This window comes from Lactuca virosa, chromosome 1 (genome assembly GCF_052849685.1).
Source record: "Lactuca virosa cultivar CGN04683 chromosome 1, Lactuca_virosa_CGN04683_v6, whole genome shotgun sequence".
Classification (NCBI taxonomy): domain Eukaryota; kingdom Viridiplantae; phylum Streptophyta; class Magnoliopsida; order Asterales; family Asteraceae; genus Lactuca; species Lactuca virosa.
The window spans coordinates 325,381,764-325,453,852 of NC_136426.1; the positions used below are offsets into that span (position 1 = coordinate 325,381,764).

At 38.3% G+C, this 72,089-nt stretch overlaps 1 protein-coding gene and 2 long non-coding RNA genes across 5 annotated transcripts; 1 reads left to right on the forward strand and 2 right to left on the reverse strand.

Moving 5' to 3' along the window:
- The first annotated feature begins 26,578 nt into the window (after window positions 1–26,578).
- Window positions 26,579–28,674, forward strand: LOC145110316 (uncharacterized). The gene is made up of 3 exons (XR_013709703.1): window positions 26,579–26,684; window positions 27,293–27,437; window positions 28,564–28,674. It is a non-coding gene; the product is annotated as an uncharacterized LOC145110316 (long non-coding RNA).
- Window positions 28,675–30,094: 1,420 nt separating this feature from the next.
- On the reverse strand, window positions 30,095–32,748 carry LOC145168779 (uncharacterized). Of its 3 annotated transcripts, none has more exons than XR_013742093.1 (3): window positions 32,121–32,721; window positions 31,022–31,079; window positions 30,095–30,298 (listed from the first exon to the last, which is right to left on the reverse strand). It is a non-coding gene; the product is annotated as an uncharacterized LOC145168779 (long non-coding RNA). The 3 variants fall into 3 exon arrangements; XR_013742101.1 differs by having other exon boundaries at window positions 30,095–30,527; XR_013742087.1 differs by having other exon boundaries at window positions 30,095–31,079; window positions 32,121–32,748.
- A 938-nt stretch (window positions 32,749–33,686) lies between these two features.
- On the reverse strand, window positions 33,687–35,799 carry LOC145110327 (uncharacterized). Its single transcript, XM_079047078.1, has 5 exons — window positions 35,111–35,799; window positions 34,817–35,026; window positions 34,570–34,668; window positions 34,256–34,357; window positions 33,687–34,168 (listed from the first exon to the last, which is right to left on the reverse strand). Exons 1-5 carry the CDS (start codon window positions 35,651–35,653, stop codon window positions 34,001–34,003), a joined length of 1,122 nt encoding a protein of 373 aa, XP_078903204.1. The 5' UTR covers window positions 35,654–35,799; the 3' UTR covers window positions 33,687–34,000.
- Window positions 35,800–72,089: the final 36,290 nt, after the last annotated feature.

Here is a 72,089-nt window from a genome sequence, read left to right on the forward strand (position 1 = left end):
CCCGTTCGGCTAACGACCCTCCACCAGTCAAGGAAGCAGTGGGTGAGAGTGGACACCCATTAAGCTGCCATTTTATAGGCAACAACCTTATACCCCACCCCCCTTATAGACCGGCTTCGTGAATGAGGCCTACTAACGGTAAAACGAATTTGATCTTATACATATATATATTATTAACTTATAATATTATAAAGTATAAGGGTTGAATTTTAACTTTTAAAATTCTAGGGGTTGGAACTAAGGTTTACTAGATGTCTGTACATGTTCCAAAACTTGAGGGCAAGTTTTGTAACTTTACAAAACCTTTCAATTCATAACTTATGAGTTATTAAAATGAAAACTCTTCATTTTTGTAACTTATGTGTTCTTTTAATGGCTTTAATATAAAGAGACTTTTGGTTATCCATAACTTGAGGACAAGTTATGGACTCCATTAAAACACATAAAGATCATGAACTCAACATTAAACAAGTAATTCATATGATCTATTGTGAGACAATCCCACATTCCTTAAGATAGTGAAGGAACTCTGTACTAAGATACTCACCACCTTGATCGGATCGAAGCATCTTAATGTTCCTGCCCAACTGATTCTCCACTTCATGTTTAAACTCTTTGAACTTTTCAAAGGTTTCTGACTTATTCTTGATTAAGTAGACATATCCATGTCGACTAAGATCATCAGTAAAAGTCACATAGAAGCGGTTAGCATCTCTTGTGGCGGTTCTGAAGGGTCCACACACATCAGTATGTATGAGGTCCAACAAACCCTCACCCCTAGCACAAGTACCAATGAAGGGTGACTTTGTCATTTTCCCAAGCAAACAAGATTCATAACTATCATCTGACTTTAGGTCAAATGACTCCAAGACTCCATCCTTTTGGAGTTGGCCTATGCATTTCTTGCTTACATGTCCAAGACGACAATGCCATAATGATGCTTTATCCAAGCTAGTGGAAGAATCGATACACAACACATTATTTCCTAGGTTATCTACAACCGACACAGTTTCATACACACCATCACAAGGTAATGCTTTAAAATAAAGAACATTATTAAAGAAAGCATTAATACCACCACATTCATTATCAAACGAATAGGTAAAACCTTGTTTGTACAAACCATGAAAGGAAATAATATTTCTCACCATTTCAGATGATTAACAACACTTATTCAAATCTAATGTAAACCCACTACTTAGCAACAAAAAGTACACTCCAATCTTGGTGACAGGTGAAGCTTTCCTATTCCCCATGATTAAGTTTATCTTCCCATGCTCCACATTCTCACTTCTTCTTAGTCCCTGCAAATCAAAACATATGTGAATACCACAACCTGTATCAAGGACCCAAAAATTAGAATAGGGTGAGTTATTAGACAATATAGTGTAAATACCTGCATGGTTGGGTTTTACTTTCCCATCCTTAACATCTTGTAGGTACTTTGGACAGTTTAGCTTCCAGTGCGACTTTTCATGGCAATAGAAGCATTCAGCCTCTTTAGGATTAGCAGAAGGAGTGACAAAACCTTTCTTGGTTCCATTTGAAGAGGAGCCATCAAGGGACTTTCCCTTGGTACCCTTCGAAGGGCTATTCCTCTTATTTCCTTTGCCTTGTCCGATTGCCAAGACAGGGGCCGCGGTCGGAGTAGGAGTAGTAACAACCGACTTACATTTAAGACCACTTTCTGCGATCTTCAAAAGTCCTTGAAGCTTGCTGAATGTAACTTCCTCCTTTTTCATGTGGTATGTCATTCAAAATTGATCATAACACAAAGGCAAGGAGTGCAAAATGATATCAATTTCCAACTCCTCTGGGAATTTCACATTCAGTTTCAGCAAACGGTCCACATACCTTTGCATTTTCTGCATGTGGCCCGTGATGGGTTCACCATCCTTCATCCTGGTTGTTATCATGGAGGAGATGATTTCATATCGCTCTTGACGAGCACTCTGATGATAGCGGTCCATCAAATCCTGGTGCATCTCAAAAGGATAGTAGTCCTCATAGGACTTTTGGAGCTCGGCTGTCATAGTGGCCATCATGATGCATGCCACCTTGGTAGCATCTCTTTCATGTGCCTCATATTCAGCAAGCTCCTCAGGAGTAGCAGTTGGCTCGGGTACCTTAAGCTCCTTGTCGAGAACATATTCCTTGTTCTCATACCTAGTGACCATCCTGATGTTCCTGATCCAATCTGTAAAGTTGGATCCATCAAAGATGACTCTCCCACAAAGGTTCATGAGAGAGAAGGAGCTGGTAGGGTTTGAGCCAGAAGCAGCATTGTTGGAAGACATCTGAAAAAGAAGAAATGACAAGTTTAGTTTAGATATAAAGATAGTCCTTAATAAAACACCCAAATGTAATATTAAGGCTAGGATCCAATCACAATATATTATAACTTAGAAGAGGGATGTCGTAATCTAAGTTAAAACATATTTGAAAGGTATGTGAATGACGATTCACCAATTTCCACCATGAAAAACGAAATATATAAATTATTAGGCTTTTATTTGGTTTTAGAAACTCCTAGATTCTTTTGAGATTCATTGAACTTTTCAATGGCATGTTTCAATCTCGAGTGTGCCCTTCATGTTTTGTGACTGGGATACCGAGGATCACAAAACAAGGTGTGAATTAACCATGCAAATTACTTGGTACCCTTAATGTTTTTCACTTAATCGATGTGCCGGTTAACCACACACGCTCCATCGACCTATGAAAAACCTTAAGTCACCCTTTGCCTACCTTGTTAAGTCCAAGTTAGTGTGTCGGTTAACCACACACGCTCCACCAACGACTTAATCAAAGTGCAAAGTGTAATTTCATGGGTTAGAACCTTATTCACATTTTCCTAAAGTAACTAATATTGGGAATTTATAAAAAACATTTAGTTACTTTATAATAATCATTATACTTTTAATGAGAATTTAAGTCATTGTTCTACCCGTTCGGCTAACGACCCTCCACCAGTCAAGGAAGCAGTGGGTGAGAGTGGACACCCATTAAGCTGCCATTTTATAGGCAACAACCTTATACCCCACCCCCCTTATAGACCGGCTTCGTGAATGAGGCCTACTAACGGTAAAACGAATTTGATCTTATACATATATATATTATTAACTTATAATATTATAAAGTATAAGGGTTGAATTTTAACTTTTAAAATTCTAGGGGTTGGAACTAAGGTTTACTAGATGTCTGTACATGTTCCAAAACTTGAGGGCAAGTTTTGTAACTTTACAAAACCTTTCAATTCATAACTTATGAGTTATTAAAATGAAAACTCTTCATTTTTGTAACTTATGTGTTCTTTTAATGGCTTTAATATAAAGAGACTTTTGGTTATCCATAACTTGAGGACAAGTTATGGACTCCATTAAAACACATAAAGATCATGAACTCAACATTAAACAAGTAATTCATATGATCTATTGTGAGACAATCCCACATTCCTTAAGATAGTGAAGGAACTCTGTACTAAGATACTCACCACCTTGATCGGATCGAAGCATCTTAATGTTCCTGCCCAACTGATTCTCCACTTCATGTTTAAACTCTTTGAACTTTTCAAAGGTTTCTGACTTATTCTTGATTAAGTAGACATATCCATGTCGACTAAGATCATCAGTAAAAGTCACATAGAAGCGGTTAGCATCTCTTGTGGCGGTTCTGAAGGGTCCACACACATCAGTATGTATGAGGTCCAACAAACCCTCACCCCTAGCACAAGTACCAATGAAGGGTGACTTTGTCATTTTCCCAAGCAAACAAGATTCATAACTATCATCTGACTTTAGGTCAAATGACTCCAAGACTCCATCCTTTTGGAGTTGGCCTATGCATTTCTTGCTTACATGTCCAAGACGACAATGCCATAATGATGCTTTATCCAAGCTAGTGGAAGAATCGATACACAACACATTATTTCCTAGGTTATCTACAACCGACACAGTTTCATACACACCATCACAAGGTAATGCTTTAAAATAAAGAACATTATTAAAGAAAGCATTAATACCACCACATTCATTATCAAACGAATAGGTAAAACCTTGTTTGTACAAACCATGAAAGGAAATAATATTTCTCACCATTTCAGATGATTAACAACACTTATTCAAATCTAATGTAAACCCACTACTTAGCAACAAAAAGTACACTCCAATCTTGGTGACAGGTGAAGCTTTCCTATTCCCCATGATTAAGTTTATCTTCCCATGCTCCACATTCTCACTTCTTCTTAGTCCCTGCAAATCAAAACATATGTGAATACCACAACCTGTATCAAGGACCCAAAAATTAGAATAGGGTGAGTTATTAGACAATATAGTGTAAATACCTGCATGGTTGGGTTTTACTTTCCCATCCTTAACATCTTGTAGGTACTTTGGACAGTTTAGCTTCCAGTGCGACTTTTCATGGCAATAGAAGCATTCAGCCTCTTTAGGATTAGCAGAAGGAGTGACAAAACCTTTCTTGGTTCCATTTGAAGAGGAGCCATCAAGGGACTTTCCCTTGGTACCCTTCGAAGGGCTATTCCTCTTATTTCCTTTGCCTTGTCCGATTGCCAAGACAGGGGCCGCGGTCGGAGTAGGAGTAGTAACAACCGACTTACATTTAAGACCACTTTCTGCGATCTTCAAAAGTCCTTGAAGCTTGCTGAATGTAACTTCCTCCTTTTTCATGTGGTATGTCATTCAAAATTGATCATAACACAAAGGCAAGGAGTGCAAAATGATATCAATTTCCAACTCCTCTGGGAATTTCACATTCAGTTTCAGCAAACGGTCCACATACCTTTGCATTTTCTGCATGTGGCCCGTGATGGGTTCACCATCCTTCATCCTGGTTGTTATCATGGAGGAGATGATTTCATATCGCTCTTGACGAGCACTCTGATGATAGCGGTCCATCAAATCCTGGTGCATCTCAAAAGGATAGTAGTCCTCATAGGACTTTTGGAGCTCGGCTGTCATAGTGGCCATCATGATGCATGCCACCTTGGTAGCATCTCTTTCATGTGCCTCATATTCAGCAAGCTCCTCAGGAGTAGCAGTTGGCTCGGGTACCTTAAGCTCCTTGTCGAGAACATATTCCTTGTTCTCATACCTAGTGACCATCCTGATGTTCCTGATCCAATCTGTAAAGTTGGATCCATCAAAGATGACTCTCCCACAAAGGTTCATGAGAGAGAAGGAGCTGGTAGGGTTTGAGCCAGAAGCAGCATTGTTGGAAGACATCTGAAAAAGAAGAAATGACAAGTTTAGTTTAGATATAAAGATAGTCCTTAATAAAACACCCAAATGTAATATTAAGGCTAGGATCCAATCACAATATATTATAACTTAGAAGAGGGATGTCGTAATCTAAGTTAAAACATATTTGAAAGGTATGTGAATGACGATTCACCAATTTCCACCATGAAAAACGAAATATATAAATTATTAGGCTTTTATTTGGTTTTAGAAACTCCTAGATTCTTTTGAGATTCATTGAACTTTTCAATGGCATGTTTCAATCTCGAGTGTGCCCTTCATGTTTTGTGACTGGGATACCGAGGATCACAAAACAAGGTGTGAATTAACCATGCAAATTACTTGGTACCCTTAATGTTTTTCACTTAATCGATGTGCCGGTTAACCACACACGCTCCATCGACCTATGAAAAACCTTAAGTCACCCTTTGCCTACCTTGTTAAGTCCAAGTTAGTGTGTCGGTTAACCACACACGCTCCACCAACGACTTAATCAAAGTGCAAAGTGTAATTTCATGGGTTAGAACCTTATTCACATTTTCCTAAAGTAACTAATATTGGGAATTTATAAAAAACATTTAGTTACTTTATAATAATCATTATACTTTTAATGAGAATTTAAGTCATTGTTCTACCCGTTCGGCTAACGACCCTCCACCAGTCAAGGAAGCAGTGGGTGAGAGTGGACACCCATTAAGCTGCCATTTTATAGGCAACAACCTTATACCCCACCCCCCTTATAGACCGGCTTCGTGAATGAGGCCTACTAACGGTAAAACGAATTTGATCTTATACATATATATATTATTAACTTATAATATTATAAAGTATAAGGGTTGAATTTTAACTTTTAAAATTCTAGGGGTTGGAACTAAGGTTTACTAGATGTCTGTACATGTTCCAAAACTTGAGGGCAAGTTTTGTAACTTTACAAAACCTTTCAATTCATAACTTGTGAGTTATTAAAATGAAAACTCTTCATTTTTGTAACTTATGTGTTCTTTTAATGGCGTTAATATAAAGAGACTTTTGGTTATCCATAACTTGAGGACAAGTTATGGACTCCATTAAAACACATAAAGATCATGAACTCAACATTAAACAAGTAATTCATATGATCTATTGTGAGACAATCCCACATTCCTTAAGATAGTGAAGGAACTCTGTACTAAGATACTCACCACCTTGATCGGATCGAAGCATCTTAATGTTCCTGCCCAACTGATTCTCCACTTCATGTTTAAACTCTTTGAACTTTTCAAAGGTTTCTGACTTATTCTTGATTAAGTAGACATATCCATGTCGACTAAGATCATCAGTAAAAGTCACATAGAAGCGGTTAGCATCTCTTGTGGCGGTTCTGAAGGGTCCACACACATCAGTATGTATGAGGTCCAACAAACCCTCACCCCTAGCACAAGTACCAATGAAGGGTGACTTTGTCATTTTCCCAAGCAAACAAGATTCATAACTATCATCTGACTTTAGGTCAAATGACTCCAAGACTCCATCCTTTTGGAGTTGGCCTATGCATTTCTTGCTTACATGTCCAAGACGACAATGCCATAATGATGCTTTATCCAAGCTAGTGGAAGAATCGATACACAACACATTATTTCCTAGGTTATCTACAACCGACACAGTTTCATACACACCATCACAAGGTAATGCTTTAAAATAAAGAACATTATTAAAGAAAGCATTAATACCACCACATTCATTATCAAACGAATAGGTAAAACCTTGTTTGTACAAACCATGAAAGGAAATAATATTTCTCACCATTTCAGATGATTAACAACACTTATTCAAATCTAATGTAAACCCACTACTTAGCAACAAAAAGTACACTCCAATCTTGGTGACAGGTGAAGCTTTCCTATTCCCCATGATTAAGTTTATCTTCCCATGCTCCACATTCTCACTTCTTCTTAGTCCCTGCAAATCAAAACATATGTGAATACCACAACCTGTATCAAGGACCCAAAAATTAGAATAGGGTGAGTTATTAGACAATATAGTGTAAATACCTGCATGGTTGGGTTTTACTTTCCCATCCTTAACATCTTGTAGGTACTTTGGACAGTTTAGCTTCCAGTGCGACTTTTCATGGCAATAGAAGCATTCAGCCTCTTTAGGATTAGCAGAAGGAGTGACAAAACCTTTCTTGGTTCCATTTGAAGAGGAGCCATCAAGGGACTTTCCCTTGGTACCCTTCGAAGGGCTATTCCTCTTATTTCCTTTGCCTTGTCCGATTGCCAAGACAGGGGCCGCGGTCGGAGTAGGAGTAGTAACAACCGACTTACATTTAAGACCACTTTCTGCGATCTTCAAAAGTCCTTGAAGCTTGCTGAATGTAACTTCCTCCTTTTTCATGTGGTATGTCATTCAAAATTGATCATAACACAAAGGCAAGGAGTGCAAAATGATATCAATTTCCAACTCCTCTGGGAATTTCACATTCAGTTTCAGCAAACGGTCCACATACCTTTGCATTTTCTGCATGTGGCCCGTGATGGGTTCACCATCCTTCATCCTGGTTGTTATCATGGAGGAGATGATTTCATATCGCTCTTGACGAGCACTCTGATGATAGCGGTCCATCAAATCCTGGTGCATCTCAAAAGGATAGTAGTCCTCATAGGACTTTTGGAGCTCGGCTGTCATAGTGGCCATCATGATGCATGCCACCTTGGTAGCATCTCTTTCATGTGCCTCATATTCAGCAAGCTCCTCAGGAGTAGCAGTTGGCTCGGGTACCTTAAGCTCCTTGTCGAGAACATATTCCTTGTTCTCATACCTAGTGACCATCCTGATGTTCCTGATCCAATCTGTAAAGTTGGATCCATCAAAGATGACTCTCCCACAAAGGTTCATGAGAGAGAAGGAGCTGGTAGGGTTTGAGCCAGAAGCAGCATTGTTGGAAGACATCTGAAAAAGAAGAAATGACAAGTTTAGTTTAGATATAAAGATAGTCCTTAATAAAACACCCAAATGTAATATTAAGGCTAGGATCCAATCACAATATATTATAACTTAGAAGAGGGATGTCGTAATCTAAGTTAAAACATATTTGAAAGGTATGTGAATGACGATTCACCAATTTCCACCATGAAAAACGAAATATATAAATTATTAGGCTTTTATTTGGTTTTAGAAACTCCTAGATTCTTTTGAGATTCATTGAACTTTTCAATGGCATGTTTCAATCTCGAGTGTGCCCTTCATGTTTTGTGACTGGGATACCGAGGATCACAAAACAAGGTGTGAATTAACCATGCAAATTACTTGGTACCCTTAATGTTTTTCACTTAATCGATGTGCCGGTTAACCACACACGCTCCATCGACCTATGAAAAACCTTAAGTCACCCTTTGCCTACCTTGTTAAGTCCAAGTTAGTGTGTCGGTTAACCACACACGCTCCACCAACGACTTAATCAAAGTGCAAAGTGTAATTTCATGGGTTAGAACCTTATTCACATTTTCCTAAAGTAACTAATATTGGGAATTTATAAAAAACATTTAGTTACTTTATAATAATCATTATACTTTTAATGAGAATTTAAGTCATTGTTCTACCCGTTCGGCTAACGACCCTCCACCAGTCAAGGAAGCAGTGGGTGAGAGTGGACACCCATTAAGCTGCCATTTTATAGGCAACAACCTTATACCCCACCCCCCTTATAGACCGGCTTCGTGAATGAGGCCTACTAACGGTAAAACGAATTTGATCTTATACATATATATATTATTAACTTATAATATTATAAAGTATAAGGGTTGAATTTTAACTTTTAAAATTCTAGGGGTTGGAACTAAGGTTTACTAGATGTCTGTACATGTTCCAAAACTTGAGGGCAAGTTTTGTAACTTTACAAAACCTTTCAATTCATAACTTATGAGTTATTAAAATGAAAACTCTTCATTTTTGTAACTTATGTGTTCTTTTAATGGCTTTAATATAAAGAGACTTTTGGTTATCCATAACTTGAGGACAAGTTATGGACTCCATTAAAACACATAAAGATCATGAACTCAACATTAAACAAGTAATTCATATGATCTATTGTGAGACAATCCCACATTCCTTAAGATAGTGAAGGAACTCTGTACTAAGATACTCACCACCTTGATCGGATCGAAGCATCTTAATGTTCCTGCCCAACTGATTCTCCACTTCATGTTTAAACTCTTTGAACTTTTCAAAGGTTTCTGACTTATTCTTGATTAAGTAGACATATCCATGTCGACTAAGATCATCAGTAAAAGTCACATAGAAGCGGTTAGCATCTCTTGTGGCGGTTCTGAAGGGTCCACACACATCAGTATGTATGAGGTCCAACAAACCCTCACCCCTAGCACAAGTACCAATGAAGGGTGACTTTGTCATTTTCCCAAGCAAACAAGATTCATAACTATCATCTGACTTTAGGTCAAATGACTCCAAGACTCCATCCTTTTGGAGTTGGCCTATGCATTTCTTGCTTACATGTCCAAGACGACAATGCCATAATGATGCTTTATCCAAGCTAGTGGAAGAATCGATACACAACACATTATTTCCTAGGTTATCTACAACCGACACAGTTTCATACACACCATCACAAGGTAATGCTTTAAAATAAAGAACATTATTAAAGAAAGCATTAATACCACCACATTCATTATCAAACGAATAGGTAAAACCTTGTTTGTACAAACCATGAAAGGAAATAATATTTCTCACCATTTCAGATGATTAACAACACTTATTCAAATCTAATGTAAACCCACTACTTAGCAACAAAAAGTACACTCCAATCTTGGTGACAGGTGAAGCTTTCCTATTCCCCATGATTAAGTTTATCTTCCCATGCTCCACATTCTCACTTCTTCTTAGTCCCTGCAAATCAAAACATATGTGAATACCACAACCTGTATCAAGGACCCAAAAATTAGAATAGGGTGAGTTATTAGACAATATAGTGTAAATACCTGCATGGTTGGGTTTTACTTTCCCATCCTTAACATCTTGTAGGTACTTTGGACAGTTTAGCTTCCAGTGCGACTTTTCATGGCAATAGAAGCATTCAGCCTCTTTAGGATTAGCAGAAGGAGTGACAAAACCTTTCTTGGTTCCATTTGAAGAGGAGCCATCAAGGGACTTTCCCTTGGTACCCTTCGAAGGGCTATTCCTCTTATTTCCTTTGCCTTGTCCGATTGCCAAGACAGGGGCCGCGGTCGGAGTAGGAGTAGTAACAACCGACTTACATTTAAGACCACTTTCTGCGATCTTCAAAAGTCCTTGAAGCTTGCTGAATGTAACTTCCTCCTTTTTCATGTGGTATGTCATTCAAAATTGATCATAACACAAAGGCAAGGAGTGCAAAATGATATCAATTTCCAACTCCTCTGGGAATTTCACATTCAGTTTCAGCAAACGGTCCACATACCTTTGCATTTTCTGCATGTGGCCCGTGATGGGTTCACCATCCTTCATCCTGGTTGTTATCATGGAGGAGATGATTTCATATCGCTCTTGACGAGCACTCTGATGATAGCGGTCCATCAAATCCTGGTGCATCTCAAAAGGATAGTAGTCCTCATAGGACTTTTGGAGCTCGGCTGTCATAGTGGCCATCATGATGCATGCCACCTTGGTAGCATCTCTTTCATGTGCCTCATATTCAGCAAGCTCCTCAGGAGTAGCAGTTGGCTCGGGTACCTTAAGCTCCTTGTCGAGAACATATTCCTTGTTCTCATACCTAGTGACCATCCTGATGTTCCTGATCCAATCTGTAAAGTTGGATCCATCAAAGATGACTCTCCCACAAAGGTTCATGAGAGAGAAGGAGCTGGTAGGGTTTGAGCCAGAAGCAGCATTGTTGGAAGACATCTGAAAAAGAAGAAATGACAAGTTTAGTTTAGATATAAAGATAGTCCTTAATAAAACACCCAAATGTAATATTAAGGCTAGGATCCAATCACAATATATTATAACTTAGAAGAGGGATGTCGTAATCTAAGTTAAAACATATTTGAAAGGTATGTGAATGACGATTCACCAATTTCCACCATGAAAAACGAAATATATAAATTATTAGGCTTTTATTTGGTTTTAGAAACTCCTAGATTCTTTTGAGATTCATTGAACTTTTCAATGGCATGTTTCAATCTCGAGTGTGCCCTTCATGTTTTGTGACTGGGATACCGAGGATCACAAAACAAGGTGTGAATTAACCATGCAAATTACTTGGTACCCTTAATGTTTTTCACTTAATCGATGTGCCGGTTAACCACACACGCTCCATCGACCTATGAAAAACCTTAAGTCACCCTTTGCCTACCTTGTTAAGTCCAAGTTAGTGTGTCGGTTAACCACACACGCTCCACCAACGACTTAATCAAAGTGCAAAGTGTAATTTCATGGGTTAGAACCTTATTCACATTTTCCTAAAGTAACTAATATTGGGAATTTATAAAAAACATTTAGTTACTTTATAATAATCATTATACTTTTAATGAGAATTTAAGTCATTGTTCTACCCGTTCGGCTAACGACCCTCCACCAGTCAAGGAAGCAGTGGGTGAGAGTGGACACCCATTAAGCTGCCATTTTATAGGCAACAACCTTATACCCCACCCCCCTTATAGACCGGCTTCGTGAATGAGGCCTACTAACGGTAAAACGAATTTGATCTTATACATATATATATTATTAACTTATAATATTATAAAGTATAAGGGTTGAATTTTAACTTTTAAAATTCTAGGGGTTGGAACTAAGGTTTACTAGATGTCTGTACATGTTCCAAAACTTGAGGGCAAGTTTTGTAACTTTACAAAACCTTTCAATTCATAACTTGTGAGTTATTAAAATGAAAACTCTTCATTTTTGTAACTTATGTGTTCTTTTAATGGCGTTAATATAAAGAGACTTTTGGTTATCCATAACTTGAGGACAAGTTATGGACTCCATTAAAACACATAAAGATCATGAACTCAACATTAAACAAGTAATTCATATGATCTATTGTGAGACAATCCCACATTCCTTAAGATAGTGAAGGAACTCTGTACTAAGATACTCACCACCTTGATCGGATCGAAGCATCTTAATGTTCCTGCCCAACTGATTCTCCACTTCATGTTTAAACTCTTTGAACTTTTCAAAGGTTTCTGACTTATTCTTGATTAAGTAGACATATCCATGTCGACTAAGATCATCAGTAAAAGTCACATAGAAGCGGTTAGCATCTCTTGTGGCGGTTCTGAAGGGTCCACACACATCAGTATGTATGAGGTCCAACAAACCCTCACCCCTAGCACAAGTACCAATGAAGGGTGACTTTGTCATTTTCCCAAGCAAACAAGATTCATAACTATCATCTGACTTTAGGTCAAATGACTCCAAGACTCCATCCTTTTGGAGTTGGCCTATGCATTTCTTGCTTACATGTCCAAGACGACAATGCCATAATGATGCTTTATCCAAGCTAGTGGAAGAATCGATACACAACACATTATTTCCTAGGTTATCTACAACCGACACAGTTTCATACACACCATCACAAGGTAATGCTTTAAAATAAAGAACATTATTAAAGAAAGCATTAATACCACCACATTCATTATCAAACGAATAGGTAAAACCTTGTTTGTACAAACCATGAAAGGAAATAATATTTCTCACCATTTCAGATGATTAACAACACTTATTCAAATCTAATGTAAACCCACTACTTAGCAACAAAAAGTACACTCCAATCTTGGTGACAGGTGAAGCTTTCCTATTCCCCATGATTAAGTTTATCTTCCCATGCTCCACATTCTCACTTCTTCTTAGTCCCTGCAAATCAAAACATATGTGAATACCACAACCTGTATCAAGGACCCAAAAATTAGAATAGGGTGAGTTATTAGACAATATAGTGTAAATACCTGCATGGTTGGGTTTTACTTTCCCATCCTTAACATCTTGTAGGTACTTTGGACAGTTTAGCTTCCAGTGCGACTTTTCATGGCAATAGAAGCATTCAGCCTCTTTAGGATTAGCAGAAGGAGTGACAAAACCTTTCTTGGTTCCATTTGAAGAGGAGCCATCAAGGGACTTTCCCTTGGTACCCTTCGAAGGGCTATTCCTCTTATTTCCTTTGCCTTGTCCGATTGCCAAGACAGGGGCCGCGGTCGGAGTAGGAGTAGTAACAACCGACTTACATTTAAGACCACTTTCTGCGATCTTCAAAAGTCCTTGAAGCTTGCTGAATGTAACTTCCTCCTTTTTCATGTGGTATGTCATTCAAAATTGATCATAACACAAAGGCAAGGAGTGCAAAATGATATCAATTTCCAACTCCTCTGGGAATTTCACATTCAGTTTCAGCAAACGGTCCACATACCTTTGCATTTTCTGCATGTGGCCCGTGATGGGTTCACCATCCTTCATCCTGGTTGTTATCATGGAGGAGATGATTTCATATCGCTCTTGACGAGCACTCTGATGATAGCGGTCCATCAAATCCTGGTGCATCTCAAAAGGATAGTAGTCCTCATAGGACTTTTGGAGCTCGGCTGTCATAGTGGCCATCATGATGCATGCCACCTTGGTAGCATCTCTTTCATGTGCCTCATATTCAGCAAGCTCCTCAGGAGTAGCAGTTGGCTCGGGTACCTTAAGCTCCTTGTCGAGAACATATTCCTTGTTCTCATACCTAGTGACCATCCTGATGTTCCTGATCCAATCTGTAAAGTTGGATCCATCAAAGATGACTCTCCCACAAAGGTTCATGAGAGAGAAGGAGCTGGTAGGGTTTGAGCCAGAAGCAGCATTGTTGGAAGACATCTGAAAAAGAAGAAATGACAAGTTTAGTTTAGATATAAAGATAGTCCTTAATAAAACACCCAAATGTAATATTAAGGCTAGGATCCAATCACAATATATTATAACTTAGAAGAGGGATGTCGTAATCTAAGTTAAAACATATTTGAAAGGTATGTGAATGACGATTCACCAATTTCCACCATGAAAAACGAAATATATAAATTATTAGGCTTTTATTTGGTTTTAGAAACTCCTAGATTCTTTTGAGATTCATTGAACTTTTCAATGGCATGTTTCAATCTCGAGTGTGCCCTTCATGTTTTGTGACTGGGATACCGAGGATCACAAAACAAGGTGTGAATTAACCATGCAAATTACTTGGTACCCTTAATGTTTTTCACTTAATCGATGTGCCGGTTAACCACACACGCTCCATCGACCTATGAAAAACCTTAAGTCACCCTTTGCCTACCTTGTTAAGTCCAAGTTAGTGTGTCGGTTAACCACACACGCTCCACCAACGACTTAATCAAAGTGCAAAGTGTAATTTCATGGGTTAGAACCTTATTCACATTTTCCTAAAGTAACTAATATTGGGAATTTATAAAAAACATTTAGTTACTTTATAATAATCATTATACTTTTAATGAGAATTTAAGTCATTGTTCTACCCGTTCGGCTAACGACCCTCCACCAGTCAAGGAAGCAGTGGGTGAGAGTGGACACCCATTAAGCTGCCATTTTATAGGCAACAACCTTATACCCCACCCCCCTTATAGACCGGCTTCGTGAATGAGGCCTACTAACGGTAAAACGAATTTGATCTTATACATATATATATATTATTAACTTATAATATTATAAAGTATAAGGGTTGAATTTTAACTTTTAAAATTCTAGGGGTTGGAACTAAGGTTTACTAGATGTCTGTACATGTTCCAAAACTTGAGGGCAAGTTTTGTAACTTTACAAAACCTTTCAATTCATAACTTATGAGTTATTAAAATGAAAACTCTTCATTTTTGTAACTTATGTGTTCTTTTAATGGCTTTAATATAAAGAGACTTTTGGTTATCCATAACTTGAGGACAAGTTATGGACTCCATTAAAACACATAAAGATCATGAACTCAACATTAAACAAGTAATTCATATGATCTATTGTGAGACAATCCCACATTCCTTAAGATAGTGAAGGAACTCTGTACTAAGATACTCACCACCTTGATCGGATCGAAGCATCTTAATGTTCCTGCCCAACTGATTCTCCACTTCATGTTTAAACTCTTTGAACTTTTCAAAGGTTTCTGACTTATTCTTGATTAAGTAGACATATCCATGTCGACTAAGATCATCAGTAAAAGTCACATAGAAGCGGTTAGCATCTCTTGTGGCGGTTCTGAAGGGTCCACACACATCAGTATGTATGAGGTCCAACAAACCCTCACCCCTAGCACAAGTACCAATGAAGGGTGACTTTGTCATTTTCCCAAGCAAACAAGATTCATAACTATCATCTGACTTTAGGTCAAATGACTCCAAGACTCCATCCTTTTGGAGTTGGCCTATGCATTTCTTGCTTACATGTCCAAGACGACAATGCCATAATGATGCTTTATCCAAGCTAGTGGAAGAATCGATACACAACACATTATTTCCTAGGTTATCTACAACCGACACAGTTTCATACACACCATCACAAGGTAATGCTTTAAAATAAAGAACATTATTAAAGAAAGCATTAATACCACCACATTCATTATCAAACGAATAGGTAAAACCTTGTTTGTACAAACCATGAAAGGAAATAATATTTCTCACCATTTCAGATGATTAACAACACTTATTCAAATCTAATGTAAACCCACTACTTAGCAACAAAAAGTACACTCCAATCTTGGTGACAGGTGAAGCTTTCCTATTCCCCATGATTAAGTTTATCTTCCCATGCTCCACATTCTCACTTCTTCTTAGTCCCTGCAAATCAAAACATATGTGAATACCACAACCTGTATCAAGGACCCAAAAATTAGAATAGGGTGAGTTATTAGACAATATAGTGTAAATACCTGCATGGTTGGGTTTTACTTTCCCATCCTTAACATCTTGTAGGTACTTTGGACAGTTTAGCTTCCAGTGCGACTTTTCATGGCAATAGAAGCATTCAGCCTCTTTAGGATTAGCAGAAGGAGTGACAAAACCTTTCTTGGTTCCATTTGAAGAGGAGCCATCAAGGGACTTTCCCTTGGTACCCTTCGAAGGGCTATTCCTCTTATTTCCTTTGCCTTGTCCGATTGCCAAGACAGGGGCCGCGGTCGGAGTAGGAGTAGTAACAACCGACTTACATTTAAGACCACTTTCTGCGATCTTCAAAAGTCCTTGAAGCTTGCTGAATGTAACTTCCTCCTTTTTCATGTGGTATGTCATTCAAAATTGATCATAACACAAAGGCAAGGAGTGCAAAATGATATCAATTTCCAACTCCTCTGGGAATTTCACATTCAGTTTCAGCAAACGGTCCACATACCTTTGCATTTTCTGCATGTGGCCCGTGATGGGTTCACCATCCTTCATCCTGGTTGTTATCATGGAGGAGATGATTTCATATCGCTCTTGACGAGCACTCTGATGATAGCGGTCCATCAAATCCTGGTGCATCTCAAAAGGATAGTAGTCCTCATAGGACTTTTGGAGCTCGGCTGTCATAGTGGCCATCATGATGCATGCCACCTTGGTAGCATCTCTTTCATGTGCCTCATATTCAGCAAGCTCCTCAGGAGTAGCAGTTGGCTCGGGTACCTTAAGCTCCTTGTCGAGAACATATTCCTTGTTCTCATACCTAGTGACCATCCTGATGTTCCTGATCCAATCTGTAAAGTTGGATCCATCAAAGATGACTCTCCCACAAAGGTTCATGAGAGAGAAGGAGCTGGTAGGGTTTGAGCCAGAAGCAGCATTGTTGGAAGACATCTGAAAAAGAAGAAATGACAAGTTTAGTTTAGATATAAAGATAGTCCTTAATAAAACACCCAAATGTAATATTAAGGCTAGGATCCAATCACAATATATTATAACTTAGAAGAGGGATGTCGTAATCTAAGTTAAAACATATTTGAAAGGTATGTGAATGACGATTCACCAATTTCCACCATGAAAAACGAAATATATAAATTATTAGGCTTTTATTTGGTTTTAGAAACTCCTAGATTCTTTTGAGATTCATTGAACTTTTCAATGGCATGTTTCAATCTCGAGTGTGCCCTTCATGTTTTGTGACTGGGATACCGAGGATCACAAAACAAGGTGTGAATTAACCATGCAAATTACTTGGTACCCTTAATGTTTTTCACTTAATCGATGTGCCGGTTAACCACACACGCTCCATCGACCTATGAAAAACCTTAAGTCACCCTTTGCCTACCTTGTTAAGTCCAAGTTAGTGTGTCGGTTAACCACACACGCTCCACCAACGACTTAATCAAAGTGCAAAGTGTAATTTCATGGGTTAGAACCTTATTCACATTTTCCTAAAGTAACTAATATTGGGAATTTATAAAAAACATTTAGTTACTTTATAATAATCATTATACTTTTAATGAGAATTTAAGTCATTGTTCTACCTGTTCGGCTAACGACCCTCCACCAGTCAAGGAAGCAGTGGGTGAGAGTGGACACCCATTAAGCTGCCATTTTATAGGCAACAACCTTATACCCCCCTCCTTATAGACCGGCTTCGTGAATGAGGTCTACTAACGGTAAAACGACTTTGATCTTATACATATATATATTATTAACTTATAATATTATAAAGTATAAGGGTTGAATTTTAACTTTTAAAATTTTAGGGGTTGGAACTAAAGTTTACTAGATGTCTGTACATGTTCCAAAACTTGAGGGCAAGTTTTGTACCTTTACAAAACCTTTCAATTCATAACTTATGAGTTATTAAAATGAAAACTCTTCATTTTTGTAACTTATGTGTTCTTTTAATGGCTTTAATATAAAGAGACTTTTGGTTATCCATAACTTGAGGACAAGTTATGGACTCCATTAAAACACATAAAGATCGAGAATTCAGCATTAAACAAGTAATTCCTATGATCTATCAAGAAATCATAAGAACATGAATAATCATATCAAAATTTCAAGAACATATGAACACATATAATCATGTAATTTTGATATTAGCCATTGAAAATGGATTAGAACAATCATTACACCATCTAAAACAAGTTTTAAAACACCAAAACAGTTTAGGGTAATGTTTCTAGTCCATTTCCAGCAGCAAAACTCAAAAAACTACACTCAAGGGCTCCTACTCGTCGAATGCAAGAACCTACTCGAGGAGTAGGATGAGTTTACTCATGGACTCGTCGAGTCCCCCCATGGACTTGGCGAGTTCATGCGTCAGAATGCATAAAAACGAGTTTTTTTCACAATTTTGCATCAAGTATCAAACAAACAAGCCTAGGCTCTTATACCATTGATGGGTTTTGAGCATTCTAACACTCCTAAGTGTAAATGCAACCCTAGAAAACCTTGGATCTATGTTTGTCTAAAATACATGCAAAATACTTTTTCCAAGGTTCATAATCCTATCTAGCATACATGGGGAACTTTTGTCACAACCAGGAATTCTGATACCTTGTAAAACCCTTAAAATAGATAACATTGTAGTTAAAGCTTGGAGAACATGTATGGTGCTTATTCAATGACCACAAAATTCCATCAAATACTCTATACAAACATTCAAGTAGTCAACAAAAGGTTGGAAACCCTAAAAATCCCGGTTCAAGTCCATTTTGGACTAGGATTTTCTTATTGGGCTTAATGGACCAATAAGCTTACAATTTGACTATTTTGGGCTTAGAACTCTTATAGGGGCTCTAATTGGACCCATTAGCATGAAACTTAACATTTTGGGCCTCATAAGCCTAAAATGGACTAGTTTATCTTTAATGGGCCTTATTGGGCCATAACAAATCTAGTTAGCCCTAATGGGCCATAAAACTCATACTTTGATGAATATTGGGCCGTGAATTACTCTAAAAGGGCCAATGGGCCAAAAACCATCCAATTGGGCCCATATTATGGACTTAAGCACAAAAGGCCCAAAAATCTTCTTTCTCTTCTCTCTTTCTCGGCCCAAGGGGAAAACAAAAAAAAATATAGAAACTAGTGGAATAAGGAGGGTTAGCCACCTCCTTATTACATTTTGGTCTTCCATGCAAAACCTCACATGTCTCCATGCACCATCCTATCACCTCTCTCTCTTCTCTTTCTCTCCCTCTCTTCTTATTTTCGGCCGAGAGGAGACACACACACACACACACATACAAAATTCATTCCAACTCTTTCCAAATCCTCTCAAGAACACTTTCACTTCTCCTTCCAAATTTTCGAGATTTAGAAGCTCTTCGAGGTTATTCCACAATAATCATCATCATTGGTAAGTTATTGTTTAGATCCATAACCTAGTCTCTTTATTTCATCAAAACTTCCTACTAACTCTCACCATTTTCGTGATCTACACATTAGAAGCTTCTTAACTTCGAAATCAACCCAAGAAAGCTTGCTAGGGCCGAAAAATAGCATCAAACTCTTCCCTTTCTTCTTCAAATCGAAAACAACAAGCAAAGGTGAGTTCATACCCCTCTATTTTCGGTTTTCACAAGTTTTATGGGGGATAATACAAGTAAAATGTGTAGATCTATGTGTATGTGTATGTTATGTATGATTTCATGTATGTATGTGTGATTTTATGTGTTTATGTGGTAAATATGTAACAAAAAGGGAAGAAATCTCGAGATCTATGGCACAAAAGAGGAAACAAACATGATCTAATATACTTTTTATTTAACAAGTCAAGAAAAGTTTCTAGCTTAAGTCATAATAAACAAAATGCAACATAAAACTCATTTTTGGGCTAAATTTGTCAAATAAATAAAAGTTGAGTTGAAATTTGTCATTTACGGTTTTCTTAAGGATTAAAAGAGTCAAAACAGTAAAAACTAATGTTTTTATGAATATTATACTCTTTAAAGGACTAAAAATGTAAATTGTAGCTTAATTGGCTAAATCTTGGGCTTTTCGGCCCATAGGCCCAAAAATTGCAAAAATACGATTTTTAAGGGGCTGAAATGTTACAATTCTCAAAACAGGGGGTAAAATGGGTAAACAAAACTATTTCAAGGGTTAAAATGTTTTTCTTTTCCAAAAAAGGATCAAAAATGTAAAGTTTTTGGAATTTGGGCCAAAATTGTAAAAGTTGCGAAAAAGTTGGACTTTAACCGAAAGACTCTTTGCTGGAAGGGCTGAAACTGTCAAAGAGTAAATTTTGAGCTAAAAACATTTAATTAAACAAGTTTATGGGCCAAAAATGTCAAGAAAATGAGTTAAGGGCCAAAAATGTCTTTTTCTTTATGTAAGGGACTAAAATTATCATTTTTATAAAAAAAAAAAGGGTTGAATGGGTCAAATCAATATTTTGAGTCAATTATTTTGGTTTTAAGATATTTGGGTCAAAAGAATATCAAATTACAACTTATGAAAATAGAATGAAGAATATACATATATTTTCAAATATCGTTATAAACAACGGACAAGTTTCGTGCCGTTAAGAATTTAACAATTGTTCAATCAAACTTCCGACCATTATACTATACCTAAAACAAGTAAATATTCAAATAGTTGGGCTTGAAAGATCTTAATCATGCTTATTGGGCCTTCGTGACTCATTGACATGACTTTTGGGCCCAACAATAATAACACATGTCTATTGGGCCTCCTGTGACCCAATTACATGTTTAAGGGACCCTCAATGGCATATATGTGCTATTGGGCTTGGTGGCCCATTAGTATTGCTAGTAAGGTACAAATTAAATCAAATATGAAATGGGCCAACGCGTCCTTCGTATAACCAACAACCTAAAATAACTCACGTAATTAGCAGGACTTTGTATTCCTCTTCTCCTCTTTTGTTAGGCTTATTTGAAATCAAAGTAAAAAAATTCAGGTCGTTAATCAATAGTAATCAATGTTGTTTGGATTAAGTGAGTAATAACGGGCGACACCTCTAAGTGTCGTTCGTAGTCTGTAGTTATAATCAAAGTCTCCTGGAAGGAGAGTGAGAGTTTGTGTATAGATCTATACGGGGGTGACTCCCCCACACCTCAGCTGTTCGCTACAGTTAGACTCGGCCACTCTAGGGTGACAAAATCTTAAGATCAATTCAGGCGTTTATTAGGATGCCAAGACAGACGAACTAGTCATTATTATGCATGGTTATAACGACTCACGTAATTAAATAAATCCAATACCATCCGAGTAATCAAGGAAGAGTAATCAAAATCACTCGTTGTGGCGATATAACAATTTGAAATAATTATATTATGTTATCGGAAAACATCGGGTTTTTCGAGGAAATCAACACCACTCGCTTGTATTTTCAATAACTATAATGCAAAACTTCCCATTTATACACGTTTTGAAATCATTCATGCACCAACTTATGGATCTTCACACTTTGGTAAACAATTGTCTTTTCAGAAAATATCGGATTTTCTGGGTTTTATAAACTACACAAATCATTTTTATCACAACCCTGCTTATGAACTCACCAACATTCCATATGTTGACGTTTTCAAAATAACTTGTACTCTCAGGTAACAGGTAAGCGGAAGGGTGATATCAAGTATGTTAGGATGTTATGTTTTGAAAACTCTCAAACAATTGATGCTATGGATATGTAATATTTAAACAATGTACTGGATGTGAACAATGTCAATCGATATGTATTAATGCATGGTGAAGTTTATGTTGTGTTTCATGTATAATCATTGTGATGATATTCAATTTAAGTCACGCGAGCCCTCGGATGTTTCCGCCGTCTGGTTCGGGGGTGTGACAACTTTAAACATAAAAGATGGCTAGAATTACATACCTTGTAGTTGATTTGATTCCTTGAAAAACCTTGAGAGCCTAGCACCCCAAGTGTGATGCCTCAAATGTTTCACACAACACCAAGTGCTTTGGAATGACTTTGAGAGGATGTAGAACACTTCTAAATTCGGCCTAGCCCTCTTGCAACTTCTTGTAGCCGATTTTGGTGGATGTCATGTTCTTTATATACTGTGTTACACTGAGGGTTACACCATGTAAACCCTAATGTAAGATGGATCTTCATTTCCATGACCCATGGGTTTGTAACTCCCATGGAGCATCCTATGGACTTTAGCCCAACTTGATAATCCATAGAGCATCTAGCACACTATACAAGTATGGATGATTTACACAATCAACCCATATATTTAATTAGTCTCCTTTTGATCACTTAATTAACTCTAGATTAATTCTTGATCAATACTAATTAAATAATATCATTAATATATTAGAACTTATAATATATTAATAAACCACAAGTGTTATTTCTCTCATTTAGTCTATCCAAATGCATGATGCCATGCAACCCAAATGGACCATGCCGGGTCGGGTCAAGTACATACCAGAAATAGTTATGGACTTAGACACCTTATCCAACAATAATTATTGTTTAAACAACTAATTATGTTAAGAAACCATCTTAGGGACTAGGAATCACTTAGATTGAAATGTTACAATCTCATGTGATTGGATCAAATGGAGTTTACGGCCACTCCTTGGAGCTTACGGCCACACCTTTGGTGTTTACGGCCAAAGGGAGTTTACGGCCAATGGTATTCTTCATAGGAATTTACGGCTAAGGGAGATGTTCATGGCCTAAGAAGATCTTGAGTTTACGGCCAAGGGAGATGCTCATGGCCTAAAAAGATCTTGAGTTTACTGCCAAGGGAGATGCTCATGGCCGTAAACTCTTATGTTCTTGGGAAATGGTTGTTTTCAAGGTTGTAAGTTAAAGGCTTCTTAAGAATAACTAGTATATGGAAGATTACTTACGTTTTGAAGCTTGAAGGGGGTGTTCACGGTTTAAAGAACTAGTGTGTTCTTTGTGTTCTTGAAGATCTAACCCAAAAGAGATGAATTCAATGATGAAATCAAGGGGTTTTACTAGATCAAGAAGGATATCAACTTAGGAATGGAAGAATCACTTACAAATTTGGTGAGAATTAGAAGTGCTCTTGATGATACTTGAGAGAATTTGAGAGTTCTTGACTGGAGGATATGAGAAATGAAGGAAAAATGAAGGAAATATATATATATATATATATATATATATATATATATATATATATATATATATATATATATATATATATATATATATATATATATATATGCGAGGGTTTACGGCCGAGGAGTTTGCGGTCCGAAGTCGGTTTGACAGTTTACGGTTGAAGCCTCGTTTACGGTCTGCGAGGAGTTTACGGTCCGAAGAGTTTACGGTCGTAAACTCTTTGCGGTATGAGGCGAAGGAAAAATTGCGAAGTTTCCCGGATTTACAAACCTTTGCCTTCCAAATTATACTATAGATATTATAAGGATTTTAGCAAATAAAGATTATTATCATAACCTTAATAAAACCCAAACAATGAAATGGACTTTAGTTGACTTTTGTTTGACTTTGGTTGACTAGAGTTGACTTTATAAACAAAAAATAATCGGATGTTACAATTGTTTTCAAGACATATGTCAAATACAACTTTTATTCCAAACATCAGAGTGTCCTTAAAAATGCCTGGGAGAGAGTGCACGCTGCGTCATCACGCCTTGCCTTTGCCCTTGGGATCTGAAGTACCTGAAACAAACCCACAACCTGTAAGCTAAATGCTTAGTGAGTTTCCCAGAGCATACCAAGCACAATACACATATCACATATCATGTTAGCTATAAAATAAAAGCTACATATAACACATAAGACCTGCATACATAAACCTGTAAGGATGTCGTGGGCTCCCCCCAGGGTCTTACACCTCCGTGCTATGGGCTACCCCACATGGTCTTTACCTAGGAATTCCATGGGCTACCCCACATGGTCTTACATCCAATGCCATGGGCTACCCCACATGGTCTTTACCTAGGAATGTCATGGGCTACCCCACATGGTCTTACATCCAATGCCATGAGCTAAACCACATGGTCTTTACCTAGGAATGTCATGGGCTACCCCACATGGTCTTACATCCAATGCCACAGGCTTCCCCCGGGGTCTTCCATGCAATAACACACAATCACATAGCATATTATATCACTGAAAATGACTAACACATAAACATAATCACATAATGGGCTGGCCTTGGTGCCTTAGACCCATGGGTATGGTGAGAAGACTCACCTCTCGGATGTTGAACTGACAAGCTAGAATTAGATAGGTCCCACGTGCTGCTCCCACTCAGCTGCCTATAATCATTATGTGATTAACTTGTCATAATCCCATAATTACCCTTAAGGTCAACTCTGGTCAACCCTAGTCAAAGTCAAGGTCACCGGTCAAGGTCAACAGTCCATGTTGATCTCAACTCGTCGAGTGCATCCAGCAACTCGTCGAGTTTCTGAGTAATCCATCTACTCGCCGAGTTACCTGTGTAACTCGCCGAGTCCCTCCTTGTCCACAACCGAAAACTCATGACAACCGTAAACTCATGACAACCGGAAACTCTTTACAACTGAAAACTGTTTACAGCCGAACACTCTTTACAACCGAAAACGGGTAAACCTCATTTGACTCGTCGAGTCAGCTAAGGGACTCGACGAGTACCTTCAGTCTTCTTCAAGTTCAGCCCTTTTTAGTGGGATCTAGGGTCCCAAACTCCATATCTAAGTTCTCCTAATGCAAATACTACGTAAAGTTGCAAACTTTACGTGCATGCAAGGTCCTTCAAGGCTATAACTTCAAAACTAGGCTTCTTACAAGGCTTTTGTGCATGGGAAGAGGCCAAACTGCATAAAGGAAGCAACTTTATGGTATTTGGGACCTAAATAGGTCCAGATCTGGAACCCTATCCTTGTGATAAGTCCAGATACAAGTTTGACTCCATTTGCACCAAGAATGGCCATTTACTTCCAAGAAGAGAGATCTAAACAACTAGAGGTCAAGGTCACGACTTTATACCTCAGGATGATGGCCAATATGAAGTAGATGCTAGATCTACTGTTCCTCTCCTATCTCCTTCTTCTTCAAGCTCCAAATCCCTTCACAATTACTCCAAGATTACTCACAGAGGCTATTTCTCTCACTCAAGAGGGGTTTACGGCCGCAAACTCTCTTCTATGGGTGATAAGGTGCTAAGGGAGGCCATACGAGCAGGTTATGTTCTTTATATAGGGTGCAAACCCTTAAAAATTCGGGTTTCTCTTTACAGCTCCTACTCTTCGAGTCGACCTTCTGACTCGTCGAGTAGGTCTCGATCCCGTCTCAACCCATAAGGCTCCTACTCGACGAGTTGAACTCCCAACTCGCCGAGTCCATGCACAAAACCTTAAACTTAAATAAATGATTTAAGTAATGCTTGGAACAGGCATTACACACTTATTCACTTATTCAGTGATAGAAGTCATGGAACCCCAAAATAACCCCTTTTTGACCTAAATATCGCTGCAAGCTTGTAACTTATGACGTCGTCGCCGCCTGCCCCATCATCAACGTCAAGCAACATTCGTCAGCCTCCATTGCCAAGCGATCGTCCATCGGCCTCTCTCAATTTCTTTGGTGTACTCTGCCTTTCTCTATTTCTCCAGTGAAGAAACATCAATGGTTAATTTCCAAGAATCAAGTGTTGATTACAGGTTGCTTGATGATGTTGGTATTTACACACCAATTGTCAATGTTTGTTCATTGATCTGGTTTCAGATTGTGGGGATGGCTTGGGATAAGTTCCCGTTAGTTACAAAATCAGCTTTGTTTATGTTGTATATCCGGTTAAAAATTAAGCTTCTGTGTGGTATCTGGTTTTCAGAGATCATGCCTTCCCGATTGCCAAAAACGACTTCACCAACTATGCAATATGGTGAATTTGGAGTAGATGTAATGAAATTCTAAGTGGGTTTTCTGCAAATCAGAATTTGGTGATGGTGGGTGGAGGAAATCCGGTTGAATCATAAATTGATGGATGATAATATGTTTTATAGATTTGCAGATTTGGGTTTTGTGTGTGGGAATTAGAAATCGGAAAGGGGTATTATGTTTGATTTTTTAATTTTTCTGTTTGAGTTTTTCTTTCCGGTGAAGAAGGAGACTGTGAGGGGCGCTCAACTGTTGGTTGAATATATAAGGGGATCATGGTTGTAATAATGTGGTTGTACATTTTCTTTAAGTGGTTGTACTTTAACTACCTATTATTAATTTTATTGTTTAAATAATTAATAAATTGAAATATAAATAACAAATTAATTAAAAAAGAAATAGTTGGGGGTAAAATAGTCTTTTATGTATGGTAGGGACCAAACGCACAACAAAATTGTATAATAGGGACCGTACAAGTTAAAAAACAATTGTAGGGACCAACCACGCAGACTATCCAAACCACAAGAATGGTCCGTCTAATTTACCCTAAGAATAATTGATAGTCAAAGGGTTTTCAGACACATTAAAGGCCCACAAAATCCTCCTCGGTTTCTACTTTCTCCCTCTCCCTCTCCTCAGTTGCTGTTTCGCGCTGCTCATTTCTTCTTCATCAATTCTGCAACAATGGTGAATCACTTCTCTCCCTCTTCCTCTCTCTATCGATTAAATATATTAATCAAACTATATGTGTAACTGTATTTCCACTTTCGTCATCATTTTCTTACCATTTATCATTGTTCTTCCTTCTTCGTCGACACTGCAACAATGGCAAATCACTTCTCTCTCGCGATCGATCGATTTGATTAATCGAAAGCTCTGTTTTCTAATAAGTTTACTAATGTTCTTCTATTTTCTTCTTGATTTGTTATGAACTCGACTAAAAACGCTAATGAAAGTGTACGATTTTCTCTTTGATTTTATCACTCTCGATCGTCTATCGTATGTGTCATATGTAAATTATTCGTTAGCTGTCGATTCACTTTTATTCAAATTGCAAACTACCAATCGTTTTGGTATGTAAATCGTATCTTACCACCAATTTATGCCTACTTTTAGGCAAAATTAGAACTAAATCGCTCAAACATTTATTGAAATAAAATTATTTTTGGAGATGTCAATAAAATTATTTTATGAATATATATATATATATATATATATATATATATATATATATATATATATATATATATATATATATATATATATATTTGTTTTGTGTTTGTTATAATGTATAGACGACATCAAAGAGAGTTGCAGAAAAGAAAGTTGCAAAGTTTGAGAAAAATATAACAAAAAGGGGATTGGGTCCGATGGCTTCAAAGAAGATGAAAACAGAGCTTTATGTGCTTGCTTTCTTTGTTGTAGTGGTGGTTGGATCCTGTAAGTCCTACTGCATTTTCTTCTTTTTTTTACATAAAACCCAAATTACAAAATCAATTCAAGCATTTATTTTGCCATTAAAGGTATAACTATAAGGTTGAAATACCATAAATGCATAATATTTGTCAACGAATAGAATGTTTTTTTTAATAAATGTAAAATCTGTTAAAAATGGAATATGAAGGAAATTCATAAGGTATTATGTAGTTGATTAGAGGAAATGAAATAAAATTTAATTATTTATTTATATTTAAATATCTTTTGTTTATTACAGAGAATTATAATTATATTTTATTTATTTATTTCAATATACATACTGAGGGAATTTTCGGTTTAAATAAAACAAAGATGAGATTAAATTGAGTTCCTTAACAAGATATCTAAATTTTTAAATTTATGAGAGAATTCAGTTTTTAAGTTTATGAGAGAATAGTAACCCATTATCAAGAAATTTAAGGAATAGTGAAACCCATTAACAAGAAATTCAAAAATTTATGAGAGAATTAAGTTTTTTTTAAAACCAAATATGCAATAATTTAGAATAGTCAAAAACAATGTTAGTATTTAACTTTCCACACTACAAAAAAACTTTAAAAAGTCGTTGTCAAATTATTTAGTTTTTTATTTTACGAAAAAATATTAATAATTTTATAAAAATCGATATTATTTAAAGAAAATGCATCACGTGAAATTTTTAAAATTTTTTGAGCATTTATCGTTAAATAAGTAACCTATCATTCTGAAATTAACTTTCCACATTACATAAACTTTTACAAAGAAGTTATAAAACAATTTTATTATTGCTATTATGAAATAATATTATTTTTGTAACATTTATTTAAAAAGATATTCATTTAATGACATTTAATGACACGACACCATGTTTTTATATTTTTTAGTGATCAACCGTACAAGATATATTTTAAAAAGATATATACCTTTTATTACGAGGATTCTACTTTTTAATATCAAAGTTGACCAACTTTATCTCTCCCTATACGTTTTTTATCATCAAATATTTTCGTAATAATACTTGGCCGAATTTCCCAAGTCAAAGAACAAATTTAATTTACATTTAAATCCACAAGTATGTTTATTGTTAATTAAATTGTGTTTTATCTTGCAGTTATATTTCAGATTGTCAGGCTGGCATTGACGGGATGAAAAGTTTCATGGGTCAAATGTTCAATTAAATTTAAAATCAATTATCTTAAACTTCTAATAAAAATTGCAATGCATCTAAGCATCTTGTCATAATAACTGTTATTTTTACATACTTTAATGGTTTCATGTTGTTTTAAAAAAAAATAACATTTTTGAAATTAACCTTATTACCGTTAATGAAAACATACACATTAATTTGATCTTCTCCAAAGTTTATATTTTCAAATTATTTTAATCTTTGTTTTGCCTGGGTCAAGACAACACTGACATAATAGTTGTATTGTGTGTCGGTATACTGTGATTAAAATGCATTGAACTATATTTGGTATGCATTAAAATTGAGACCATTATCAATATCAATTTTACAAAAATCACAATTTTTTGTACAACACAACAAGGTGACATTGACTCACTTCTTGACGTATCGTCAATAAAAAAGATTTGAATGCCCTAGTCATCCTTGTTTGTATATGGGTTTCTTAAAAAAGTTCATTCATGTCTTAATAAAACCCCCAAGTCAAATCCATCTAATCATGTTTTGTTTTTATAATTTTCTTTTATTATTTTTGTAATAATTTTGTTTATAATTATTAATATTTTCTATTAAATCAATTATTTAAAGTAAACTTATTATTTAATTTGTTTGTTTAGACTACATTTCCGATTAAATTAGATATATTTTTTATTTATTTTTTTTCGTTTTATTTTTAAATATTTTTGCAAATAGGCTCTCTTGTTTATAAAGAAAACTACCGATATTTTTTCTTTTTTAGTATTTTAGTTTTTGTTAATTAAACCGGTACAATTTTTGTTTTCAAATTGGCTATGTGTTACGGATTTTTTTTTCTCACGATTCCAATTCTAGTATACCAAAAACTTTCGTTTACGGTTTCGGTTGTAAAAATTTAGGACAAGTGTATGCTCATGCTAATGTTTAATAAATCTTTAGTTTTCTAATTTAAAAATCTATTATTTTTTTTGGCTTCTTCAAATATACATTTAAGGTTGTTCTTTTATTTATATTTTTAACGTTTTGTTCATTTTTTTTTTAACTTTTTAACTTTTTCTTCGTTTAAATTATTTAATCATATAACCTTTTGATGTATTGTTTGTATATCTGAAAACGGTTATAAGCTAATCCGAAACGTAAAAAACATAATTTATTTAATACAAAATTATTAAATGTGAAAAAACATAGATTATTAAATCCTAAAATGGTAATACCGAGTTATTTCTCCACTACTTTTAGAAAGATTATTAAATATACCAATACAAACTTATTACTTAATTTATTTCTCTTGATTTATGAACAAAAAAGGTTATTACTTATATTTTTATTTTTATACACACCAAAATAGTTAGTATATATATAAATATGAGTAGCGTTAATAAAAAAATGTTTGGAATGTTATAAAATATTTAAAGAAATCTTGAAAAAAATGGAAAAAATAATATAAAAAAGAAAAATAATAAGTAAAAATTATTAAAAAAAATTAAAAAACTCAAAACGTTTAAAACTTATATAACACCCATAAAATTCAAGCCAAATTTAAACTTTTTAATACATTTTAAAACCATTAAGTTATTACAGTTTGTTTTCAAAATGGTTCACACATCAGAGTATCCCCATAATCAATCATGAAAATATGAGGAGGTGCACGATCACGCCTTCACCTTCCCGCAATCATCAGAAGTGCCTGAAACAAAATCAACAACTGTAAGCCTGAAGCTTAGTGAGTTTCTCCAAAATATCAACATAACCATATCATATAACCAATACAGAACATCATGCATAATGAGTCATCAGCCTAACTGGACCGCCTCACAGGCCTTCAGTCTATCTGGACTGCTCTCCGAGCCTTCGGCACGTCTGGACCGCCACGCAGGGCCTACAGCCTATCCGGACCGCTCGACGGGTATGTTGGCCTACAGCACAGAGCAGGACCGCCTCAACCCAACCCCCAATCAAACAAACATGTGCACATAAATATCATACGCTAGCTCATTTCATATAACAGTCAAACCGATCTAACAGATCACCAATCATAGCAACATCCCAATAACCGGGATACAGACCTAACCGGTAACTAACATAGCATCATCCTATAACCAGAACAATCATGTGCACATAGACATCATATAACACTAGCATGTATATATATATAACAGTCAAACCGATCTAACAGATCACAAAACATAGCAACAATCCTATAACCAGGATATCGACCTAACAGGTCACTAATATAGCATCATCCTATATACCAGGATACCGACCCAACCGGGTCACTAAAGCATAACATATCACCATCCTAACTACCAGGATGTAAATCAGTAAGCATAACATTCAATAATCCGAATACAATCCATAAAGGGCCGGCCTTGGTGCCTTAGACCCTATTGATATAGTGAGGAGAACTCACCTGGTATTGCTGAAGTCTTGCAGATAAAACTCCAGCTGCTGGTTGACAGATTCTCAAACTGTCAACATCAAACAATACCCAATTAATAATTGGGTTCCAAGCCCCAGGTCCAAATCACACTCCAAAGACCCAAAAGTCAAGTAATGGGCCAAAGCCCAACATATGGCCCAATATCATATCATCATCAAGGCCCAAACTATGGCCCAATTTTCCAAATTGGGCCCACACCCTCTTATAGGCCTTACCCTAAGCCCATCAACATATTCTAGTCTATATGATCATTCTTGGAAGGTCCATTAATAATCCAATTACCAAAGCCTATTAAAAGGCCCAACACAAAGCCCAAGTCAAATTAGGGTTTCACATAAAATGACAATTAGGGTTAAGTGTTTCTCACTTAATCCATTAAAAGGCTTAAAACATTAAGGACTTAATCCATTAAGGACTTAATCCATTAAGTCCATCACTCTTCTAAACAAGTCATATGGTGTGATTGGGTTTGATCACACAATTCCATTCCAATGGCCCAAAAGTAAGTCCCAATAAGTCCAAGCCCATAAATCCAATATTAGGGTTTTCTAAACCTTAATTAGGGTTTCCAACCCCATCTTAGCCCAATAGGCCCAATTGATATGTCTTTTGATCAAATAAGGTTCATTAGACTCATTAAGGTTTCACTAGACCCATTAGTCATCTGTTTGGGCTTTTAGGTCCATTTAGCTCCATTGGCCCCATTAGGGTTTATTAAGCCCATTAAGCCTCATTGGGCCTATTAGGGTTTCTTAGTCCCTTGACCAAGCATCCAAACGAGTCAAAACACCATCAAAGCACACTGCCACCCGACACGGCAGCCGGTGGCGGCACGATGTGGCAGCCACCACTCTACGGTGGTGGTTAGGTTCTTCTTTTCATTATTTCACTTTGGTTACAAATTACAGTATTACCCTCTTAACACACACAACCACTAAAACACATACTAATTACACACACACAGCCGCACCGTGGCGGCCGGTGGTGGTAGAGGGTGGCAGCCCTATCTTTTCAGCCTCACAAAACACACACCCCACATCCGGTATCAAAATATACTCCAGCCACCCACCTAGCGGCAACAACAGCGATAACAGCTTTCTAGAGGCGGCAGCCACCATGGCCGGCGGCCATGGTGGTTTATCTTTGGGTCCTTCTATCCTTCAAGCATCCATATGGAAATCAGCAACCCTCAAAGCACCGCCAAGCCTGATACACGACTGAAACATATACACAAACACTCTTAGCAGCGGTGGTGAGCGGCGGTGCGACGGACAAGGGAGACGAACGGTCCGTCGCCGGGAATAACAACAACGACAGCCTCCCGCTTCCTCCTCCGATCGTTTGCAACCACAGCATCCGTCGGCGCCCTTGTCTTCAACGGTGACACACGCATCTTGTCCGGAAAATAAACCCAACACCGTGGGTTGCGACGATGGCAGCAAGGAAACAGCAGCGGCTATTGGCGGAGGAACTCCCTCTCGACAAAGCTTACTCGAACGACAGCAACAACAACCGGGGAGCAGACCTGTTGTGGTCCTCGTCGGCATCTCCGTCTTCATCATCTGGGCAGCAGCTTCGTCGGCGTCCATGGAGGGAGGTGGCGGCAGTTGAAGATGAGAGGGAGGTATAAGGGTGGCGGCTACGGTACCCGATTAGGGTTAGGGTCACGGAGAGCTCAAGAGGCTTTATACCCCGTTCCTACAAACTACAACCCATAATGGCAGAAACAACCCCTCATTCGCCTTTTCCTTTCAATTTAAATCCAAATGTTACCAAATGGCCCCTCCATCACAATTTCTTTTCATCCCAAGACCAGAATTTACCATTTAGTCCCTGCCCCCATAAATCCTCACACATTAAGCCCAACTAATACCAAACACCCCTTGACTTATGAAAATCTTTATCAATTAAGTCCCAAAATTTACACATTAATCCCCTGAATATTCAAATATCGTCATTTGGCTTCCAGAGACCAACACCCCACTAATTATTATTTGGTTTTGGACTATATTAACATAAAATATAACACAAATTGCTTCTCGGGTTCCAAGTTTATTATTTAATTATTATATTTTAAATGGGATGTTACAACTTATAAGAAACTTGAATGTTGTAAGTAAAAAGGGTTTAAAAGTAAGTTGTAAAAAAGACTTAAAAGGTTTAAAATGTCAATAAAAAAAAGACAATTTTACTGCAAAAAATAATAAAAGAATTTGAAGTATATATATATATATATATATATATATATATATATATATATATATATATATATATATATATATATATATATATATATATATATAGGGGTTGGCTAAAAAGATGTACTTTAGACATTATACGGGTTTTTTTTAGCACCACCCTTTGTATAATAGTTAAAATTAAATGCAAGAAATAACAATATATTTTTATTGATTTGTTTATTATAAAGATTATGTGCATCCTATTTCTATTTCTTTCTATTATAACAATATATATTGAAAAAAAATATATACTTAACTATTATAATTTCATTCAAATACAAAGCAATTTTTGCTTTTACAATAAAAAAATGAAATTAAATTTAGGTAGAATTTTCAAAGTAGATTGCATTAATAAGATAAAAAATGAAAGTGCATTGTTGTAATCGAAAATAAAATAAAAGTATAACGCAATACATAATACACAAAAATGTATGAAATCATGCTTCTTGAGTCTCATTCGATCCAATCCAATCTGATGTGACAATTGCAACCTTTGTCCACCTCAACATATTCATGGTAAAAAAAAAGGTAAAATGGTTATAAAAACATTTTAAAGTAACAAAAAAAATTTCCTTGATCATGCTTTGGTAAAAAAATCCCATCCCTAGATTTTAACTTCTTTTTTTCATAAGAAATTACTCTTAATAACAAGTTTTATTGCATAAACATAAAAAGATACAACACAATGTGCTAAAAAAATATCATAACTTTAGTTCCGCACATTTTTACGATAAGTGCATTTGCTTTCATCTGATCTACGAGTTGCTCGACCCAAAATTCTCGCTGAGTTGTCAGAGTTGCCATGTTGGCGATCCACCCAACTTTTTTTCATGTGATTGTGTGATGAGTCATCACTATAAGATATATAATCAACTGCCTGCATTCGTGATCTTCAATGTTAATAATAAAATAAAAGGGAACCAAAAATATTATATTTGAAAATTATTGTTTTGAATCCTCTTACTTTAGAATTGGATTTGATATAAGGTGTTAAACATGGGTTTAAATCCTCTAAGAACATGTCATCTGCACTACCATGGGTTGTATGATCACCCGAGCTGAATTCCTATAAGCCCAAGTACACCATATTATGTTAGGGCTAAATGTAAGAAATAGCAATGTACTTTTGTTTACTTTTTTTATTATAGCATCCAACATTCATTTCTTCATAAATATAGCATTTTACTCTAAAAAAATTTACAAGTTATAGCATTATCAATTATATATGAAGCAATATTAATGTTAGTATTACAAATGTTGGTAACATATGATACTTACCAAAGAGTTAAAGGCTTCTTCTTGCTCATATGTTGGTGTCTTTGGGGAACTCATAAGACTATCACTGAATCTTGTGGCTGAATATTTGTCTGCTTTCACCTGTCATGAAAGAAATATAAATACAAGTTCTATCATTCCTTTCAAAAACATTCCAATTCCAATTCCCTTGTATTTCAATTCCTTTAACAGATTTCATCCTTTTCAAAAACATTATGCAACCAAACACCTAGCTAGATCAGATAAGTACCTCAGCTAGATCATGAGCAAGGGATTGAAGTTGTCCTGTGAGAGAAGTGACCTGCTTTTGAAGGGTAGGAATTATTTCTTTTACCTCTTTTAGTTCAGAATCATCCTCCTGCTGTGATTGTGAATTTGTAACTTCTGGAAATAAAATCACACTCTTCAATGCTTTTATCTCTTCCCTTTGCTCCAGACACAAATCCTTCAACTTATCTACCTGCACACCACACAGTAACAGTAATCGCAACAAGATTCTAATTGTAATGTTATTGAAATCATAAAGAGTGAGTGAACATCATACCTCTCTGTTTTTCTCCTCCAGCATCAACTTAAGCTCCATTATCTCTGATTCCTGATCCTTACTCCGACTCAGAAGCTCCCTCTCACTCCTCAACACCATCGCTAAACTCCTGGTATTCACCTTCACTTCCGTCAATGCGTTCTTTTTCTTCCCACTCTCTTCTCCTTTCACCTTGCTACCAAACAGCTTCTTATGCAATCCCCCCAAACCCGATGTCCCTCCTCTTCTCGCAGTCATCGTCATGTTCTTCTTCAAATCATCGGCGATGATGTTCGTGACATCAGCAGCCACCACAAACTCCCTACCTTTCAGCTTGGACGAAGACGAAGTCGAAGAAGACTTCCTCTCCATAAACTTCCTAACCATAGCACTAAAATTCTGCTCGTTTTTAGCGGATTTTGACTTGGCGAGAGCATAGGTAACATCCGGGATCTGCTGGCGGTTTTTTGTTTGATTGAGCTCGGTGGAGGAGGATCGATCCGATTGAGCTGAAGATCGATTATTGAATGAAGTGTAACGAGAAGATGAGTTGGAAGACGACATTTGTGGACAGATTTCCACCCAGGGAGTTGAGTTGTCTGAGAGGAGATTGTTATTGAATTTCAAATCTCCGATGATGCATTTGAGGTGATTTTTTTGTTAGGGCTATAAATGAAGTACGAATAAGAAGGATTTTGGAAGACGACATTTGGGACCGCTGTCCAAATTCAAAAAATCCAGGCGCGGGATGTGTTTTATATTGGTTTGAAACGATGTGGTCATTAAAATGCCATAAACTTATATTATCAAATAAAATAATTTCAGATAATACAAATAACAAATGATTCATGAAAAATACTTCTTGTAATAAGAGATGAATACATAAAAAGTCAATTTCTCACCATCCTTGCATTTAGAGGTGCAAACGAGCCGAGTCGATCCCCAGGCCAGGCTCGACTCGGGCTCGTTTAAGTTATACGAGGTTCGAGCTCGAGCTCGGCTCGATTCGAGTTTTCTTTTATTGAGTTCAGCTCGAGCTCGTAAAGAATTATACAAGTTCGGCTAGAGCTCGAGTTTGGCTCGTTTTTTGTCTAACAGGGCTAAATAAGTTTGAGCTCGGTTCGAGCTCTTTAAGAAGCTCGTTTACTAATACCCTAAATTTCTAATTTCCGAAATATGTTTTTATTTTAATATATAAAAATAATAATAAATTTTATTATATATAGGATCGTGTAGGCTCGCGAGCCTAATCGAGCATTCGTTTAATAAACGAGCTTAATTTATGCTCGAGCTTGGCTCGGTCTTGTTTAAAACCAGTTTCGAGTTGAGCTTTTAACGAGCCGATCCCGAGTAGCTTGACTCGTTTGCACCCCTACTTGCATTGTGATTTTGTGACTTCTAACGAGAGAGAGAGAGAGAGACTATTCGCTCTACCTCTCTTCTTCCCTCTGTTATCTCTCTTTCCCTCTCTATCTCAATCCTTCCTTACTACCTAAACACCATTTCTCACTACTAGTGACCTGGTATTTTTTGTGAAGTGGAATGATTTTGTATGATGTGGCACACCTTCATGCCTAATTCATTGTGATGCATTCCTTATTGTCTTAAAAACATTTCCTTTTCGAGAATCATTCTGAAACTTTGTGTTAGAATGTAACTTGGATTTTCGTAATCCGAAAATGTAACACTCAGATTCGATCGATTGAAGACTTAAGGATTTCAAAGATAAGGTTTTGAGGAAAAACCTTATGCCACGGTGTGGCAGGTTACTGGCCACGGTGTGGCCATGTCACCTAAATGAGAACCGTGTCTGGCTCGTGAGCACGATGTGGTGAAGAAGTGATCATGGCATAGTGGTCGCTGCATTCCAAGCCCATGAAGATTAGGGTTTCTCCCATATTTAAAGGCTAGAACTCCTTATCTAGGTCATTTCTTCAGCCTTCATCTTCTCATTTCGAAACCCTAGCCCCTATTCTCCCACTCTCCTTTCTCCTTCTTGTATATCTTATAGAAGAGTGCCATTTTGGGGGTCTTGGAAGAAGGTTATCATCCCTTGGTGTTTGGGTGTGTATTCCCAGAAGAGATCCAACATCTTGTGCATCACTTAGACCTTTTTAAGTGTCCAAGTACCCAACTTTTTGGCTTACGCTTTCTAGATCTAGTTTTTATGGCTTTTTATGTCCCTTTCATGGTGGTGGTTAGAGTTCATGGAAGAAATCCAGATAAAGCTTCCAACTTTATCTATCTTGGATGTCCTTGGAGTGTTATCTTATAAATCTAGACCTTGGGTGTGATTTGGTGTAACACCCGTGTCCCAGACTGGTTTAACTTTATATTTATCGGGAGCTAAAAATGAACTTTCAATGAAAAACTCTGTGCCACGACGTAGTGCAAGGATGCCCACGACATGGCATCGAGTAAATCGACGCGGGTTTAATTGGAACGCCACGGCGTGGAAGCTGTTCTGGCCCAAGCCCACGATTCTTTTAGGGTTCCCTTTGTATTTAAACCCTCTAAGTCATTTTTAGGGTTCATTTCCAGCCTCCAACACTCTTTTTGAAGGGTTTTGAGCATTCTAACACTCCTATGGTGTACATGCAACCCTAGAAACCTTGGATCTACGTTTTACTAAGATACATGCAAATTTTCCTTTCCAAGGTTCTTAACCTAACTAGCATCGCATGGGGAACTTTGAAACATAATTAGCTAGTAGATTTACATACCTTTTAGTAGTGGTTGATTGCTTGGAGTTTGAGTGCCTAGCACCAATAATGTGGATGCCTCAAATGGAAGTCACAAATCACCACAAACCTTGGAAACTTGAGAGAATAGTAGAACACTTCTAGAAATCAGCCACCCTTAGTTCTCACACAAAAAACTAGTGCAATTTCAAGTGCCAAGGACTCCTTTATATAGTGTGGTGGATTAGGGTTACATCCATGTAAACCCTAATACCCATGACCTTTCATTTCCATGAGATCCATGGGTTAAAGCTCCATGGACTATCCATGGACTTACCATGCAAGCCTAGCCCATTCTAAATAAGCATTAGCCCACACTATATAAATACAAGAGTCCATATTTAATTAGTCACACTTTTGATCACTAAATTAATTTTAGATCAATACTAATTAAATAATATGATTTCATATTAATATATTAGAACTTATAATATATTAAAAAATCATAACTTATACTATTCTCAAAAGATTATCCATATAAATTGTTCGGGTGAAGTGTAACCCAAATGGACCATGCCGGGTCGGGTCAAGTACATCTCAAATATAGTTATGGACTTAGACACCTTATCCAACAGTCTCCCACTTGGGTAAGTCTAATAACTATAGTTGCAATTATGATTTCAGGAACCGCCCGGCAATCGTAGCTCTTAAAACTCTGTTGAACTATGAAGCACCATTTTAGATAAGGGATCATATAATCCTCTGTTCTAGATATCAGCCGGACAAATACATGGAACAATGTCTTACTTATTGTCCAGCAGTTTGTTTCCCGATTTCCGATTTGTTTGACATAGAACTTAATTGAACACATCAATTTAGTTCTGACCGGGACCGGTACATAGGTCACAACAAAATCATCGAGGGGCCCAGATATCGCTTTTAATCGAAGAAGGAACAGATAAACTTCGACTCATATACTTGTGCTACTATTTGTTGAATTATACACAAAGGCACGTTTTATAACATCGAGTTACCAATGCGTTTTCGTACAATCAATGTATAACCAACTCATAGTCAACAACTCATATCTCTAGGTTTGAAGACTTATATGATATTACCGTCTCACGATCACTCGAGATAAATTCCATGAAGTGATACAAGTGAGTGTGGGTTGAATCCAATACTCAGAACTTATGAGCACTCATGAATGTTGCAACAACTCTTTCTATGTCCAACACTTTAGACATCTACAAGCCAGCTTCATGACAGTCTTGATTCATATCTACTTCCAACATATGACCGACTGTGGAGAATTTGAATAATAAGATATACCATAACATAATTATTCTGGAAGTCAAAACATGCAAAAATGAAATGATAGTAAATGATTGACAAAACACAACAACACTTTACTCATAAATAAACAACTTTTATTCATCATCAAATGTCAATTACACTTTACAAATTTCAAAGCTATCTAATTTCCAAAACTAATATCATCATTTAGCCCTTTGCGCCTTGCATTTTGAAGATGCTTAACCCTACTCACTCCCTTCGTGAGGGGATCTGTTGGGTTAGCATCCGATGATACCCTCTTTGCCACGAGGAGTCCTTCTTCTATTAGATGTCTGATGAAGTGATATTTTCTGTCAATGTGTCTGGATCTGCCATGATCTCTCGGTTCCTTGGCTAAGGCAACCACACTATTGCTGTCACAGAAAATCTCCATAGGCTCCTTTATAGCTGGTACAACTCCAAGGTCTCCAATGAAGTTCTTTAGCCATATAGCCTCCTTTGCTGCCTCGCTTGCCGCTATATACTCTGATTCTCAAGTTGAATCAGCCATTGTCTCCTGCTTAGAACTTTTCCAAGAAATTGCTCCTCCGTTTAAGGTAAAATCCCAGCCTGACTGAGAGCGGAAATTATCCCTATCAGTCTGAAAGCTAGCATCACTATACCCTACTACTCTCAAGTCATCACTCCCACCGAGCGTAAGGACCCAGTCCTTAGTCCTCCGCAGGTACTTGAAAATGTTATTTACCGCAGTCCAGTGATCCTTGCCAAGATTCCCCTGATATCTGCTGACCATGCTCAATGCAAAGGCCACATCAGGACGAGTACAAGTTATAGCATACATGATCGAGCCTACAGCGGAAGCATACGGAACTCGACTCATCTCTGCTATCTCAGCCTCTGTACTTGGGCTCTGAGTCTTACTCGGTCTGACGATACTCTGGATCGCTAACTCACCTTTCTTGGAGTTCTGCATGTTGAACCTTTTCAACACTTTATCCACATAGGTGCTCTGACTAAGTCCAGTTAGTATTTTACTCCTGTCTCTCAAAATCCTTATCCCTAGGATATAGGCAGCTTCTCCAAGGTCCTTCACAGCGAAACACTTCCCAAGCCAGGACTACACTTCCTACAGAGTTGGGATGTCATTTCCTATTAGTAGTATGTCATCCACATATAATACCAAAAAGCTAACTATACTCCCACTAGCCTTGACATATACATGTAACATCCAGATTTCCAGGTATGCTATAAAGTTCATTTATTTTGAGTTTTATGGAGGGACTCGGCGAGTAGGCGCCCAGACTCGCCTAGTAGGAGCACGCATTTCTTGTCTGATTTAATGAAGGACTCGACGAGTCGATGCGTGGACTCGGCGAGTCCGCGCTGTAATTTGAAACCCTAACTCTCGGGGTCTGTGCCCTATTTAAAGGCCTTTATAGCCTCCATTTGCGGCCACTTCATCCCAAAGAAACCCTAGATAGAGCAGTGGGAGAGTTGAGAGCAAGAAGAGGCTAATACATCACTTTTGATGTAGTTTTGCTGGAAGGAAGAAGGAAACACCCATCTAGAGCGTGAAGGGGGCTTGGATCTGGGCTAATCATCTTGAGAATTCATCTATGGAGGTATAATCCTTTCTATTTCATGTTGATATGATAGATTTCATGATTTTAGGGTTTTTACCTCCATTTTATGTAAGATCTAGTGAGTATGAGGTCCCCTTTGTGTTAATAGCATCAGATCTGGACCATTAGAGGTCCATAGAGTCACTATCCCTCAGCTTTATGCAATCAAATGAGAGATTGGGGACTAGGTTGCCATTTTTAGAGTTATTTCTCCATTTGTGACTTGTTGTGGGTTGCATGCACGTAAAGGTTGCACCTTTACGTGACATTTGAACACTTGAAGGGTAGATCTGATAGTTAGGGAAGCAGATCTGACCTTAGAAGGTCATTTGAGTAAGAACATGGAAGCAACTCGCCGAGTCCATAAGTGGACTCGACGAGTCGAGTCGGGGTTGCCCCGCGATTTGTGACAGGTGTAACCCGTCGAGTGGGACGATGACTCGACGAGCCAAGAGAGGCTAGAAGGATTCAGAGAACCCGCATGGACTCGCCGAGTCGCCCTTGTGCACTCGACGAGTCGGATCAAAGTTTGATCGTTGACTTTCGTTGACTTTTGTTGACTTTAGGGTTATGGTCAAGACTGATTCAAAAGAGTTCAGAGAGGGGTAGAATGGCCTTCTACCCAATCTGTAGAGATGAGATTATGAGAGAATATTGATCGGGAATGTTATTTGAATAATAGGAGGAGGCTAGGTCGGGACGTTGAGCACGATAGTTTATCCGATTTCATTAAGGTGAGTCTTCTCACTATACTGTACCTGGAAGGGTACCTATGTGTGACCGGAAGGTCTTGTATGCTATGAGATGTATGTGCTATATGCGGTTATGTGATATGTATGTGCTATGTATGCTATGTATGGTATGGACCGGAAGGTCAAGATGATATGGACCGGAAGGTCAAGATGACATGGACCGGAAGGTCAAGAGGTTACGGGCCGGAAGGTCGATACGGGTAGGACCGGAAGGTCTACCGGGATTCGGGACGGAAGTCCCCTGAGACACATGGATCGGAAGATCCTACAGAGTTATGGCCTGGAAAGGCGTATGTGTTGTATGTGGTATATTGGGGAACTCACTAAGCGTTTATGCTTACAGTTGTTATGTTATGTGTTTCAGGTACTAGTGATGATCGCGGGAAGGCGCCGACATGATCCGTACACACTTATGGAGTTTATATTATTGGGATTCTGGGACATGTTTTTGTTACGACACAGTGAATACATTATGTTTTATGATTATCATGTGATTGAAAGTATGATTTAAAAATGAAAAATTGTTTTGAAAATTTACGTTGTATGATTATCGTGTGATTGAAAGTATGATTTAAAAGTGAATACACCATGTAAACCCTAATGACCTTCCATATCCTTCATGCTCCATGGGTTAAAACCTCCATGGAGTATCCATGGGTCACCACATGGGTTTAGCCCAACATAAATGATTATGGATCATAAGCCCACTATATAAGAATGAATGATTTACACAATCAATCCCCATTTATTTAATTAGTCTCTTTTGATCAAAAAATTAATTCCAAACTAATTATTGATCAATACTAATTAAATAATATGATTTCATATTAATATATTAGAACTTATAATATATTAATAAATCATAAATATCCTCTTCTCAAAAGTCCATCCTTACAAATTGTTCCAGTGTCATGCAACCCAAATGGACCATGCTACCCTCGGGTCAACTACATACCAATTGTAGTTATGGGCTTAGACACTAAATCCAACAGTCTCCCACTTGGATAAGTCTAATAACTATAGTTGCAAGTATGACTTCAAACACTGACTAGCAATCGTAGCTCTTAAAAGCCTCTGTCGAACCATGACACGCCATTTTTAGATAAGTGATCATATAATCCTCTGTTCTCAAGATATCAGCCGGCTAGACAAGTTTGTAATCGTATTCATCGACGATATCTTGATCTACTCGCGAAGCGAAGAAGAGCATCGCCTACATCTACGCCAAGTGCTAGAGACACTAAGAGCGGAGAAGCTTTATGCTAAGTTCTCTAAGTGTGAATTCTGGATTAGAGAAGTGGATTTCCTTGGCCATGTGGTAAGTGAGAAAGGCATACATGTGGATCCCTCCAAGATCAAGGCAATCGAGAATTGGTCAGCACCCAAGACGCCAACCGAAATTCGACAATTCCTTAGGCTTGCTGGCTACTACCGAAGATTTATACAAAACTTCTCCAAGATTGCGAAACCACTCACCACCTTGACGCAGAAAGGTGTGATATTCAAGTGGGAAAATAAACAAGAAACTGCTTTCCAAACGTTAAAACAAGCCCTATGCAGCGCACCGATCTTGTCTCTCCCAGAGGGAACCGAAGACTTCGTAGTGTACTGTGATGCTTCGAATCAAGGCCTCGGATGTGTGCTCATGCAGAGAGGGAAGGTTATCGCGTATGCATCAAGACAGCTTAAGACGCACGAGGTTAATTATACTACCCACGACCTGGAATTAGGAGCAGTAGTATTCGCTTTGAAGATCTGGAGACACTACCTCTACGTCACGAAATGCACTATCTTCACTGATCACAAAAGTCTTCAGCATATCCTCAATCAGAAAGAGCTCAACATGCGACAGAGGAGATGGGTAGAGTTGCTGAATGACTACGAGTGCGAAATTCGTTATCATCCGGGCAAGGCCAATGTAGTGGCCGATACTCTAAGCAGGAAGGAGTACTCGGGCCGCCGAGTAAAATCCTTAACAATGACAATCCATTCCCACCTGACCATACAAATCAAGGAAGCTCAACTAAAAGCTTTGAAACCAGAAAAGGTGGTCGACCCTAGAATAGAGTGTGTCGACCCTACCTAGACAAGTTTGTAATCGTATTCATCGACGATATCTTGATCTACTCGCGAAGCGAAGAAGAGCATCGCCTACATCTACGCCAAGTGCTAGAGACACTAAGAGCGGAGAAGCTTTATGCTAAGTTCTCTAAGTGTGAATTCTGGATTAGAGAAGTGGATTTCCTTGGCCATGTGGTAAGTGAGAAAGGCATACATGTGGATCCCTCCAAGATCAAGGCAATCGAGAATTGGTCAGCACCCAAGACGCCAACCGAAATTCGACAATTCCTTAGGCTTGCTGGCTACTACCGAAGATTTATACAAAACTTCTCCAAGATTGCGAAACCACTCACCACCTTGACGCAGAAAGGTGTGATATTCAAGTGGGAAAATAAACAAGAAACTGCTTTCCAAACGTTAAAACAAGCCCTATGCAGCGCACCGATCTTGTCTCTCCCAGAGGGAACCGAAGACTTCGTAGTGTACTGTGATGCTTCGAATCAAGGCCTCGGATGTGTGCTCATGCAGAGAGGGAAGGTTATCGCGTATGCATCAAGACAGCTTAAGACGCACGAGGTTAATTATACTACCCACGACCTGGAATTAGGAGCAGTAGTATTCGCTTTGAAGATCTGGAGACACTACCTCTACGGCACGAAATGCACTATCTTCACTGATCACAAAAGTCTTCAGCATATCCTCAATCAGAAAGAGCTCAACATGCGACAGAGGAGATGGGTAGAGTTGCTGAATGACTACGAGTGCGAAATTCGTTATCATCCGGGCAAGGCCAATGTAGTGGCCGATGCTCTAAGCAGGAAGGAGTACTCGGGCCGCCGAGTAAAATCCTTAACAATGACAATCCATTCCCACCTGACCATACAAATCAAGGAAGCTCAACTAAAAGCTTTGAAACCAGAAAAGGTGGCAGGAGAGACATTAAGGGGAATGGATAAAAACTTAGAAGTCAAGGATGACGGAGCACGTTATATCATGAACCGGATTTGGACACCGAAGTTCGGTGGACTCCGAGACGTCGTCATGAATGAAGCACACAAGACTCGATACTCCATCCATCCCGGGTCGGATAAGATGTATCTGGACCTCAAGAAATTATACTGGTGGCCGAACATGAAAGCTGAGATTGCTACCTATGTGAGCAAGTGTCTGACTTGCGCCAAGGTCAAAATCGAATACCAGAAACCATCCGGGCTATTACAACAGCCGGATATACCTCAGTGGAAGTGGGAATGAATAACCATGGACTTCATAACCAAGCTGCCTAAGACATCGGGCGGGCTTGACACCATATGGGTAATCGTAGACAGATTGACCAAATCAGCACACTTCCTACCGATAAAAGAAACCGACAAGATGGAGAAACTGACTAGAACGTACATCAAAGAGATTGTACGACTCCATGGTGTGCCGATATCCATTATCTTCGATAGAGATAGTAGATTTACCTCACGGTTTTGGCAGTCTCTACAAAAATCATTGGGAACTAGGCTTGACATGAGTACGGCCTACCACCCACAAACCGACGGACAGAGCGAACGAACCATTCAAACATTGGAAGACATGTTAAGAGCTTGTGTGATAGACTTCGGTAAAGCATGGGATACCCATCTACCGCTTATCGAATTCTCCTACAATAACAGCTATCATACTAGCATCAAAGTGGCTCCATTCGAAGCTCTTTACGGTCGCAAATGCAGATCACCCCTGTGTTGGGCTGAGGTGGGGGATACACAGCTAGCTAGAGGGCAAGTCTCTAATAGCACCCTCACTGGCCCTGAAATCATAAGGGAAACCACAGAAAAGATCGTTCAAATTCGAGAAAGACTGAAAGCGTCTCGCGATCGGCAAAAGAGTTACGCAGACAAACGACGCAAACCCTTGGAATTCCAGGTGGGTGATCGTGTACTACTAAAAGTTTCCCCTTGGAAAGGAATGATACGATTCGGCAAACGCGGGAAACTAAATCCAAGGTACATCGTGCCATTCGAAATCCTTGCTAGGATTGGGCCAGTAGCATACAAACTTCGATTACCTCAGGAACTAGACAAAGTACATCCCACATTTCACGTGTCGAACCTAAAGAAGTGTTTGTCTGATGAGACACTCGTAATACCACTCGACGAAATCGAAGTTAACGAAAATCTCCACTTCGTGGAGGAACCAGTCGAAATCATGGATCGGGAAATCAAACGAACGAAACAAAGTTGTATTCCCATCGTGACGGTCCGTTGGAACGCTAAACAAGGACCCGAATTCACATGGGAACGCGAGGATCAGATGAAACAAAAGTATCCACATCTCTTCCCGAACTCTTGAAGTCCCAGTCAAAAATGCAAATTTCGGGACGAAATTTCTTCTAACGGGGGGATGATGTGACAACCGTCAAATTTCGGTCAAGTCAAAGTCAAACAAAGTCAACAAGTCAAACCGGTCAACTCCATTAACCCTTGTATGTTAAGGTTTACGTTGTACAATTCGCTATTTTAATGAGAAAACATCATTTGGAAAATTCATGTGTTTGATTTTCCTTAGCCTTAACAGTGCTAAACAACGAACCAAAGCGATAAAACACTATTGCATAATTATCGGGGGCTGTGTAAGACTCTTAAACATGGCTTAACGGGGTTTACAAATATGACAATTGTAAAAATCTCATCATATTTACTATTTACTATTTACTATTTACTATTTACTACCTACTATTTACTATTTACGTTTTAAAAATTACTATTATTAGCCAATTAGTATTAACCATCTTCTAGAAACATTTGTCATGATTACATCATGAATATGTCATATACACTAACTAGTTATATGGAGAATGTCAACATTTAACACTTATTATTAAAGAATTATATATGAATAGTAATTCTTACTAGTATAAATACAAGGCTTAAGTCACTCATTTTCTACACCATTCTCTCTCAATTTCAAGACTTCCAAGGTTAATCATCAAGCTTTCTTCCACTCTTGGTTCTCGATTCGTCAAGGCATCTTCTAAGTGTTTTTGAGTTGAACACTTCTCTTCTCCAACATCCATCCTCTAAGAACACATAAGGTGAGTTCATACCCCTACATTTACATGTTTTTCTTAAGTTTTAAGGGGGGAATACAAGTAAAATCATCAAGAACACAATTAAACTTTTTCTATCAGATTACATCAGAAAAGATGAACTTCGATCACGGACTGTTTTGGTCAACTTAAATATTTTAGTTTTCAAAACTGTTCCAGGTGCAAGTAGTTCAAACTCTTAGCTTTAAAATGGCTACTTGCACATCTCCATATGATTTTTCTACAATTTATGGTGATTTTTACAAAACTGCCTATCATTTCAGAGGCAAACCCGGACCAGTCTGTGATTATGAACATTTTCACCTCTGTTAGAGATCACTAAAAATCATGATAAAATTTAAGAACAAACTAGACTCATATTCCAAACTCTCAGAATTTGCGGATTTGGATTTAGAGCTTTGATGATTTTTCTATAAATTTTCTAAGAACAGTAACAGAAACTGTATTCAACGAAAAGTTGCTGTCAATTTCATTTCACCTTGTAATTTTGAGCAAGGTGTATATCTTTATGTCATTATATATTATTGCAATATATGACATTTTATCTTAATATTTAGACACACATCAGTTTACAAATGGATTTGGACATATAAAATATAAAGAATAACAAGTGATTATAATCAAAGTACAACCGATACATTCAAACATTTAATAAACTATTTTGAATATAGTTTGCATACATTACTACGTACTACCCTTGGTTGATAAACTATAATAGGTATAGTTTATGATACATTACATAACACATACATTTAAAAAGGGTACATTTATACAAAGGATATTTTCATTAAGCAAGGTACGGCCATACGGTACCAAGTTTTCATAACACGTAATTCCGTTAATGACTTTGTGAGACATTTACTTCAAATTACCATTAAGTCCTGTATTGTAACCAGAGTCTCCTTGAGGGAGAGCGTGATAGTTGTGTATAGATCTATATTGGGTTTGACAAACCCACACCTAAACTGCATGCAACAGTTAGACCGATAGGTCTGGGGTGACAAATGTCATAACATTTCTGACGCCTGAAGAACGTCGTTTTAGGCAACCTTGGTCATAGTATGGTTATAATAAACTCACATAAAGTATTAATAAACATTGGAATTTACGGGAACTTCATTAAAATTTAACGAGTTTATGTCGATTTAAACTTGCATTGTTTTACTATAAATATGACAAATTACTTGTACATTTCGGTCTTTGGGTTTTAAGACTACATTTACACATTAAGGAAAATATTGGATTTTCTAACACAAATACTACTTTTACAAACGAAAGACTTTTAATAATACCAAACAAAAGCTTATGAACTCACCAACCTTTGTGTTGACACTTTTTCAAACAACTTGTATTCTCAGGAAATCATTAAACAGGTAACCAAGTGCTTTTGAGGATGGGGCGCTAAGGCGTCTACTATTTCATATTTTGTCAACATATTGTAATTGATTCGTAAACATGTAATTCATACAATGATGTCACTTTTTCAATTATATATATGTTGGTTGTGTTTGCTTCAATTACTATTACAATTGTTGTTATGATATTATACATGAAGTCCTCCACCCCCGGACGTTTCCGCCATCCTTGGTTTGGGGGTGTGACAGATTGGTATCAGAGCACAGTTTATAGTAAATTAAGTATATCAAACCACATAAGATATACAAACTATAAACACAATTGGGACTAATAGTCTCTGATTTGTGCATTTTTCAAATAAATATACTCTTAGAAAATAAATGATTTTCTTGATTAAAGTATACATACATACATTACATGCTCGCATGGTATCATAACTAGCGAAAACATAAAGCAAAAGAAGAAGAGTTGAACATTTTGAGTATGCCTTAGTATATGTGGATTAAATCTGGGAAGGATATAGCCTGATCAACTATATCTGTCCGGGAATTTACTTGCATATACCGGGGGATGGTCAGGATGGACAACAAATCTAACAAACCTAATAACACACTATAAAAGGATACTTTAAGAACTCAAAACTAAACATTTACAAATACTATAGGAGTATTTTGTGTTACTATAATAAATTATCTGAGAATTAAATAGGTCTTTATTTATAGATCAATAGCTGCTAAGTGGATGCGCTAAGGTCATATGTAACTAAGATGCTATAGACTTAGAATTTATGTATCTTTGTTTCACTTCCTGTCCTTGTTTGGTTGTGGTCTTGGAGTTAGGGTCATCTATTCGAAGGACTATTATATCTTAATCACATATGACTGGTATGCACTTTGCAACTAATTTAGTAACCGATAAAGATCATTTTAAAATATAATATATTAATTATGTCCCGACTAAATTAGTATATGTAAAACTTTTACAAACAGTCATATACTTGGAAACAAGGAGACTCAAATAAAATATTTTATACTTTCATTTTACCTCATAACCCAATGTATTGGGTCAATTAAAAGTATAAAATCGTATGTATCGTAAACATACCGGAAAACAACGTAATAATATACTTTATGTATAAAAGATTTCTCTTCCTATAAATATACTTTTACTAAAAGTACATTGGTTTACGACTTACGACAGAACCATGCCGCCAAGGAGAAGACCAAGACCTTCCGGCAACATAGCAACACCTCCTCCGCCGCTGCCTCCACAGTTTGATCCTGCGATGTTCCAGGCTGCAGTAACAGCAGCCGTAGCGGCCGCAATATCGCAGATAGGGACAAACGGAGCTGGTGGTTCTGGATCGGGTGCTACAAACTCTAACCATGGAGACAGTACGTGGCGTACAAGAGAGTGTTCCTACAAAGACTTCACCAATGGCAAACCCGACAACTTCAATGGGAGCGGGGGAGTCATCACTTTAATGCAATGGTTTGAAAAGACTGAAGTAGTCTTTCAAGTGTGCTCTTGCCCCGAAGCGAGCAAAGTTAAGTTCGCAGCCTTCACTTTCACCGGCCGGGCCCTTACTTGGTGGAACTGTCGGATTAATTCACTTACTCTCGAAGTAGCTAGCTCCATATCCTGGGCAGAACTAAAAACCTTGATGATGAAGGAGTACTGCCCGAGAGGTGAAATTCAAAAGCTGGAACAAGAACTTTGGAACCTCAGGATGACGGGCTCCGACCTTGAAACCTACACCACCCGATTCAATGAATTGGCTCTCCTCTGCCCAACAATGGTTACTCCGGATGAGAAAAAGGTGGAGCGATACCTTTGGGGACTGTCTCCCCAAGTGCAAAGTAGTGTCCTGGCTTCAAGGCCAACTACTTTTGACAGTGCCAGGGAGCTGGCACAACAACTTGTTGACCACCGAGCCGGTCATAATACTACAACCACCACCACTGATCAATCAAAAGGGGGAAACAACAAAAGGAAGTTCTGGAACCAAAAGAAGAGCCAACCAGCACAGGACCCCGATAAGAAACAACAAACTGTTGTTGTCCATGCTGCCACTAATGCTGCCACTACTGCTACCACTCCAGCACCACCGAAGCCATATGCTGGAACCCTACCTAAGTGCAACAAGTGCAACTTTCACCACAATGGTGCTTGTAGGGAGATGCACTGTAACAACTGCGACAGGAAGGGGCACACTGCTCGTTTCTGTAAAGCGCCGACTCGACCAATCAACCAAGTCGCCAGTACGGGGGCAACCCGAACCTGCTACAACTGTGGAGACGCCGGTCACTTCAAAAGAAACTGCCCCAAAGCACAAGCCCCTAATGCTGGTGGAGTAGGAAGAGTCCTGGCAATAGGACATGGGGAAGCAGTCGAGGATCCCACGGTGGTTACCGGTACGTTTCTCCTCAATAACTCTTATGCATGCGTACTATTCGATAGTGGAGCGGAGAGGAGTTTCGTGAGCCACCAATATAAACAATTACTTGAACAAAATCCCCAATCACTAAAGGATACTTATGTTGTAGAAATGGCAAATGGGAAAGTAGAACGCACTAGCGATATATACTCAGAGTGTACTCTCACTCTAGACAACCATACATTTAAAATTGACCTGATGCCGGTCACCATAAAAAGCTTCGACGTAATCATCGGGATGGATTGATTAGTTCCTCACCGTGCCGACATTCTATGTTACGAAAGGGCCGTTCGCCTCAATCTACCAAATGACGAAACCCTTCTCATCTATGGTGACAAACCTAGTGCGAATTTACAAATCATCTCATGCATCAAAGCCCAAAAGTATCTCCGGAAGGAGTACCACGCCTTTTTGGCCCACGTAGTAGACAAGAAACAAGACGTGAAAGACATCAAAGACATCCCCGAAGTGTGTAACTTCCCGGATGTGTTCCCAGAAGATCTTCCTGGTGTACCACTTGCACGACAAGTCGATTTCAGAATTGACTTAATACCCGGAGCTACCCCCGTAGCCAGAGCTCCATACCGCCTCGCACCAACAGAAATGCAAGAGTTGTCCAGTCAGTTGAACGAGCTTTTGAGCAAAGGGTTCATCAGACCAAGCTTCTCACCTTGGGGAGCACCAGTCCTTTTTGTAAAGAAGAAGGACGGATCCTTTCGCATGTGCATCGACTATCGGGAACTAAACAAACTCACCATCAAGAACCGATATCCTCTACCCCGAATCGACGACCTTTTCGACCAACTCCAAGGAGCAAATTTCTTCTCAAAGATCGACCTAAGGTCAGGTTACCATCAGCTACGAGTTCAAGAAGAAGATATTCCCAAAACTGCATTCAGAACTCGCTATGGGCACTACGAGTTTGTGGTGATGTCCTTCGGTTTAACAAACGTACCTGCGGTATTCATGGACCTAATGAATAGAGTGTGTCGACCCTACCTAGACAAGTTTGTAATCGTATTCATCGACGATATCTTGATCTACTCGCGAAGCGAAGAAGAGCATCGCCTACATCTACGCCAAGTGCTAGAGACACTAAGAGCGGAGAAGCTTTATGCTAAGTTCTCTAAGTGTGAATTCTGGATTAGAGAAGTGGATTTCCTTGGCCATGTGGTAAGTGAGAAAGGCATACATGTGGATCCCTCCAAGATCAAGGCAATCGAGAATTGGTCAGCACCCAAGACGCCAACCGAAATTCGACAATTCCTTGGGCTTGCTGGCTACTACCGAAGATTTATACAAAACTTCTCCAAGATTGCGAAACCACTCACCACCTTGACGCAGAAAGGTGTGATATTCAAGTGGGAAAATAAACAAGAAACTGCTTTCCAAACGTTAAAACAAGCCCTATGCAGCGCACCGATCTTGTCTCTCCCAGAGGGAACCGAAGACTTCGTAGTGTACTGTGATGCTTCGAATCAAGGCCTCGGATGTGTGCTCATGCAGAGAGGGAAGGTTATCGCGTATGCATCAAGACAGCTTAAGACGCACGAGGTTAATTATACTACCCACGACTTGGAATTAGGAGCAGTAGTATTCGCTTTGAAGATCTGGAGACACTACCTCTACGACACGAAATGCACTATCTTCACTGATCACAAAAGTCTTCAGCATATCCTCAATCAGAAAGAGCTCAACATGCGACAGAAGAGATGGGTAGAGTTGCTGAATGACTACGAGTGCGAAATTCGTTATCATCCGGGCAAGGCCAATGTAGTGGCCGATGCTCTAAGCAGGAAGGAGTACTCGGGCCGCCGAGTAAAATCCTTAACAATGACAATCCATTCCCACCTGACCATACAAATCAAGGAAGCTCAACTAAAAGCTTTGAAACCAGAAAAGGTGGCAGGAGAGACATTAAGGGGAATGGATAAAAACTTAGAAGTCAAGGATGATGGAGCACGTTATATCATGAACCGGATTTGGACACCGAAGTTCGGTGGACTCCGAGACGTCGTCATGAATGAAGCACACAAGACTCAATACTCCATCCATCCCGGGTCGGATAAGATGTATCTGGACCTCAAGAAATTATACTGGTGGCCGAACATGAAAGCTGAGATTGCTACCTATGTGAGCAAGTGTCTGACTTGCGCCAAGGTCAAAATCGAATACCAGAAACCATCCGGGCTATTACAACAGCCGGATATACCTCAGTGGAAGTGGGAACGAATAACCATGGACTTCATAACCAAGCTGCCTAAGACATCGGGCGGGCTTGACACCATATGGGTAATCGTAGACAGATTGACCAAATCAGCACACTTCCTACCGATAAAAGAAACCGACAAGATGGAGAAGCTGACTAGAACGTACATCAAAGAGATTGTACGACTCCATGGTGTGCCGATATCCATTATCTTCGATAGAGATAGTAGATTTACCTCACGGTTTTGGCAGTCTCTACAAAAATCATTGGGAACTAGGCTTGACATGAGTACGGCCTACCACCCACAAACCGACGGACAGAGCGAACGAACCATTCAAACATTGGAAGACATGTTAAGAGCTTGTGTGATAGACTTCGGTAAAGCATGGGATACCCATCTACCGCTTATCGAATTCTCCTACAATAACAGCTATCATACTAGCATCAAAGTGGCTCCATTCGAAGCTCTTTACGGTCGCAAATGCAGATCACCCCTGTGTTGGGCTGAGGTGGGGGATACACAGCTAGCTAGAGGGCAAGTCTCTAATAGCACCCTCACTGGCCCTGAAATCATAAGGGAAACCACAGAAAAGATCGTTCAAATTCGAGAAAGACTGAAAGCGTCTCGCGATCGGCAAAAGAGTTACGCAGACAAACGACGCAAACCCTTGGAAATCCAGGTGGGTGATCGTGTACTACTAAAAGTTTCCCCTTGGAAAGGAATGATACGATTCGACAAACGCAGGAAACTAAATCCAAGGTACATCGGGCCATTCGAAATCCTTGCTAGGATTGGGCCAGTAGCATACAAACTTCGATTACCTCAGGAACTAGACAAAGTACATCCCACATTTCACGTGTCGAACCTAAAGAAGTGTTTGTCTGATGAGACACTCGTAATACCACTCGACGAAATCGAAGTTAACGAAAATCTCCACTTCGTGGAGGAACCAGTCGAAATCATGGATCGGGAAATCAAACGAACGAAACAAAGTTGTATTCCCATCGTGAAGGTCCGTTGGAACGCTAAACGAGGACCCGAATTCACCTGGGAACGCGAGGATCAGATGAAACAAAAGTATCCACATCTCTTCCCAAACTCTTGAAGTCCCAGTCAAAAATGCAAATTTCGGGACGAAATTTCTTCTAACGGGGGGATGATGTGACAACCGTCAAATTTTGGTCAAGTCAAAGTCAAACAAAGTCAACAAGTCAAACCGGTCAACTCCATTAACCCTTGTATGTTAAGGTTTACGTTGTACAATTCGCTATTTTAATGAGAAAACATCATTTGGAAAATTCATGTGTTTGATTTTCCTTAGCCTTAACAGTGCTAAACAACGAACCAAAGCGATAAAACACTATTGCATAATTATCGGGGGCTGTGTAAGACTCTTAAACATGGCTTAACGGGGTTTACAAATATGACAATTGTAAAAATCTCATCATATTTACTATTTACTATTTACTACCTACTATTTACTATTTACGTTTTAAAAATTACTATTATTAGCCAATTAGTATTAACCATCTTCTAGAAACATTTGTCATGATTACATCATGAATATGTCATATACACTAACTAGTTATATGGAGAATGTCAACATTTAACACTTATTATTAAAGAATTATATATGAATAGTAATTCTTACTAGTATAAATACAAGGCTTAAGTCACTCATTTTCTACACCATTCTCTCTCAATTTCAAGACTTCCAAGGTTAATCATCAAGCTTTCTTCCACTCTTGGTTCTCGATTCGTCAAGGCATCTTCTAAGTGTTTTTGAGTTGAACACTTCTCTTCTCCAACATCCATCCTCTAAGAACACATAAGGTGAGTTCATACCCCTACATTTACATGTTTTTCTTAAGTTTTAAGGGGGGAATACAAGTAAAATCATCAAGAACACAATTAAACTTTTTCTATCAGATTACATCAGAAAAGATGAACTTCGATCACGGACTGTTTTGGTCAACTTAAATATTTTAGTTTTCAAAACTGTTCCAGGTGCAAGTAGTTCAAACTCTTAGCTTTAAAATGGCTACTTGCACATCTCCATATGATTTTTCTACAATTTATGGTGATTTTTACAAAACTGCCTATCATTTCAGAGGCAAACCCGGACCAGTCTGTGATTATGAACATTTTCACCTCTGTTAGAGATCACTAAAAATCATGATAAAATTTAAGAACAAACTAGACTCATATTCCAAACTCTCAGAATTTGCGGATTTGGATTTAGAGCTTTGATGATTTTTCTATAAATTTTCTAAGAACAGTAACAGAAACTGTATTCAACGAAAAGTTGCTGTCAATTTCATTTCACCTTGTAATTTTGAGCAAGGTGTATATCTTTATGTCATTATATGTTATTGCAATATATGACATTTTATCTTAATATTTAGACACACATCAGTTTACAAATGGATTTGGACATATAAAATATAAAGAATAACAAGTGATTATAATCAAAGTACAACCGATACATTCAAACATTTAATAAACTATTTTGAATATAGTTTGCATACATTACTACGTACTACCCTTGGTTGATAAACTATAATAGGTATAGTTTATGATACATTACATAACACATACATTTAAAAAGGGTACATTTATACAAATGATATTTTCATTAAGCAAGGTACGGCCATACGGTACCAAGTTTTCATAACACGTAATTCCGTTAATGACTTTGTGAGACATTTACTTCAAATTACCATTAAGTCCTGTATTGTAACCAGAGTCTCCTTGAGGGAGAGCGTGATAGTTGTGTATAGATCTATATTGGGTTTGACAAACCCACACCTAAACTGCATGCAACAGTTAGACCGATAGGTCTGGGGTGACAAATGTCATAACATTTCTGACGCCTGAAGAACGTCGTTTTAGGCAACCTTGGTCATAGTATGGTTATAATAAACTCACATAAAGTATTAATAAACATTGGAATTTACGGGAACTTCATTAAAATTTAACGAGTTTATGTCGATTTAAACTTGCATTGTTTTACTATAAATATGACAAATTACTTGTACATTTCGGTCTTTGGGTTTTAAGACTACATTTACACATTAAGGAAAATATTGGATTTTCTAACACAAATACTACTTTTACAAACGAAAGGCTTTTAATAATACCAAACAAAAGCTTATGAACTCACCAACCTTTGTGTTGACACTTTTTCAAACAACTTGTATTCTCAGGAAATCATTAAACAGGTAACCAAGTGCTTTTGAGGATGGGGCGCTAAGGCGTCTACTATTTCATATTTTGTCAACATATTGTAATTGATTCGTAAACATGTAATTCATACAATGATGTCACTTTTTCAATTATATATATGTTGGTTGTGTTTGCTTCAATTACTATTACAATTATTGTTATGATACTATACATGAAGTCCTCCACCCCCGGACGTTTCCGCCATCCTTGGTTTGGGGGTGTGACATGAAGGCTGCGGTAGCTGAAGTTCAAGAGGGTCACTTTTCATGATTCAACAATTTCCCCCTAAGTGACCTCTTTAACTTTTGTTCAGCTATCAAGTTTAAGAAACTTGATTAGGATCCACCAAAACTTCCTGATGTTTTCCAACCAAGTGATTCTCCTTAAAATCTCGAACTTGACTTCGGCAGTTGTGTGCTTTGATCTTTCAGCTGCGGTTTGACAGATTTCAAGTTGCTTCCTGGTGAGGCGATTCATGGCAGTCATAGGAATGAAATATTTGACTTTATCGGTCTTCCTTTTGAAAATGACTCCGAGTTCAGGGAAGTTGGTTGCACCTAAGGATCTTTCTTGATAACCTTCGGTAGGCATCGGTGCAGGATCGAGTGGTGGTAGATCGAACTTCTTGGCAATTGTGGGGTAGATGTCTGAGACGATTTTTGCAAAATCACAGACAGTTTCCTTCAAAAATGTACTAGCCCTTTCAAGCGTTATCTTCATGTTCGGGTGCTTCTTCGACTTGTTCTGGAACACCTTTGCTATGAGAAAGACTTCTTCAGGATTCATGCAGGGGAAGTCAGCTTGGGTGCGGACATAGTCGTGTTCCCTCCTTGTGAGAGTGTATTGGATGAAGTCAGCTTTCATGAACTTCCGAGGCTTGTAGTTTTTGACTGCGGATGGTCTATCGTTTGACTAGATTTTCTCAATGGGAGAGGCATGCTTTGCATAAAAACGGCTAAGTCTCTTGAATTCCATTGGCAGTCTTTTGTGGTCTGGAAGGCTGCGGTCAAACTGCTCAAACACTATGAAGTATTTAGCATTTGGGGAGATTGGAACATCCCAGTAGCCATCCGAGGGGGGTTCAGCATATGTGAGATATGGTTTGTAGTCGTCATCCAACAGTCTGCGGTGGGGATTGATCCAAGAGTTTATCAAGGATTCATCCATGACAGTGTCAAAACCGCATTCTCTCCATATGAGCTCAGCAAGTTTAGCTGCTTTCCAGTCTTTTTTCTTTTGGGTGGTGGCAGGGGAGTCATTTGAGCTTGGAGAGGACATGTGATCCACCAAAATTTTGAAGTGAGGGTGTGACAACCGTCAAAATTCGAGTCGGTTCTAGATTTGAATAAACTTAGTTGCACATATAGGCATGACACATAATAGACTTAGTAACTAGAAGCTAAGTTATAACCTACTAGAAACTTGGAAACAAGTAGGATCGGATGATAGTGTACTTAGATTTCACATTGATATGTGAATTCTACTACTACTTAACTGTAGTGACTATCCATATTTGGGTCACCCTTTGACTCAAGCACCTTTTCATGAATCATATACACACATTATGCACTTGACCTAGCAGTAGAAATTAGGTTGGAGCCTCATAGAAACTTAAGTCAGAGTTGAAAACTATGACTAGTATACTTGATTCCTCAATTTCGTTTGAATCTCGAAACCACTACATAGAATGCCAATAAACCGATAAAATAAGTTACAAATATTATTTATAACTATAAAAGAGTTATAATACCATAAGATAAATTGAAGTCTAAAAGATTCTATTGATTTTAATATCTAAAGATTTATTAATTCTCAAAACCCTAAAAACCCTAAAACCTATATTTTATAAAATTTGACATCAAGAATTCTATAAAAATAGTTATGAAACTCATAATATTATCCTAAAACAATTAAATTCAGGGAAATATAATCAAGGAAAATAAAATTTAACTCATTAACATTTACCCTTAATTTATAAATCAAAAATCAAGGTTTTATGAATAAAAACTTGATTTTAGTGCACATTTTATATAAAAATTGAGATATTTTATAAAAGAACTTAAATTTTATAAAAGAAAATGAATGAGAAAGGGGTATTATACTAAAAAATTCGGATCCCTCTCTCCCCATATCTCTCTCTCACACTCTCATTCTCCAACACACACACATCTCTCTTCTTTCTCTCTCTAGAAAACTCTCTCTACCTTCTCTCTAATTTTTCTCTCCAAACACCACTCCATTCTCTCTTCCTCCCTCTAAGAACCATGAAATTTTCCAGAAAACAAACCCAAGAACACTCCTCAAACTCGAAATCTTCATCATCTTGTGGTATTCTTGAAGGTAAAATCGATTTCTACTTCACTTTTCCTTCAAGTTTTGCTCTTTTTCTTACACTTTCTCCTTCTTCATCTTCTTCAAACTTGTTTTATTTTTGTTAAAATGGTTTTTAGAACATGATGGATGTGTTTTAACACCATGCATGTATGATAAACAAGGTTGCATGTTCATGATCTTAGTGCAAAAATCGATTTTAAGGATTAAAACATCAAACTCAAGTTAAGAGTTTTTGAGAAACAAAATTTTGTTCATAAATGCATGTATACATTTTTATAAGTATTAATCTTTTGATCTCTGGAAACATGACTAAAATATGAGTTTATCATGATATATTTAAAATACTTCAAAAGATTTACTCAAGGAAATGATGAAAACTCACTTTTCTAACCAATCATCATGCATGCAATCTGCCAGATTTCTTTACCTGACTTTAAACTGTCATATCTCACTCATTTCTTAACCAAAATTCGTGATTCTTTTTCTGAAATATAATATTTTGAGTTAGCTTTCAAACCCATCTGACTCACTGGAAAATTCCAATATTTCGATTTTTACCAATTTTTACAAAACTGTTGCTCAAACAGCACTTTCCTTATGAACATTTGTTTTGTGTTGCATGTTCAAAGGACTTATTCATCACTAAAAGTCATTCAAAAATTATTTTGAACTCTTAATATCATGTATTAATAGGTACAAAAAGATCTTGATTCAAAAGTCTTTGTAACATGTTGCAAAAATTGTCATGGTAACATCAATAATCTTTACATAAATCACAAGAACAAAGTTTTCTTAATAATTTGTTGAGCCTTTAGGCATGGTTTTCAACATCAAAAATAAGAAAACTATTTTTCATTGTTATTAAATTGTATGAAGATGCATTCTGGAAATTTTCAGCTCAATATATATTTTCTTTACTTTTATATGAAAATAATAAGAAAATAGAGTGTTAAATCATATAAAATACTTACACTAGTAAATAAGTTCTGGAAAAATTCTTGGATGATCCTTTAAGTTAATAAACATTCCCCATGAAGTTTCAATGACTTTTGTTACTGTTTAGTATGGTTTTTACTTTTCTTTTTATTTAGCTCTAATAAATCATAAAACCACTTTAGGGAATGTGAAAATATTATTTCTTATTTTTCGCAGCTTGTACCCTGCATTTGAGACTCAGAAAAATATTTTGGGAATTTTTCAAAATGTATATCTATTTTTCCATGACTTTTGTGTTTATAATGGATTAAAAACAGGAAAAATAGTTTTACTCATCCAAAATTAATAAAAATTTACCAGAAACTCTTATAATATGTTAGGATGATAAATAAAATTTTTGATGATTTTTATCTTCTGTATGCTATTTTTCTTCTATTTTCCCAAGATTTAATACACTTAAATGTACAAAAATCATAAAAATTGTGTTAAACTTTTTGAAAACACATATTAATAATTTTCCCAGATTATGTACACTGTAAAATAGTTAAACAAAAATTATAAGAATTTTTCATGATAATTTACTATTTTTCCATGATTTTATGATTATTCAAGGAATTAAATGGTGAAAAATAGTTAGACAAATCAAAAATTCAAGAAAATTTATCTTAAGGTCTTTGACTTCAATTAAAACTGAAATACAAAGTTTGGGAAATTTAGAACTAAATTGATTTAGTTTTTGAATATTTAATCATTAGAACACTTCTTAAAATGTTAAATATTAACATTTCAATAATGAGAATTTTCCACTTAAATTGTTATATAACAATTGATCCATTGAAATTTAATTTTCACAGAAAAATGTTTGTAACGTATCAATATTAAATTTTGACACAATATTGGCATAATTCTATTGTAGTAGTAAGTATACTAGTATTAGATTTCGATTAGAGACTCACTAACGAATACCATTATTGTAGGAATTGGTAGTGGTACTCGTGGAACGTAGTTCAAGGCACCATTTGCATCATCTCAATGTATTGTGAGTATTCACCACTCCCCTATTTTCGGTTTTTAAATGTTTTGGGGTGGAAAAGCATGTCCTAAACTATTTATGTTCGTTGTATTTAATTGACTCGTATAAACTTGGTTGCTATATTTTGCATATTGTGAGTATTCACCACTCCCCTATTTTCGGTTTTTAAATGTTTTGGGGTGGAAAAGCATGTCCTAAACTATTTATGTTCGTTGTATTTAATTGACTCGTATAAACTTGGTTGCTATATTTTGCATATTGTGAGTATTCACGCACTCCCCTATTTTCAGTTTTTATGTTTTGGGGTGGAAAAGCATGTCCCGAAAAACTATTATTTGAATGTTGTATTTAAACTGATTTGTATCAAACATGATTGCTATTTTATTGCTATGTCTCTCTATGTATGTCTATGCAACACGGAACATGAGAACTTATCGTACTAAGGCCCTTCCCTTATCTCTAACCATTAACTCTTTGAGCCAATGGTCATTATGGATAGCGCTATTAGGAATTGACAACTCCTCACTCGCCCTATTGCTGGAGTACATGATACCATATTCATCTATGGAACGATAAGCATAGATCTTGATAGGGCTTCAGTCATAGGTTTGGTTGAGACTCATTGTTTGCTCATACACATACAAACTCGTTTCTCGTTATAGCAATAAACTTGTTTATTAATTATAGCAATGAACTTTGTTTCTCATTACAACAACGAACTTTTATTACTGAAAACTTATATACATGTTTTAGCAATGAAATTGTTTGCTCCTTGTAGCAACGCAATTGATTGCTCATTTTAGCAATGAAACTTGTTTACTCGTTTGAGTAACGAACTTTATCTTCCATGAGAATATGAATGGTGCATCTTATTTGGGCAACATACCTTATCTCTCATGATGACAAAGAACTTTGTTTTTACAAACTTATTTACTCATTTTAACAATATACTTTTATTATTGGAAACTTTTATCAAAACTTTGATTTCAATTCATGGAACCAATATTATTTTGTTTATCTGTGAGTACTCACCAACTATTTTTATAGTTGACGCTCGTTTTACATGCTTTTTCAGGAATCATCGAGTAAGTGGCACTTAGGGACACTTCACTTTTAGGAGCATTCGCATGTGTTGTATTTCAATTTACATTGTAATTTCTTTTAAAAGTTGTTCAAACCCATTGTGAATTTGTAATGATTTTTAATACTATGGTTGGTGTTGTCTTTTAACTTTTGCGATGAAACCCTTTGTACTGCCACGCCCTGTGTTTCCGCTTTAGCGGGGTGTGACAGAGGGGGAGTCTCTGGTTTCTCAGGAGTGATCTCCTTTTGTGGTGGAGTGTTATGAGATGGTGGCGGTGAAGGTTGCGGTGTAGGAATTTTTTCTGTAATGATGGGGGGGGGGGGGCTTTGATGGTGTGAAATGCTTTTGGAATGATTGGAGTGATGGACTTCTTCTTCACTTCCCCCTCTTGAGGAATGCAACGCAGGAGCTTCCTCAAGCCATTTTCGGAGACCATCAACCTTGGCAAAAACTTCCTGAAACTGGGCTTTAAGGGCGTCCGCCAACTGTTGATTGTTGGGGATGGTGGAGTTGAAGAGCAGCCTGTGAATTTCCTTAGTGAGTTGAAGGATTTCAGGACCATGGAAGTTGGTTGATAAGGATCGTTGCAGTCGGTTGATAGTAGCTTGAAGGACTGAGATAGTAGACTCATATGCAGTGTGAGTCTCAGCTATCAGCTTTTGGGATTGAGTAGACTGGTCTGCAATGGCTGCTTGTAGATCTTTCTTGATTGCGGTTACCTCAGAGAAGAGGCGTTCCGCAGCAACCATGAATTCCTTGTGATTGGCTTGACGATTGTTATCAAGGGACCGGATTCCCATTTCTACCTTGAGAGAAATTCTTTCAGCAGCCAATCTCTCACGCGTTTCCAAGCGTTCGATCCTTTCGATCAAGGACTGCGGTCCGGGCATGTCTTCTGGTTGCGGTTGAGTTGGCTTGACCGCAGCGAGAATCTGATCGACCTTTGCTTGCAGGCTCAAAAATTCCTTTCTTGTTACCGCATTCTTCTTCTTTTTCTTCTTCTCTTTAGGCTTAGAAGTTGAATGATGGGAGCTACTGGATTCTTCTTCTTCATCAAACATCATGAGATCATCATCAGAGGGAGAGGGTTGATTTACCTCCTGAAGATCAACATCATCAAAACCGATGGTGGGAGCAGAGCTGACTTCTATTGCGGTTCCTTCGTCTTGGGATTCTTGAACCGTTGGAGTTGGAGGGACTTTGGAAGCACCGACACCGTCATCAGTGGGCTGAGCCTTGCGGATCATGTCAGCCATCTCAAACATCCAGTCTTGAACCTTCAGTATGGTGGTTACGGTATTGGCATTGTTAATTGCGTCTGCCCAATACTTAGCCACAGAATGGATTTCCTGTTCCATTTGCTGCTGTTGCTTGATTTGTTGATCTTTTCGTGCTTGGAATGCCCTACGGAAAGTGGCATATTTCTTGATGTCGGCCTCGGACACGGGAGTGTAGTGTAAACATGAGTCATTAGATTCTTCACCGTCAAATCCTTGGAATCGCACCGAAGTGTCCTTCGGGTCCACGGATCCTGGCACATTTGTGCTCACCGTGCCTAAACCACCTGTTACTGATGTAAGCAGAGTAGGATTTCCTGAGCTTCCTCGGTCTCCTTGACCCGTAGTCAAGTTTGGCCTCGGCTCAGTTCCGGCAAGGGCGGAAGAAGTACCCTGCGGTTAGGAAGGTGTTTGAAGTGTTTGGGTTACATTCAAGAGGATGGAGTTCAACTCCTCAGGAGAAAAGAAATGCAGTCGGGAAGCCCTGGAGACCTTAGGGTGAGAACCAGTGTTATCCTCTTGGGATTGAACTGGGGGGGAGTCTCCACGATGCGGTGAAACAGACTCACTTTCTGAGTCTGAGTGGTATTCGATTGTGGTGTTGAATGGGTCTGCGGCCACCCCAAGGACTACCGGAGCCTTTTGAGAGGCTGAGGTATCAGTCCGGTCATGCATTTGGCTAGTGGGATTGGTTTTTCTTTTCTTAAGGATGGCAATTGGTTGCGCATCCTCATCAGAATCACTATCATTTGAGGGTGCGGTTGGGGTGATTTTGCGTTTCTTTGAGGGTGCGGTTGGTTTGGCAGCATCTTTCTTTGGGGTTCTTTGTTTCTTGGAGACGTTGCGGGGGCCTTGATGGGTTGAGGCTAATTTCTTTCTTCTTTGAGAAAGATTGGAGAGAGTAGTGGAAGATGGGACTGCGGTACTTCCAGGGGTAATGATTGCGGATGGGGTTGGAAGAGGCGGGGTAGGAGGGTATGGGGCAATACCTTCCGTAGCCTCAATATGATCTGAGACATCAGCAGTCTCAAGACCAAGAGTGGAGAGAATGTGGGTTAGAAGTCTTCTAATAGGTCCAAAAACAGATTGAACAGATGAGGGATTGTACCTTTTGAGATCCTTGGTGACAAAGAAGTTGATGTCGTTGCCCATGCTGATTCCTGCGTCCGCATGAAGGTCTGAAATGCAGAGGGACCAGAACCTTGCAAATGTAAGTTCGGTAGGGTTCTCCCTTGGGTCTCCTTGGGAATGTATTGCAGAAAATCATGCCATAGTATCTGACCGTAGTTCACATCATGGCCAGTGAAAATGCTCCATACTAAATCTAGGAGTTTGAGTCCCATGTTATCCGTGCCTCCGGTTCTGCCGGATAGACTGCGGATGACAAAATGGCAAACGAATTGCCAGGCCGCAGGCAGTTGGTTTTTCTTGAATTCCCCAATGCCTTTGATTTTCTTCTGATATCCCATTTGGTAAAGTGCAGAAGTGATGTCCGCCATGGATGGAGTAAAAATCTTGATTGAAGGATGAACAAGAAGGTTAATGGCAGAGAGAAACTTTTCTTTAGACAGAATGACACAAGAATCATTAACAACGTTAAGATGCACTTCTTGTGGGTTCTCGAGTGGTCGATAAGCTGAAAAGGCACATTTGAATAGGGTTGAAAGCGGGACAACGTCTGTGAACGAATCGAATGGACCAAACAGAGGGTGATTGTTCAAGAACTTGATCATTAGCTTGATCAGAGCATTGTAAGATGAATGGTCTTCGAATATAGCTCTGAAATTACTTGAGGAAATCGTAGGTGTGGGATGTCTTGAAGCAGAGTCTGAACCAGTAGGGTTTACTGATCCAGATGCTTTGGAGTGTTTCTTGGATACACCGTATTTCACCATTGTAGGAGTTTGAGAGAAAGTGTAGAAACAGAGTGCGAAAATGGAGAAAGGATTCAAAGTTCAGAGAGCGTAAACTGTTCTTGAGGAAGAAGAAAAGTTTTTATAGGGATGGAGTTGAACAGTAAATGATTTTACCCTAGGTGAAAAAGAATAAGGCAAAAAAAAAAACTTTTGGGGGTTCTTTTGATTTGGGAGGTGAAATCTCAGCCACATGTTATGAAACGATTTGAAATATTTTTTGAGATTTTACCAAAAAGGGTTTTCATTTAATGAAAAGTCAGACGAACAACATCACGTCTGGTGATCGTGTGGTGACGGTTGGTTTGATCCGTTATGCAAAGAGAAGTTGTAACGGATTGGACGTGCTGGGTAAGAGGAAAAGACAGATTAAGGATTTGTTTATGGAAAAATGTTCTTTTTGTCATCATACCTAAAATAGGTCTGACACAAGGTTTATTCAAAAAGGAGATGGGACAGTTTCTCAAGGAATGTTTTTATTTAATGTTTTTCTTATTTAATGAAGGATCATTAAATAGCACACCATGATTCAAAAATTAATGAAACAGTTGAGAAACTATCAATGTGGTTGCGGATGGAAGCTTCATTGCGGATGGATCCTTTGCCATTGCGGATGGATCATTTGTCATTACGGATGGGTAGATGTATGACTGCAGTAGAAGAACTGAGGAGAGCACTTGTACAAGAAGTTAGTAACAACAAACAATAAGGACCGGTGAAGGATAAATATGATATATGGTTGCGGTACATAGACTGCGGTACACAGGATATACCAAAACCATCTATCATAAGTGACTTTCAGTTAGGACCGCAACAGAGACCAAGGATGGTCTGCGGTACCTATCAATTCAGAAAGAATTGTGGGTCCGAATTCATCATTACTAACATTTGTAAGAAACTGTTGAGTTTTGTAGAGTCAAGTGCCTTTGTGAACACATCAGCAATCTCTTAATGAGTATGGACAAAGATGAGTTCAATGTTACCTTTCAGGATGTGGTCTTTGATGAAGTGATACCGTAGTTCAATATGCTTGGTCTTGGAGTGCTGAATAGGATTGTGAGAGATTGCTATAGCACTTTCAGAGTCACAGTAAATTGGTATCCGCAGCATTCTGTATCCGTAGTCCATAAGTTGTGTCTTCATACATAGTACTTGTGAACAACAGCTGGCTGCGGCCACATATTCAGCTTCTGCAGTAGACAGAGATACACAACTTTGTTTCCTTGATGACCAGCTGACGAGTCTTCCTCCTAGAAATTGAAATCCACCTGAGGTGCTTTTTCAATCTAGTCTGTATCCGACGTGATCCGCATCTGTGAATGCTTGAAGGCTGAAGTCATTGCCTGCGGGGTACCATAATCCAAGAGACTTGCTTCCTTTTAGGTACCGTAGTATTTGTTTGGCTGCGGTCATATGTGACACTTTTGGGTCAGCCTGATACCTTGCGCATACACCTGTTGCAAAGACAATATCTGGACAGCTTGCGGTGAGGTACATCAAAGAGCCTATGATACCTCTATAAGTCTTGTGATCCACAGATTCGCCTGAGGGATCAGCAGAGATCTTATGTTCGAAGGCCATGGGGACCTTAGACGAAGAACAGTTGTCCATAGAAGATTTCTTTAACAGTTCAGTGGTGTATTTTTCCTGATGAATGAATATTCCTTGCGGAACTTGTTTCACTTGAAGTCTTAGAAAGAAGTTAATCTCTCTATTCATGCTCATTTGGAACTTGTTGGTCATGAGCTTAGCAAATTCATCCACCATTCCTTGATCAGTTGATCCGAAGATGATATCATCCATATATATTTGTACAAGCATAAGGTGATCACCATTTGCTTTTCTAAATAAAGTGGGATCAATCACTCCTCTTTTGTATCCTGACGAGACAAGAAATTCAGAGAGAGTCTCGTACCATGCTCTTGGGGCTTGCTTCAGACCGTAGACTGCTTTTTCAAGTTTGTAGCAGTGGTCTGGGAATTCAATACTTTCAAAGCCTGGAGGTTGCTGAAGATAAACCTCTTCTTTTAATTTCCCATTGAGAAATGCACTCTTAACGTCCATTTGGTGTACCTTGACGTTCTTGTGGGCTGCGTATGCTAAGAAGATTCTGATGGCTTCCATTCGTGCTACCGGAGCATACGTTTCATCATAGTCAATACCTTCAAGTTGACTATAGCCCTTTGCAACTAACCAAGCCTTGTTTCTGACTACCGCACCAGATTCATCCAGCTTGTTTTTGAATACCCATCTAGTACCAACAATGGTGTGACCATGTGGCTTCGGGACTAGCTGCCACACTTTGTTTCTTTTGAATTCTTCCAGCTCTTCTTGCATTGCGGATATCTAATCAGGTTCTATTAATGCTTCTTTGATCGTTTGGGGTTCGACCGAGGACATAAATGCTGCGTAGTGACAATGATCAGATAAGTCCTTGGAAGATCGAGTCTGGATACCTGCGGATGGGTTGCCAATGATTTGACCTGGTGGGTGGTCCTTCGTCCATACGTGTAGACGGGGTTGTAGATGATCAGCAACTGCTGTAGAGGGAATGTCTTCGATATCAGAAGACTCTGCGGTTGGAGATGGCAGTTCCCCCTGGACTTGAGAACATCCTGCGGAATCATCTTGGATTGTTGGAGCGAGAAAGGAATTTTCTTGAGCAGTTGGAAGAGGTTCCCCCTGGATTGCTGATGGGAGTTCCTCTGGAACCTGAGAAGGTTTCCCCTGGACTGCGGATGGAAGAGTGATAATCCTAGAGTCTGTTCTTGTGTCAATGTTCTCTATGTCTTCATCATCCGAGTCCGAAGAGACGTTTGATGGAAACGATTCTCTGCGGATGGGAACTTGAGGTATATCAAGTACTGGAACCTCGATGGTTGTTGCTTGATCCGGAGTAGAGCTTTCCCCCTCAACCGGCGAGGTGGAAGTATTGAGAGATGCTACTTCGGATAGTGAAGGACCAGATACATCAGCGTGCTGCTGTTGAGCTTCTTGAGACACAAGAACTTCGGATAGTTTGGCTGTTTCTATAGGGTCGAAGAGATCGTCATAGTTGACTTCAACTAGATTTAATGGACCCGAAGAGGCAGGAATATCACTTTCGAGGATTGCTGTGGTTTCTGTGGATGGAGGGGTGTTGCGGATGTGATAGTCATCAAATTTCACATCAAAGCTTTCAATGATTAACCTTGTGCGTCTAATGAGAACTCGATGAGCAACCTTGTTAGTGGAGTAGCCAAGGAAGATGCCTTCATCAGACTTCGGTGCAAACTTGCTAAGATGATCTCTGTTGTTGATCACAAAACATCTACACCCAAAGATATGAAAGAAGCGAACATTTGGCTTGCGGTTGTTAAGGCCCTCATACGGTGTTTTGTTGAGACGTTTGCACACAATGCTTCGATTCTGTACAAAGCATGCGGTTGCTACTGCTTCAGCCCAGAAGTAGAGAGGAAGGTGTGCGAAGTTGAGCATGGATCTGGCTGCTTCTACTAGAGTGCGGTTCCTTCTCTCTACTACCCCATTTTGTTGCGGTGTGTAGGGAGCTGAGAAGTTGTGAGTGATACCCTTGGACACCAAGAAACTGTTGAGGAGATGATTAGTAAACTCGGTTCCATTATCACTGCGGATGCGTCGTACTGGTAGCTTGATCTGAAGTTCTATTTCCTAGATGAAGTTGATGAGAATCTGCGGTGTTTTAGACTTGAGTCTGAGGAAGAAAACCCATGTGAAGCGTGTGAAGTCATCTACTATAACCAGTATGTACTTCTTGTGATGGAGACTGGCTACGGTGGATGGACCGCAGAGATCAATGTGCAAGAGCTCCAGTGGTTCAGAAATTGAAGAGTCAATCACCATGGGGTGAGTTGCTTTGGATTGCTTTCCACATTCACATGCAGGACAGAGAGTATCATTGCTGAACTTGAGAATAGGGAGTCCTCTGACTAGTTCTCCAGTGACCAAATTGTTGATGTATCTGAAGTTGAGATGAGCTAGCTTGCGGTGCCATAGCCAGCTGCCTTCGGATACTGCTTTGGATAGGAAACATAACTGCGGTTTGCCTATGATCATAGAGACCTCCAGAGGATACATAGTACCTTCAGAACGAGATTTGATCAAACATGTGTTCCTATCACTTGTCATTACATAGAAAAATTGATCATCAAATTCAACTCGATGGCCTGCTTTACATAGTTGACCAACACTGATGAGATTGTGTTTAAGGCTTTCTACATAAGCAACCTTTTGAATAGAGAAGTTCCCCGTAGTGAGTACACCATAACCTCGGATGACCCCATTCGCATTGTTGCCGAATGTGACATTTCCACCGTTGCAAATTGGCCTGAAATCCCGAAGGTATTCTAACCTTCCGGTCATGTGCAAGGAGCAGGCACTGTCGATTAACCATTCTTCTTCTTGTTCCTCCTTGCACAAAGCCTGAGAATTACATGGTTAGTTTAGGCATCCAAACTAGTTTGGAGCCTGGGACAACATATGAGTTTTTGAATGATGCATGGACCGAGATTGCAGGGACTGGTTTCTTGTCAACTTTTAATCCTAGTCCTGGGTGTTTGTGCAGTTTTGGAGTGTTATGTGTTTTTGAAAAATTACGAGGTTTCTGACTCCAACTAGATTTGACATAGGATGAATCTTTTTGACAGCTACATTGACATTGACATATTGAGATTTTGTCTTTTGTTCTAACACCACATTTGGTCAGCGGTCTAAGGGATGAGTTGGGCTTGTGACCGGTCCGAGGTTGGCAATATCGGACATGAGTGTTGTTGGACTTTGAAAAAGTTTGTTTTGTAAAAGGTTTACCACGTGTAGATTTTTGTGTCCTTTTTGTTGGATTTTGTAGAATACCCTTCCACTTGTTAAAATTTTGATGTGACTTTAAAAGTGTTGGAGTGGGTAAGATACCTTTCCATTTTGGATCATCTGAGGAATAGACTTGAAAACCATTGTTTCGAAAAGACTTTACACTCTTTTGGGTTGTGTCAGATGAATTACGAATGACTGTTGAAACTGTACATTCCTTTTTGTATGTTTCATTGATGGGAGAGTTTTTTGAAAAATAGTGTGAGAAAACAAATTTTTCTGGACTTTTGGACTTTGGAAATCTGACATGCTTCTTGTTTTTCGAAAAAGTTTGTCTATTTGTGCCTCGGGAGCGAATTTCCTCTTTGAAAGCCTTTTTTGCTAAAGTTTTTGGGGAACCGCAGTATTTGATGTTCAACTGCGGTTTCCTGGAATTCTTAGAAAAATTTTGAAAACGTGGGCTTGAGTCATCCGAACTTGAAGATTCAGGGGTTTGAGAGCATTGACCCACTTCGAAGTTCTCTATGGGTAATTCATGATGAATTGGCTGAAGAGTCACAGATCCTTTTACTGAGGACTGCGGTAGTGATGATTTGACTACCGCAGAGTAAGTCTGAGTTGGGACTTCAGTGGGACATTTATGGGACTTTTGACTACAGTGTGAGACACTGCGGTCTGAGGACAGAGATGGGAAGTCTTTCGAGGCTTCGGGGACCTCAATGACAATTTCTTCATCAACTACGGATGAGGTTTGAGAATTTGGATAAATGGTACCACAGATAGGAATTTGATCACTTGTGTGACCCGAAACCTCAGGCACAATTTCCTCAATGACACAATTATTTCTTAGATTATGAAGTCTACCGAAGTGAGTTTTGATGTCTTCGGGAAAGGTCTTGTCATTGACTGGGAAATGAAATTCTCGGTCTGGAGGGGCATACAGTCTGTCTTTGTTGAACCGGGGTGAGGAATCCATTGCGGTAGGATATCCATTTGACCAACCCCAATTGTATGTATTGTCCACGGTTCCATTATTTACCAAATTTTCAATAGCTTCACTTTCATTGAACAATTTTTCGATTAAGAGATTTAAGCGTACAATTTCACTCTGAGCTAAATCTCTCTGGTTCAAAGCTATCTCTAATTGTGTTTCACTCAACATTCTTGCATCTTTCTCTAACTCTAAGTCCTTTTCTAACATAGCCATTTTGAGTCTTTTGTTATCCAGTCGTCCTCTCACATGGAACATCTCTTGGGACGCAATGTTCTTCTCATCTAAGGCTTTGTTATGGTCTGTAAGGACGGCAACACACGTGTCATTAAGATCATCTATGAAGGGTTGACAGTCATGCATGCTATAGTTTAGAGTTTGGATCATGAGTTTTACCTGTTCGACGATGCTTAGAGTTCCATCCTTTGCCATGTAGCAGTAGTTCTTTTCCAGCTTTGTAGACCCATCATCATCCGCAGTTGCCAGCATGCAGATTTTCCCTTTTTCTTTGACACTGCTGATGGCTTCATCTTCATCTCCGGATGACCAAACTTGATGGTCTCTTTTGACATGGGCTACGTATTCCCTTGCCTTTTCCTTATCTTCCAATTATTGATCCATTCTAAGGTAGAATGCTCTGTATTTTACTACATTGGCCTTACAGTCTCTTGCAAAATGATTCTCTTTGTTGCATTTGTGACAAATCACAACATCAGTTTTGTCTTCTGAGGGAGTACCGGAGTCAGTGGTTTGAATAGACTGCGGTGCCTCCTTTGGTTGAGTATTTTGAGATTGTGGTAGTGGATGAGAACTTTTGGGATATCGAGGATGGTTATTCTGCGGGTTGAAGTTACGATTGAATGGAGGTTTGTTGAACTGTTGATTCTTGCGGAAGGAGGGAGGTGGTAGACGGTTGAACTGTTGGCTAATTAGAGCAATAGCCTTCTGAAATTCTTCTTCATCGTCATACTCTGAGTCAGCTTCGTATGACTGCGGTGGAGTGTCATACAAGGGAGAGTAAGATTGATTATGTGGAGCTTGTGCTATGAGAGCAAGTGGTCCTCCGAAGTCAGCACAGTCTTTGAGTACGGTGGATTCTTGTGCTTGCAATTCTCCATAGAGCTTGTAGAGTGACAAATAATGAATTTTTCTATCGCCTTGGACTATCATCTTAGCCATAGTCTAGTGTCTTCCCAAACCATTAAGAAACTGAAGATTTGTTTCATGGTTACTGCGGATGGTGCCCGCATTGGATAACTTGGTGACTATCAGGTTGAACCTTTTGAAGGAGTCTTCCAAACTTTCGCCAGTATGAGCTTTGAAGTTGTTGAACTCATTGAGTGCGGTTGTTAGCTTCTTGTTTTGTGCTTGTTCTGAGCCTTCATACAAATTCTTGAGAACTTCCCAAATCTCTTTTGCTGATTTGCAATTTATGATAATATCGAAGTTGTCAGGAGCAACTCCACAGGAGATTTCATAAAAAGCAACAACATCATTTTCCATTTTATCGAGATCATCCTTGGTGGGACGGTTCATGACTGGTTGACCTCCTCCTAGTCTGGTTGTAGTGCCGTCAGTTTGGACTGGTGTAAGAACTGGGACATGTGGTCCTTCTTCTACGGATCGCCATACGTCTCTACCAAGTCTCCTTAAGTATCTTTCCATTCTCTGGGACCAGTGATGATATTCATTTGCAACCAATATTGGGGCTCGATTAGAACCACCAACGCTGTTGGAAACATTCAGAGATAAAAATTGTGCCATATTTCCTTTTTTTTTTGAAGTTTTTTTTTAAGAAATGAGCTTCAGTGGTATAGAAGGCCCTTTGAAAATCAGAGTTCCGTTTTCAAAAAGCAACCACTATGGCTCTGATA

Bases quoted from the DNA above. Each gene is read 5' to 3' on its own strand.
- LOC145110327 (XM_079047078.1), bottom strand. From the start codon at position 35,653: ATGTCGTCTTCCAACTCATCTTCTCGTTACACTTCATTCAATAATCGA. The intron at 35,027-35,110 runs GTATGATGTTCA...TGTGGTGTGCAG, and splicing joins TGGAGGAGAAAAACAGAGAG to GTAGATAAGTTGAAGGATTT. The intron at 34,358-34,569 runs GTAAGTATCATA...TTGGGCTTATAG, and splicing joins AAGAAGCCTTTAACTCTTTG to GAATTCAGCTCGGGTGATCA.